We start from the raw sequence: 72089 nt of genomic DNA, 5'->3' as shown, positions 1-72089 counted from the left end.
AATAAAGATAATCGAACCTCATCCCCTCTACTTCATGATCCTACATCTCTTGTAATCCATGGTAATACATCTATCGAAGAATAAATAATTGTAATACCCAAAACTTCTACTCCTCTGCCTAATAATGGACTCAAATATTGTGTTCCAAATAATGAATATCATATTCCAAAAATAAATAAAAGTGTTTCTCTAGATGTTGGTATCCTTTCTATCCTTTCACAATCCAAATTCCTTCCCTCATCAGCCCAAAGTTGTCATCCATCTTATTTCACATCCATTTTGGGCCCTTATTTTACTACTTCTTTCCATTCCTCCTTTTTAGGGCACTATATCCCTTATCTAAATCATTCAACCTTTCAATTTATTCTGGTTCCTTATATACCTAATCCAAATCCTTTATCTCCTCAATCTATTTTGGGTCCAACTCCTTCCTCACTTCCATCTATTTTAGGTCATTATCCTTCATTCCTTCCATGCATTTTGGGAAATTGTATGCATCCATATCCTATATTCTAATCCATCACTACATCCCTTAAATTTGATAAGCTAGATCATCAAAGACACTCATCCTTGAATTCCTTCTAATTGTAAAATTCTATTCCATCCATAATCTCTCCATACACTCCATACTCTTGTTCCCATACCATGGCTAATGGAAGAAAATTGGATGCCAAAATTAAAAAGCACACATCCAAAAATTCACAAAAACCCAAGTATCAACATGTCCCATCTAAAATACATGTTCAAGAAGAGAAACATTTGATTGACAAGAAAGAAAAAATTAAAAGTCCACAAAGGCCCAAAATGAAAAAATTCAAAAATGATGTTGATACTTAAGATACTCATTAAAGAAATGTATCTCACAGAAAAATCTCAATTGGCATCGATTCCTACTTCTCAAAAATCCTCATCCATTTATAATCTATCCAAATCTCCATTTACGCATCCTCCATCCCCCAATTCATTCTTAGTCCTTATGCTTCTTATCCTACATTTCTAAACCTCCATCTTCCAACTTTATTCTTGGTCCTTATATCCTCCTACTCCACTTTCTCCTTAATATTTTCCAATGTCATCTTTCCCACTACTTCATCACCTATTAGGGTGTGTGCCAATGATGATCTTTCCAATTCCCTCATATATTTATCCACAAGTCTTACATCTACCCATCCATTATCTACCAACTCCCACCACCATTGCACTCATTTAATCCAATCTTTTTTATACTTCATTCTCCACCCATTCTACCAAAATCTATGAGTGAATATCCAACACTAATAGAAAAATGAAAAATGAAAAATTCAAAAGAAAAAAATCTAATGGTAAAAAATAGGAAAACAAGCCTCATGTGTAATCCTTTCGCCCAAATTATATGCACACTTGGGGATAACTTATTCTACCCACCATACCCATCCCATTTTCCTATCATACCCACCACATATTATCCATTTCAGCTCCTCCATCCTCTGGATATTGATAAAAAATGAAATAAAATAAAAGGCTACCACCATACATACATGTTTTTGGTCATCTTTTGATACTTATTAGCCCATCACAATGTGTATCTACCTATCCTTTATCCACCCATTCTTCCTTCCATATAATCCATCCACTTCCTTTCCTTTAGATCCATCCACCCATCTTAGTTATCCTCTATCTAGCTCCCTCATATTGTTACTAGCCTATCATACCCCTCTTAATTCCTCATACATGACATATTATAACTGAGGGTATTGTATTCCTTGGAGATCCTATCTAGCTTCCATCTCCTTATTATTGTTCAATTTCCATCTTCATCTTACAATCCTTTTCTTCCCACCTTCCATCTCCATGTTGTTGTTCCATTTTTATCTTCATCTTCCACTCCCTATCTTCCCACCTTCCATCTCCATGTTCTTGTTCCATTTCCATCTTCATCTTCCAATCCCTATCTTTCCACATTCCTATATCCAAATCTTCCTATTCACCATACCTTTTTCTTCTATCCTTGTGCCTCCCAATATTTCCTACATGTTTTCATTACCTAACATATCGCTCGTCATTGGTATCTATCTCTATGTTATCCTCATGCAACCTAATACCATCCATTCATATACTAAATCTCCTAGAAATATATCATCACATGCCCCATCCCATTCTTCTCATCTAGCTATCTAAAATTGTGCATCAATAAACTCATCCAATCGCACCCTTAGTCTTGGTTCTAGCCTTCTTGAAAGCCTTGATCAAAATCCAAACATCATCATTTGGATGCATCCTTCCAAATCCTTTCCTTTTTTGAGGTATTATTCCCATTATCCACATCACCCTATCCACCATCAGTTCTTCTTCTCTTTTTAACTTGACTACAAATCCATCATATATTTCTTTGCACCACCAGCAATCCATCCCATTCAACCTTTTACTCATGTACAAATTTATCCTTATAAATATCTTAGTCAATTTTATTGTACATACCATCCCCCATAAAAATTTCTAGTCATCACCATTCCCTTCACCAGTCATGAGTCTTTAGTTGCCAGTACAATCCCATTGTGCATAGACTAGTCTCAAGTCAGTTCATGTTTGATCGGGTCCTCTAGTTCTTGTTGCTTTGTACTTTACAAAGTCCTTATGTGAGATCCTATATCACTAAAGTGTTTTCCTTAGAATCTATGGTTACTATTGAATCTAGGTGCTAGGTACTACTGATAAGTTCTTACAAGATACATATTTCCTCTTATCAGACTTGGTTCTATCAGTATCAAGTCCTATTGATCTCTCTGGCTCACGATTTTTTTTTTGTTGATTTACTCTTTCTTTCAATGTTGGAATTCAATTTTGATTATTTATTATCTTTTCCTAGCAATTTGGTTATCCCTTCCTCAAACTCACTGTGATCATTCATATCATGGTGTGTTGCAAATAGGGAAATTAATGAGCACGGTCTTGATCCATCTTGCATTTTTTATTTTCTGCCTATGAGTTAGTCAAGTAAAACCCTTGCATACCAAACATATAATAATTTATGATTACATGGTGGACTTGGGAAATAATATTTGTTTTTGGGTTACCCAGTATCATTTTAACTCTTATTCTCATTGGGTTTCATGTGTGATGCAAGGGCAATCCTTGCATCTTTGTTTTGATTCAATCCTATCCAATGATGATGACAAGGCCTTGATGTTCTTGGTAACCTTGGCAAGTGTCCGTTATTGCCATATTAAATTAAGTGGTCAACTACATTGTGGTCCTCATCGTGGAGAACCTGACACTTAAAGCTTCAAATGGATTTCATCTCATCCCCTCATTTCACAAAAAAGGAAAAAGAAAGAGTCTATTTTTATCCTTATCAAAATCATCCTATCAACATCTATCCTACATCCTTATCCTATCTTGAATCTTATCCTAAAAATCACAAAAAAAATCCTACAAAGTTTCCAAAATTCCACCCATTCATCCATTACATCCTAAGGGTTCAATTAAAAAGAAAAATCCCCCATATATCCCCCCTATCCTCCTTTCTATCCCAAAAATATTTCTTAATTGTGCAATTGATCTCTCCTTATATCATACTCTCATAGTGAGAGTATGAAGAACTTTTTAACCCCTTTCATCAACCTTCTGCATCCTTCTTCTCACCTTCCCTTTCATGTATTTCAAGATGTCATCCGGTCTTATTTCTCTCTCCTTTTTTCCTTCTCCAGAAGGCACCACACGGTATAGTCTTTTTTTAAGACTAGGGTAACCTAGTTGCTTAAAAAACCTTCTTTTTGTCATCTATTATTTAAAATATCTTTGAAATAGTGTTGCACCAACACTATCGAAGAGGGACAAAATATGGACACCTAAATCTGATCACATAAATTTGTAATCAAACTTAGTCATCTTCTAAAGCATATTTTAATTAAATATATAATATTTTAATTATTAAATATTTAATTATTTTAGTGCCCCTAATTAATTAATTAACTATAGCCCAATTAATAAATTAATAGGCAACCAATAGTCTAATTTATTAATAAAATCCCCCTTCCTCTATTAAATTAAATAAATGCAAAACCCATTTAAGTTAATCTCCAAAACCCCTCTCTATTTGATTAATTTAATTAATTAAATCCCTCCACCCACAAACTCATCATCTAAACCAACAATTACCCAAACTCAACTCATGCACCAATAATTCCTCTTTTAATGAATATATTTAATTAATTAACTAAATCTCATGCACCAATAATTTCTCTTTTAATTAAATAATTTATATATTTAATTAAATATCATGCATCAATAATTCTCCTTTTAATCTAATAATTAATTTATTTAATTAAGCTCACCCACCAATATTTTTTCTAACAAATCCATCCACCTCCCACATCATCCAGTCAACTGAGCCACCTTGTACACATAAATTGAAAGACATCACCTCCTATTCCATGTCTAAAATCCCTCTCTAGATCACTTGCATGAATTAAGGTATGATTTATTCTTCCTAACTCAAGCCAAAGTTTACTCTCATGCCACATCTCCCTCATCCATCTCTCAACACATAAGTTTATCTCTTCCATCTACAATAGTTATCTATAGTCTATCTCACACCTCACTCAATTAACTATCCATCAACAATTCTTTTCTCCTCCTCAGCCAATTGCCTATAAATTAAACTTTTTGCTCCTCGCAAATCATCCACCTTTTGATTAAAGTTATTATACTATTTTGAAATCTAATTATTATCAAAGCACTATTTGGCACTATTCAAATTTCCATACATCCATCTACCAAATCCATCCATTGTTGAAGCATCGAGCATACAATTGAGCACACATCTATAATCATGACCATGTCCACACATCAAGGAAGTTGTGAAGATACAAGGTTTTCATATTTTTTTATTTGGTTTTCTTTTTGGTCAATCTATTTGTTTTATTTTTGATTAGTCTATGAATGCTTAATCTTACCATTTGTATCCTTAGCATACTAATTTTATCGCATATAATTAGAACTTGCAAGGACCGGACATGCATTAATACCATGACCTCTTTGAAATACACTAAGTTTACTAGGATTTAATATTTATCGTCCTCATGACCTTATGTTCTCCCTTCCTTTTTAGAGGATGAATATGTAATATGGGAGAAGACACAATCCGGGAGACAAAAATAAGTGAAATAACTTCTAGTAAAAGATAAAAGATGGTATCTAAAAACCATACCTTAGAAGTACAAAAAACTACCTATCATCGGACATGGGAATTGAGTCCCCCAAACCTTGAGAATGTGAAAAAATAAACTTATGAACACAAAATAGATAGTTTTGAACTTGCAAGATGTCCATTATTTATTCTTCACTGGAATCCCAAATCATGTTTTGCAGACAAAGACTCTAGCAATGTGGCTTATATATAACAACACTAAGATATCCTTATACCACTAACAAGACTATTATTCAATATCCACTTGTATGACACATGGACCAATAAATATTACATACCTTGGATGTGGCAACCATTTGAATTCAAAATACCAACCAACTTGTTGTAAATGACACATAGCACTCAACCCAATGAAGGGTGATGTATCTCAATGAATGATTAGAGGTAAGAACCACCTCTTAGAGTCATCCAAGACTATGAAAAGGTTTTCCAGCATAGTGCCTACAAGATTCCACTAACCCTCAGAATTGAAGTCACACTTGTAAGTTTAACAGTGACAACATATACCACATTCTAACTTTTAGAGTCAAAGCCACCAACTAGACACTCATAAAGGCATGCCTTCAACCTTTTGGTCAAGCCAAATAGAGTAACTTGACCTGTGGGATCCAACCCCACATAGAACCAAGGACAAAAAAATTATAAGAAGATGCCCAAGGTGCAAAGTTTCCTCTTAGCAAGGCCAACACCCAAGAAAAATAAAAGAGATGAACTTGCACCACCAAAAAAAAACCATAAAAGAAACCAAAAAAACCAATCAAACCTTCCTACACAAAAATGTACCATTAAATGTGAATGCAAGCAAGCACAAGCAACAAAACTCAAGGTACTGAGAGAATTCAACCAAAAAAACATTAACTTTCTCGACACAAGATGAGGGTGGAGCTGACAAAGCTCTACTCCACAATGAACAAACAATGGAAATAAAGAAAACAAGAAAATCCTAAGAATAACCAAAAAAATAATGCCAAGAAAGGACAAGAAAAACAAACAAAAAGGGCACCAAAGGGATGAAGAAAGGAAAAGGACAAACAAAGAAAAGCCAAAGAAAAGCATGAATGGAAAAGAAAAAAGAAAAATAGAAGGCTAAACACCAACTTGTAAAGACATCGAGGCACTAAGACCTATCCTTATCCAAAAACAAACCAGAACCAACTCGACCCACCAAATCACTTACAGAATTAAGAAATTGTCGTGCGTAGGCAAGGTGGCAACCCAAAAAGGAAACTTCCTCTTACAGAGCATAATTATTCTTATAAAATAAAATAACAATTAACCCCTTTGGGCATCTTAAAGAACCTGTCAATAATGGTAATTAAGGGTGCATTAATTGTACTCATTCCTCATTAATAAACCTTTCCATTTGTCCAACCTAAGACCACAAAAGTCTTTTACACTATAGAAGACACAAGGGAAAGGGTTTCTGGTAGGTTTGGAAATTACTTTTCTTATTAATCTTAGACCCTTGGCACAAGCTCAATGGTCCTTAATTCCTTCTTCCACAAACGAGGGACCACCAACCTAGATAGGGATGAGGGACCTTAAAATTCAAAAACTGGAACAAACCACAAATGACTTGTCCCAAATGACATAAGATAAGAAGTGAAAAAGGGGACCCAACTTTTTACCTAAAAAAAGTAGCAACGGGTATGTAGAGCATAATAGTACAATCAAGAGAATTTCAATTTGGAGACTTGATCTTAAGAGAGAATCCCCAAAAATTTGATATAATTGAGAATATAAATGGAAGTTTGAACCTAATTGGCTAGGTCTCTACATCAAGACTACGGCATTTGGCTCTTGAGCCTACAAGCTCATAATGACCAAAGGAGACTTGGAAGCATATTGGAATAAAGTATGTGTTACATCATAATGGATTACAAACACTAGATGAGATTGAAGGTTGTGAGTATAATGAGAAGTAAAGGTATGCTAGTAGTAGTGCTCAATCTAAACTAGGACTTGCTAAAATAATTTCTTTGAAAACTACATATGAAATTTGAGAAAAAGGTGAAAGAGATCTATGAAGGAAATGCAAACTTCAAACTATATGGGAAATTGATTTCTAAGAGACATTATGAAAATCTTTGAGTGTGATATGGTAAAGATGTCAAGATTTATTTTCAAATATTTATGGGTGTAGTTAATAAAATTAAGGATCAAAGTGAAAATATAATTGATGAAGACTTTAAGGAGAAGATCTTGATGGCATTACCTAGTACTTGTAGTGATGAGATTTTGGGTATTGAAGAAATGTATAATGTGTGCATATTTACCAAAGATTATTTTTTTAATACTTTAATATAATTTGAGATGTAAATTTTGGCACTGACAAGAGAAAATATGAAGTAGCTTTTAAACTAGTAAAGGTTGAAGAAGAATGTGATGATGATGATGATGATGAATTTGAAGATTATATGCACAAAGACTAAGAAAATGTATTGGGAATTATATGTTGGAAACTAAAATTGAGACAATTGTTATGTTTTCATTAATGTCAAATCTTATTGGTAAGATAGTTTCTATCTAAGTAGAGTATCATATCAAGATGGTTGATGAAGAAGATTTTAGAAGAAAGACATAACAAAAGGACTTAGAGAAAAGGTTGTGTTATGAGGAACTACAATGGGTACTTGAATAGTCAGACTTTGACAAGATGATTTGATTATTCAATCATAACCTAAGTGAAGAAGATAGTTGTACTAAATCCTAGAATAAGTGATCAAAGAATGACCAAATGCATAGGCTTGACTAATAAAAAGAGCAGAAGATTAAGGAACTTGAAGTTTATATAAAGTGATGCTAATGTTGACAAAGCACCAATATAAGATGAGAAAAATAAAGTGTCGATGAGCATCATTATTGACCAAATGCTAGTAAATGTGTTGAACAAAACAATTAGTAGCAACCGAGTAATTTAGTGATGAGCGAGTGTCAGAACATAGTGTTGGCCAAGGGACAACATTTGATAGATTATGACAAAATCATGATTTCCAACTGACACTGTTGATTTCTTAGAATATGTAAAATGTGTTGAAGATAAGGATGGATGACCTAGAGAATTTAATTCAAGGGAAACTTTGCTTGAATTTTTCTATGCAAGAATTCAAGGAGAAGTTTGGAGAATTTTTAGAAGAGAAAAGAGGAAATGAAATGATGGAAGGATTCGATGAATCAAACCAAACCCTAAGATCTAAAGTGGTGTTTAAGTGACAAAAGATTAGAATTATGTATTTAAGAAGGTGTAAGGGCTAACCTAATGTGGTTGGAGTAGTTGTTAATGCTATTGATTGGTGAACTTGAACAGAAGGTTGAGAAGAATTATGAAGAGGTGAAGTATGATTTCTTGAAGGGTTGTCAAGAATATCAAAGATAAAGATGACAATGAAGGTTCATTAATAGATTTACATATGAACTGAATCATGATATGTATTTCCAAAGTGATTTGTATTTATCAAATCAACCAATTGTTACTTTATAACTAGTATATAAGTTTTGAAATCCTTTAATCAAGTTTGAACTAATAGTCATATTCCTTTAATCAAGGTGGCATTCTAATGGAATGTTCTTAATCCCTCTAACAAGGCCAGTCCTAATAGGGTGATTTAATCCTTTAACAAGGTCACATTTAATAGTATGTTTTGTAACCTTTAATAGGGTTAGCTCCTAATAGAGCTCACTTCAAAAGAGTGAAAAATTGGTGACATGTTACTGGTAGTTTTTTCCAAGTTGGTTTTCTAAGTTAAATCCTAGTGTCATACTTGAGTGGATATTATCTGAGATGTTTTTCTGTTAATATTTTACATTCTGTGAGTTTGTTATTATTAGGATTGTTGACTACAATTTTATGTTACTGGTTATTTTATATAGAGAGTGAGCTATTAAATATTTAGATCTGAAGTATTTTAAAATGTTTAAAAGCTCAATTGGTACATACTTGAGAATAATTGATTCCCCTCCCCTCTCAGTTATCCTAAATCATTCTAACAATTGGTATCAAATCATTGGTGCTTATAAAGAAAATTTTGAAGGTAATTGAAGCTAAAGATTGAGATATACAAAAAAGAGGTGCCAAAGTTGAACAAAGAGAACTTCCCTGCATGGTAGAGTTTGATGAAGTTGTATCTAGCATGAATTGGAGATGAAGCAATACACTATGTGGAACATGCATATGTGGTGATACCAAGTCCTTTGCCACTCAATAGATGAAAGAGAAGAAAGAACACAACCAAGATATGTTGGAGATTTCATCAAGTTATGTTGGAGATTTCATCAACCCTAAGCTATGTCAAATTTGATGAAAAAAGAATGCACTACTGCTAAGAAAATGCGGGATGCAATTTACACACTATCTATGGAGGAGACAGAAATGCTTTTAGAGAAAAATCAGAAAGCATGAGAGGTAAATTTGATGAAATGAGAATGGTAGAAGGATAAAATATTCTAAAATATTGTGGAAGAATCATAGAGGTGGTAAATGATATAAGAGGATCAAATAAAAATATTGATGATGAAATTGTGATCAATAAGGTACTGAGAACCTTACTTCCTATTTATGCTATTGGATTTTCTGCAATACAAGAACTGAGAAGTATCCCTAGTAATAACCTAACTTTGGAAGGTGTAGTTGGTAGTATTACTTCTTTTGTAAGGTCAAATTTTGATAATTTCACTCCTACTATTGTTGAATCTTCTTTCAAATCTCAATTGATTATTAGTAATAAAGGAAAAAGAAAAGTGTGTGAATAGTGATAGTGATGTCTCTAATGATGACCTTGATAAGCTTGAAGCACTAATGGAAAGAAGACTTCCAAGAGGCAGAGGAAAATACAAAGGTAAACTTCCTATAATATGTTTTTCATGTAACATAGTTGGTCATATTGTTGCAAGATGTCTTGATAGAGAAGACAACGATGAGAGAAGGAAAAGGAAGTACAAAGACAAAAGAGATGACGAGACAATAGGAGAAACAAGGACTACATAGAAAAAGATAAGATATCTTGTTACATTATTGATTACGAAAATGATAATGAGTCTAATAGTGATGATGAAGAAGTTGTCTATGTTGCTATGAAAGAAGATTCTGATGAAGATGAGAAAAGTGCATTAATCTCATATGTGAGTAAAGGTGATAGGTGGATAATTAATAATGGTTGTTCACATCGCATGACTATTGATCAAAGTAATTTTGAAACCATAGAACCATACAAAGCTAGTTGTGTTAAGTTTATGAATGATATACCATGTCTTGTGAAAGGTGAAGGATTAATACAATTGACTAAGAAGAACAAGTGTGACAATATTTATTGGGTTAGAGGACTTAATTATAATTTTTTGAGTGTTTTACAGTTGAACAAATTAGGATATAGAGTTGAATTTCATCACAGGAAGGCTAAGATATTTGATGCTAGTGGTGAACTGATTGGAAGTGGAGGTCATACAAGAGTTAACCTATTTTATCTAGATTTATCTGATGAGACATGTTTATTTTCACAATATGATGATATATGGTTATGGCATAAGAGTTTATGTCATGTGAAATTTGATAATTTGGTGAGCATTAGTAAGATGAAAAGAGTAAGAGGATTACCAAGATTGAAGAAACTTGATAATAGCTATGTGTAAACAATGCCAATTGGAAAAAATAACAAAGTCTAGTTTCAAGAGAAAAACCTATACATATAATGATATTTTAGAATTGGTTTATATTGACCTTTTTGGACCTATTGGAGTACAAATCTACTATGGAGAAATATTTAATTCTATTTTTTGATGACTACTCTATAATTATGATTGTAATGTTTCTTAAAGAAAAATCTTGTGCTTTTCAGTTGTTAAGTGGTATTTGAGCAGACTTGAAAATGAAATAGGAAAGAGTTTCAAGTGATTGAGATTTGATAGAAGAGGAGAGTTTATCTCTAATGAATTCAATATATTCTATAATGATAGAGTAATCAAAAGGAAAATATCAACACCTAGGACCCTTCCCCAAAATGGAATAGTTAAAAAGAGAAAAAGATCAATCATGGATTGTGCTAGAACATTGATGATGGAAAAGAATGTGTCATAGAAATACTGAAGAATTTTTAAGTATATAAATCTATACTTTGAACTGAGTACAAGACAAAAAAGGTACAACTATTACACCGTTTGAGTTATGGTATCAGTGTACATCTAATATGAAGTATTTTATAGTTTTTGGAAGCAAGAGTTACATACTAAAGGACAATAGAAATAGAAAACTTGATGCTAAAAGTGATGAAAGCATATTCCTAGTATATTCTACTAAGAGAAAATCTTATAAGTGTTTGAACTCTAACACTAACAAAGTTGTGGAAAGTGTTAATGTGAAAGTTGATGAATATGCATAAATAAATAAAGTTGAATTCAAAATATAACTTAAAGATTACAACACATTCATATATGTTAATGAAGTTGTTCCCTACACCTTATTTGAGCAAGAGAATAAAGCTATCGAGCAACAACAACTAATGAATTCTAAGTTACAATGCAAGGCTACCAAACAACAGACTATAGGTGTCGAGCATCAGCAAAATGATGTCGAGGTACATGAAGAAGATGCCAAACTTTAGGAAGACAATACCAAGCAAGTTGAACTTGAACCAAAACCAAAAGTAGAGATACAAAATGAACTTGAGATCAATTTTCAATATGAACCTGTGCAAGAAGAAAGAAGAAACTAACCTACACTAGAAAAGTATGTGAGAAGACACCATGCACCTAAACAAATCATTGGAACCAAAGACTTTGGAGTTATGACAAGGAAAAGACTTAGAAGTGACACATATTAACTTTTTGAGATTGAACCTAAATTAGTAAAATATTCTTTGGATAATGAAGATTGGATTCGAGAAATGAAAGAAGAAATTGAATAGATAGAAAAGAAAAAAACCTAGACACTAGTACTTAGACCAAAGGAAAATAATGTTGTCGGAACTAAGTGGGTATTCAAGAACTAGCTGAATGAAAAAGAAGAAGTCACAAGGAACAGAGCTAGATTGGTATGCAAAGGGTGTGCACAAGAAGAAGGTATTAACTATGGGGAAACATTTTCCCCAGTTGCAAGATTGGAAGGAGTTAGAAAACTACTTGCATCTTCTACTTATAAAGGATTTAAAGTGTGCCAAATGGATGTCAAATCTATATTTCTAAATGGAATATTGGAAGAAGACATTTACATTGAACAACTAGAAGGATTTGTTCTTGGAAACTACAATTAGAACAATTGGTGTATTGTCATTGATGTCAAATCTAATGATGAGGCATGTTTCTATCTTATCTAAATGTCATATCTATTTGATTAATGAAGAGGATTTGAGAAGTTTCTCTTAACAATAGCACCTAGAGGAAAGTTTGAGTTATGAAAAGGAAGTTACAATGGATGTTTGATTAGTTAGACATTGATAAGAAAAAGTGATTTTTTAAATCATGTTGATGTTCAAGTCTATATAGTACAATTCAAGATGGATCACTTATATAAGACTTGACTGAGAAATAGAGTGAAATATTAAGGAATGTCAAGCAATGTAGTGCAAATCGAGCCATAGTAAATGCCAAGATAATTCAATATCAACCAAGAAAAAAAGTTCATGCTGAGCCAGAAGTTCTATAGCGACATAGTAAATTTAATGATGACCAAGCTTCAAAACTTAGTAATGAATAAGAAATAGTATTTTGAATATGTATGAGGATTAGTTATTTCTAGCCAACTCAATTGATTTCTTGAGATATGGAAAACATGTTGAATATAAGATTGATGAGTTGGATCATCTAATTCAAGGAGAAGATTAGGTAAGATACCTAATGAACGAATTCAAGGAGAAGTTTCTAGAAAAGAATAAGATGAATAGATATAGTGAACTTGATGAAGTGAATTGCAAACCCTAAGATCTACTGTGATCATGAAAATGGAAAAGGGCCAAAATTACCTATTATAGGAAGGTATAGAGATGAACTTTAGGGGGATGCGTAAGAAGAAAGGAGAGCACAAATGAGATATGTGAAAAGGAGAAAAGAATAGAGAATTTGTGTGTGTTTCTAATGACATGGAATAAAGCTATTCAGGTTTGTAAGTCAATCTAAACAGAAGGCTTAAGTTTTTTGTGAAGAGAAGGATGATTTCTTGAAGGGTTTCCAAGTGAGTCAAGGATAGAGGTAACGAGGAAATTTTATCAAGTAATTAATAAATGAACTGAATAGAGATCTAAAATTGTAAAGTGAGTTTTAATCATACATATCAAACCCTACTATTTTCTTTCTAATCATTGTAAACAGTTTGTATTGAAATCTTTTTAATCAAAGATTGACTAAAATTTCATTGAAGGACTTAACAGTCTTTGTAAATCCTTTACTAAGGTGACATTCAAAATGGAATGTTCTAAAGTCCTCTAACAAGGCTAGTCATAACTAGGTCACATTTAACAATGTGTTTTGTAACCTTTAATAGGGATCACTTCAAAAGAGTGAAAAAGTGGTGACATGTTGTTGGTGGTTTTTCCCAAATTGGTTTCCATGTTGAATCCTAGTGTCAAACTTGTGTTGAATTTTTTATGGTGTTTTACATTCAGCAAATTTGTTATATTAGGATAGTGAACTACTAGTAATTTTGTTTATCAGTATTCATTAGAGACCAAGTTATAGCAGGATAAGTAGAAAAAATAATGTTTAAATGTTTAATTTCTCAATTAGTACTTATGGACCTTAAGTAACGGATTCACTACCCACCCACCCATCTCCACCCCCCCCTCCCCCCCCCCCCCCAATTTATTCTAAACATTCTAACAACTAGTATCAGAGCTCAAGTGTTTATAAAGAGAAGTTTAAATACACTTAAAGCTAAGCTAAATATCATGAGTCACAAAAGGAAGGTACCAAAGTTGAACAAGTAGAAATTTCTTGCATTGAAAACATTGATGAGGCTGTATATATCGAGTATTAGTGATGTTGCAATAAACTTTGTAGACAATGAATACGTGAAGATAACTAATATTTTTTTGACTGTTCAATAATTGAAAGAAAAGCAAGAACACAATTAGGCAATGTTGGAGATTGCTTCAGCCCTAAGTTATGTCAAGTTTGATGATATAAAAGAATGTCATAGTTCTAAAGACCATATAATGAGGAGATTACAATATCCTAAGAGCCAAATTAGAGAGCCTAATAGGTAAATTTGATTATATGAGAATGATAGAAGGTGAAAACATAGTGTAGTATTACACAAGAATCAAGGAAGTTGTCCACACTTCATGCTATTCGAGGTGCAAATGGAATAATTAAAGATGCAATAGTGATAAGCAAGGTATTGAGGACTCTACTTCCCATATTTAACATTAAAGTTTCTATAATATAAGGGTTGAGATGCACTCCAGGCAACAAATTGACTTTAGAAAGTTTAATTGGTAGACTTACTACTTTTGAGATGTCAAATTTTAATAACTACACACCTTCTACTATAGAATATTCTTTTAAGTCACAACTAGTTCTCAACAAAAGAAAAGGCAAACATGTGAAGAGTGATAGTGACACTTCTAATGATGAGCTTTATGAACTTGAAGCACTTATTTCAAAATGATTTGGAAGAGGCATAGATAAATACAAAAGTAAATTGCCTATTATTTATTTTTCATGCAACAAGGTTGGTCATATTGCTACAAGATGTCCTGACGGAGAAGAAAAGGATGAAAGAAAGGAAAGCAAGTACAAAGGAAGAAGAGATGACCAAAACTATAGGAAGAACAAGGATGAAAAGGTAAGAAGAATTTTTATATTGCTAAAGAAGAAATTGACACTAAATTTGAAAGTAATGATTATGAAGTTGTCTATGTTGCTCTGAAAGAGGATTTTGATGAAGAAGAGAAAACTGCTCTAATTTCTTATGTGAACAAAAATGAAGATGTATAATTGATAGTGGTCTCTCTAATCATATGATTGGTTATAAAAATAATTGAAGACATTGGACCATACAAGGGTGCATGTGTTAAATTTGGTAATGATATTCCATGTATTGTGAAAAGTAAGGGTACAATTCAATTGATTGACAAAATCAAGTGTGATAATGTTTATTGGGTGAAAGGACTTAACTATAATTTCTTGAGTGTTTCAGAGCTAAAAAAATTAGGGTACAGAGTCAAATTTTGTCATAGAAAGGCCAAGATTTATGATGTTGATTGCAAGCTAATTGGAAGTGGTGATCAGACAAAAGGTAACTTGTTCTATTTAGATTTATCTACTAAGACACTTTTTTTGCACAAGAAGATGTTTGGTTATGGCACAAGAGTTTGTGTCATTTAAATATTGACAATTCAAAATGAAGAAAGTAAGAGGGTTGCCAAAATTAAAGAAGCCTGACAATGTTATGTGTAAATAATGTCAATTAGGAAAAATGACAAAGTCTAGTTTCAAGAGAAAAGCATATACATCTAGTGATATTTTGGAGTTGGTTCATATTGACCTTTTTGGACCTATTGGTGTTAAAAGCTACTATGGAGATAAGTATTTCATTCTATTTGTTGATGATTACTCTAGGATTATGAATGTGATGTTTCTCAAATCTAAATCTGATGTTTTTTAGTTATTTAAGTGGTATTTGTCTAGAGTTGAAAAAGAAACAAGCAACAGTCTAAAGTGTTTGAGATCTGACAGAGGTAGTGAATTCATTTCCAATGAGTTCAACACATTTTGCAATGATGGAGGAATTAAAAGAAAGAGATGTCAGCACCAAGGACCCCTCCTTAGAATGGGATAGTTGAAAGGAGAAATAGATCAATAATGGACTATGCAAGAACATTGATGATGGAGAAGAATGTATTACAAAAATATTGGAGAGAAGCTATCAGTACTATTGTCTATATCTTAAACAAAGTAAAAGTCAAGAAAGGTACAAATGCTACACCTTTTGAACTATGGTATGGATATGTTTCTAATGTGAAATATTTCAGAATCTTTGGAAGAAAATGATATATATTTAAAGATAATAGGATTGGAAAACTTAATGCAAAGAGTGATGAAGGTATATTCCTAGGATATTTTTAAAAATAATTGATTAATTATGTATTTTCTTTGATGTTACACAAAATGTCATATCATTGCCAATCAGTGTATGTTGAGCTCACTCCAGTGATGAACATAGTTTCCTATCTCTTTCAAGCATCCCAGAGTTTTCCAAGTTACTCTTTCATCAAAGGAAAGTTTACAAAAGTTGAGTATTAATCGAACTCACTCGGTTAATAAAGGAAATGTTGGATGGAACTAGTCTTAACCAAGCTCACTTGGTTACCAAAGGAACTTTGTAAATATACAATGTTAATTGTGTTCACTTGGTCAACACAGGAAAATCATTTTTGAGTTAGTTTCTACCGAGTAGGGTTGGCTAACAAAGGATTTTCTTGTTTTGACATATTGAATTCAAGTAATTTAATTGTTGGTTCTAGCCAACTAAGAAGATGAATATTAATTATTTTAAGTTGTATTCAAGTTGACTTCACAATGTGTAAGATATAAATATAAGGTCAATTTGAGGATTGAATGTGTAGAACATAATAGAATATTTGATGATGCTTAGAGGAAGCGAATTGGAAGGATGAGAAGAATATCCTTGTTGAGTTGCAAAGATACATTCGATCAGGAAGGATCAAGTATACAAGCTAGAATTGAGATTTGTAATCATCAATTCAATTGCATCAAAAATTAGGTCATCTTATTGTTACTTCTAACCATTGTAGTAGTGGTCTAAATCTCTTAACCAAGTTGGCTTAACAACTATTTGTACATCCTCTAACAAGGTGGCATTTCTATTTGAAGTGTCTCAAGACATCTAACAAGGCCACTCCTAACAGGGTGATTAAATTCTCTAATAGGGTCACACCTAATAGTATGTTTTGTAACCATTAACATGGTTGGCTCCTAACAAGGATCACTTAAGAAGAGTGAAAATCAATAACTAGTTGCATTTGGTGGTTTTTCCCAAATTGGGTTTCCATGTTAAATCTTGGTGTCAATTGTGTTCATGTTATTTCTTTCATGTGTATGAAACTAACTTAAGTAAGATTAATCACAGATAATATCTAAATATTTTCGTGTTCAAAAATTAACAACTTATTTTAGTATTTACCAAGTTACGATATTTACTAGTGTGTGTCGAGTGAATGTCTATTTGCCAAGTTATAGCAGAATATAGTTTAATTAGAGTTTTATTTTGTATCGATATCTAAGGGATTTGGGATTTATTTTAGTGATTATTGATTCACCCCTCCCCTCTTAGTAACTCCTCTTATATTTCCAAAAATTGGTATCAGAGCTTTTGGTGCTTGTAGAAAGGGTTTCAAGGACCTAAGCTAAAGACTAGGATGTCTTACATAAGGGAGATTCCAAAATTGAACAAAGATAACTTCAAGGCATGGAAAGAACTCATGAGGCTACACTTGGAAACCATTGGAGATACAGGGCTAAAGAATCTAGATGCTAAATACAAGGCTCCTACTGGAACTATGTTTGTTGAAGAAATTATAGAGAAGAAAATTCATAATATCATGATGATTGATATTCCCTCATCTCTCAACTATGCTGAATTTGATGAAGTCAAAGATTGTGGAACTGCTCATGAAATGTGGATCAAGATAAAAGACATATATGGAGAAGATGACAATGTAAGGAAAGCCAAAACTGAAAGTCTTAGAGGACAATTTGATCAAATGAAAATGAGAGAAGATGAAAATATTGCAAAATATTTTGATAAAATCAAGGCCAATTCCAATGCTATCAAAGCCTCTAGAGGAAAAATTGATGATGTAAGAGTGGTAAGCAAGGTACTTAGAACCCTTATCCTATTTATGCAATCAAAGTGTATGCTATTCAAGAGATGAGCTGTAATCAAAATCATACTATAACTTTGGATGCACTAGTTGGAAGGTTGACAACATTTGAGCTAGATAACTATGATAATTATACTACTAGTTCTAGAAATCTTGAGTCTGTATTTGAAGCCAAGGTATCACTCAAGAAGAAAGCCAAAAAGTCTAATAGAAAAGAATTTGAAAGTGAAGAGGAAGAGAGGTCTGACAGTGATCTTGAATCCATTGAAGCATTACTTGCAAGGAGGTATCCCAAAGGCAAAGTCTCAAAGTATAAAGGTAAAATTCCTTTTCTATTTCTCTTGTGAATAATTTGGACACATTGTTGCTAGGTGCCCAAACAAAGAAAACATAGATGAAAGGAAGCATAGAAAATTCAAAGGCAAGAAGGATTTCAAAAACTACAAAGACTACAAGGACAAAGGTAAGAAATCTTGTTTCATAGCTAAAGATTCAAATAGTAGTGAAGATAATGAAATGGTTTATATTGTTGTAAAAAATGAATCTAATGATGAAAAAGATAAGATGGCACTTATCTCTCAGGTTAGAAAAAATGATATATGGATTATTGATAATGGTTTCTCACATCACATTCCTGGTGCTAAATCAAAATTTGAACACATGGAACATTATGATGGTGGTAGTATGAGATTTGGAAACAATGAACCTTGTTGCATAAAGGGAAAAGGTTGTATCTCACTAACCAATGAACTTAGATGTGACAATGCTTACTCGGTTGAAGGACTAAAGCATAATCTACTGAGTGTGAAACAGTTGCATAAAATTTGATTCAAGGTGGAATCTATGAATGGGAAGGTCAAACTATTGGATGGAAAAGGAAATTTAGTTGGGTCTAGCAAACAAACAAAAGGTAATCTATTATACTTAGATCTCAGTGAAAGTTCATGTTTTATTGCTCAAATAGAAGAAAGTTGGTTATGGCATAAAAGGTTGTGTCATGTCTAGTGAAGATAAGCAAAAACAAAAGAGTAAGAGATATTCCTAGTCTGAGGAAACCTGATATGGGTCTATGCAAAAATTGTCAAATTGGAAAGATGGGAAATACTAGTTTCAAAACAAAGAACTATAAATCTGTAGAAGTCTTGGAATTGGTTCATACAGACCTATGTGGACCTATTGGAATAGAAAGATATAGTGGAGATAAGTAATTTATTCTTTTTTTTATCATTATTCTAGAATGATGACTATAATGTATCTAAAAGAAAAATCTGAAGCTTTTTAAAAGTTCAAGTGGTATTTGGCAAGAGTAGAGAAAGAAACTAGAAAGAAATTGAAATGTTTGAGATTAGACAGAGGTGGTAAATTCATTTCCAATGAGTTCAATGATTTCTATATTGAAAAAGGAATTAAGAGACAAGTATCATCCCTGAGTACACCTCAACAGAATGGTATAGCTAAAAGAAGGAACAGGTCCATCATGGATTGTGCAAGAACCTTAATGATAGAAAAGAGTCTTACAATCAAATACTAGAAGGAAGCAATCAGTACTACAATGCATATATTGGATAGGGTATAGTTGAAGAAAGACTCAAATCAAACTAATTATGAAATATGGTATGGCTACAAACCCAATGTAAGTTACTTGAAAGTATTTGGTAATAAATGTTATATCTTGAAGGAATCAAGGAAAGGTAACTTGATGTCAAAGGTGATGAAGGCATATTCCTAGGATACTCCTACATAAGTAAAGCATACAAGTGTTTAAATCCAACTACTCATAAGATCATAGAAAGTGAACATGCCAAAATTGATGAATTTGTAGAAAAGAGTGAAGAAGAAAGCAATAGAGAACCTAAGGATTACAAAAGATTTGTTTACTATGAACCTGATATAGTGCCAAATCTATTTGGAAGTTAGGAGGCCTCACCTCCTGAGTCCCCAAAATCTCCAAAAGCTACCAAGTTGCAACTAGTGCAACCCGAGTCACAGTCTGAAGGACCTAAGTCATAGTCAAATGCTATCGAGCTAATGCCAGAGTAAACTGAGTTTGATGGACCCAAGTCATAGATAGTGGGGCTCAAGCTTGATATAGAAGATCATGAAGAGGTTAGTAGAATGAATTCTAAATCCAAAGTACCTTTGTTAGCAAGATATGTCAGAAAGCACCATGCACCTAATCAGATCATAGGAGACAAGTTAGATGGAAATATAACAAGAAACAAATTGAAAGGTACATGTTTGCTTGCTGAATTTGAAGCTATAAATGTTAAATACACTTTGGATAATGATTGTTGGATTGAAGCTATGAATGAAGAAATAGAGAAGATAGAGAAGAATAATACTTGGACTCTTGTTCCAAAATCCAAGGATAAAAATGTAATTGGTACAAAATGGGTATTCGTAAATAAATTGAATGAAGATGGAAAAGTCTCAAGAAACAAAGCAAGGTTAGCTTGTAAAGGTTATTCTCAAGAAGAAGGTATTGATTATGGTGAGACTTTTGCTCCTATTGAAAGATTAGAAGGTGTTGGAACTTTACTAGCATATGCAGCACATTGAGGATATAAATTTTATCAAATGGATATAAAATCTACATTCTTGAATGGAATTCTTGATGAGAAAATCTGCATTAAACAACTTGAAGGTTTTGTAGATCCTAGCAAAAGAGATATGGTCTAAAAATTACACAAAGCATTGGCTAGTCTCAAGCAAGCTCCTAGAGCTTGGTATGAAAGACTTCATAACTAGATAAAGATTGGTTTTCAAAGAACAAATGATAACAGCAATCTGTATATTAAAGAAGAACTAGATAAGAAGATTGTGTTGGCATAAATATTTGTGGATGACACTTTATTTATAGGAAATGATGACTTGTGAAAGAAATTTTCAGTAGAAATGAGTAAAGAATTTGAGATGTCTATGTTTGGAGAAATAAAATTCTTTGTTGGATTGCAAATCTAGTAGAAAAAAGATGATATCTACATTACTCAATCAAAATATATCAAGGAGATGTTAAAGAAATTTTGAATGGAAGATTCAAAACCTATTGGAATGCCTATTTCTATTGGACATAAGCTTTCCAAAGATGATGATTCCAAAGAAGTAGATCAAACCATGTACAGATCAATGATTAGAAAATGGCAGTATGTAGTGCATGCAAGGCCTGGTATTGTATTAACAATCAGTATGAGGGAAAGATACTCAGCAAACCCCAAAGAAAATCACATGATGGAAATCAAGAGAATTATGAGGTATCTGAAAGGTACTGAAGAATATGGATTATAGTACAAAAAAGAGGCAATTTGGATTCTAAAGTATTCATAGATGTTGATTGGGTAGGAAGTGTTGATGACAAAAAGAGCACAAGTGGTGGAGCATTCTTTCTTGGTAAAAGACTAGTGTCTTGGACAAGCAAGAAGTAGAACTATATTTCTCAGTCGACAACAAAGGCAAAAGATGTGGCAGCAGTAGTTAATTGTTCAAATATTGTATGGTTCAAGCAACAATGGTATGAAGATTGAGAGCAAAGATCCAGTAGTTATATTCTGTAATAACACTAATGCAATTAATATATCAAAGAATCTTGTGATGCATACCAAAACCAAGCACATTGCTATAAAAAATCATTTTTTGAGAAAATTGGTACAAGGCAAAGAGGTAAGATTGGAATATGTGAATACTAAAGAGAAAATTGTAGACATATTCACTAAGACATTACCTAAGGATTCATTTTTGTATCTAAAATGTAAGTTAGGGGTCATTCCCCTATCTAAAGCTCATTAAATGTGGTCTAGTGATGCATCAACCAAAGCATGTTGAAGATCATTCAGTTGATGTAGTATTGACAAAGGCACATTGCAAATGAATTAGTGCATGAGGTACATTAATATTCACTACATATTGTCTTTGGAATAAGATGTCAAAGAGGAAGAAGTTTTGTTGTCATATTTCACAAAAAAATTATCACTTCAAGAGTTGATTGAGAGGGAGATGTCAAGAAGGAGAACTTGGTCTAATATCAAAGAAGGAAAGTTTGCTATCAGAAGAAGATGTTGAAGACTTAGTTTTACTGACAGAGGGAGAGATAGAAGGCAGAGGGAGTTCATACTGATAGAGGGAGTTCTCAAGGATGAGAATCAAAATGAAACAAAGGATATGTTCCTTACTTTATTCTTGCTATAAAACTTTGTTGTATTACAACATGTTGTGTTGCCATCAATGCCAAAGAGGGAGATTGTTGAAAATAATTGATTAATTTTGTATTGTCTTTGATGTTACACAAAATGTCATATCATTGTTAGTTAGTGTATGTCAAGCTCACTTAGGCAATCAAGACAGTTTCCTATGTCTATCGAGCATCCCAAAGTTTGCCAAGTTCAAAAGATAGTGTCTATCAAGTTTACTCAGTCGTCAAAGGAAAGTTTGCAAAAGTTGAATGTTAATTGAGCTCACTCGGTTAATAAAGGAAATGTTGGATGGAACCAGTGTTAACCGAGATCACTTGGTTACCAAAGGAACTTTGTGAATATGTAGTGTTAACCGAGTTCACTTGGTTAACGCAGGAAAATCATTTCTAAGTTAGTGTCTATCAAGAAATGTCAGCTAATGAAGGATTTCCTTTTTTTGGCATATTGAGGTCAAGTGATTTAGTTGTTGGTTCTAGCCAACTAAGAAGATGAATATTAATTATTCTAAGTTGTATTCAAGTCAACTTGAAAATATCTAAGATATAAATATAAGGTCAAGTTGAGGATTGAATGTGTAGAATATAATAGAATATTTGATGATGCTTAGAGGAAGCGAATTGGAAGGATAAGCAGAATATCCTTGTTGAGTTGCAAAAATACATTCGATTAGGAAGGACCAAGTATACAAGTCAGAATTGAGATCTGTAATCAGCAATTTAGTTTCATATAAAATCAATTCATATCGTTGTTACTTTCTAACGATTGTAGCAATGATCTAAATCTCTTAACTGAGTTGGCTTAACAGTTATTTATAAATCCTCTAACAAGGTGGCATTTCTATTTGAAGTGTCCCATAACCTCTAATAAGGCCACTCCTAATAGGGTGATTAAATCCTCTAATAGGGTCACACCTAATAGTGTGTTTTGTAACCTTTAACAAGGTTGGTTCCTAACAGGGCTCACTTCAGAAGAGTGAAAATCAATAACTAGTTGCAATTGGTGGTTTTTCTCAAATTGGGTTTCTACGTTAAATCTTGGTATCAATTGTGTTCATGCTACTTATTTCATGTGTATGCAACTAAGTAAAGTAAGATTACTCATAGATAATATCTTAAATATTTTCATGTTCAGCAGTTACCAAGTTATTTCAATATTTATCGAGTTACAGTATTTACTAGTGTATGTCGAGTGAATGTGTGTTTGCCGAGTTATAGCAAAATATAGTTTAATCAAAGTTTAGTTTTGTATTGAGATATAAGGGATATGGAATTGATTTTAGTGGTTACTAATTCACCCCTCCCCTCTCAATAACCCCTCTTATATTTCGAACAGATATTCCACTAAGAGTAAAGCTTATAAGTGTTTAAACTCTAACACTAACAAAGTTATGGAAAGTGCAAATGTGAAAGTTGATGAGTTTGCAGAAAGAAATAATGTTGAATGTAAGTAAGAACCTAAAGATTAAGGTACATTCATATATGTAGATGATGGTGCTCCCAGCACTCCTATAGAACAAGAAAACCAAGCTATAGTTTCCCAGCAGACAGGGAATGACAAGGTGCAACAACAGATTACCGAGCAGCAGGCACTAGGTGTCAAGCAATAGGCAGAAGATGTTGAGTCTCAAACATGTAGTGTCAACCATCAAATAGACAATGTCGAGAGTGCAAAACTAGAACCTAAACCTAAGCAAGAGAGAGTTAATGTTCTTGAGATTATTTTTCAAGATGAACCTGTTAAAGAACAAAGAAGGATACCACCTATGCTAGCCAAGTATGTAAGAAGACATCATAAACTTAAATAAATGATTGGAGATGCATAATTTGGTGTCCTGACAAGAAAGAGACTCAGAAATGACACATGCTTACTTTGTGAATTTGAGCCCAAATCAGTGAAAGATGCTCTAGACAATGAAGATTGGATCTACGAAATGAATGAAGAAATTGGAAAAAAAAATGAGAAGAACAATACTTGGACCCTAGTACCTAGACCAAAAGACAAGAATGTTATTGGAACAAAGTAGGTTTTCATTAATAGCCTAAATGAAAATGGTGAAGTTACAAGGAATAAGGCTAGATTGGTATGCAAAGAATATGCTAAAGAAGAAAGAGTTTACTATGGAGAAACTTTTTCTCCTGTAGCAAGACTAGAAGGAGTTAGAACTCTACTTGCATACTCATCCTACAAAAACTTTAAGGTATATCGGATGGATGTAAAATCCACATTCCTAAATGGTATACTTGAGGAAGAAGTGTACATAGAAAAACCTGAAGGATTTGTGGATCCAGACAAGAAGAATATTATATGTAAACTAAACAAAGCTCTGTATGGATTGAAACAAGATCCAAAAGCATGGTATGAAACACTACACAATTATTTGGTGAAGATTGGTTTTGAAAGGACAAATGATAATAGTAATCTATACTTGAAGACTGGCAATAATAATGAAATACTACTATCTAAAATTTGTGTTGATGACATTATATTTGGAGGAAAAGAAGCATTATGCAAATCATTTGCTGATCAAATGAATAAGGAATTTGAAATATCAATGTTTGGAAATCCAATTCATTGTTGGTTTGCAAGTATGTCAAATGAAGTTTGGTATTTTCATTACTCAGTCCAAATATATCAAGTAGTTTCTATGTACCTTGATGTGTAGATTCATATGCAATCTACTCTAAAAATACTGCATGAACTTGTCTGATCTTCAACATGCTTGGTTGATGCATCACTAAAATTTGATTAGTGAGCTTTAGATGGGGGAATGACCCCTAGCTTACCTCTTAGATACAAAATTGCATCCTTAGGTAATGGCTTGTTGAATATGTTTGCAATTAGTTCTTTTGTATTCACATATTCCAACCTCACCTCTTTGTCTTGCACCAATTCTCTCAAGAAATGATATATTATTGTAATGTGCTTGGTCTTGGTATACATCACTGGATTCTTGGATATATTGATTGCATTGATGTTATCACAAAATATAACAACTGCGTCCTTGATCTCCTCCTTCATACTTGACAAAATTTGCTTGAATCACACAATGTTGGAACAATTGACTACTGCAACAACATATTTTGTTTCTATTGTAGACTGAGAGATATAGTTTTACTTCTTGCTTGTCCAAGATACTAGCCTCTTTCGAAGAAACATGCTCCACCACTAGTGCTCTTTCTATCATTAACACTTCCTACCCACTCTGCATTAGTGAATGCCTTCAAATCAAAGTTTCCTCCTTTATTATACCACAAACCATAATCTTCAGTACCTTTCAGATAGCTCATGATTATTTTGATTTTCATCATGTGATTTTCTTTAGGAGTAGCAAAGAATCTAGCCACCATACCAATTGCTAATGCTATATCAAGTCTTGTGTGCACTACATACTAAATTTCTCCAATCATTGATCTATATGTAGTATGATCCACCCCCTTGGAATCATCATTTTTGGAAAGCTTATATCTAGTAGACATAGGTGTTCCAACTAATCTAGAATCCTCCATTCCAAATTTCTTCAGTATCTCCTTGATGTATTTTAATTGAGTAATATAGATACCATCCTTCATCTATTGAATTTATAAGCCAACAAAGAATTTGATCTCTCCAAACATTGACATTTCAAATTCTTTATTTCCACAGAAAAAATTTTGTACAAATATTCATTTCCAATAAATAATGTATCATCCACAAAGATTTCTACCAACATAATCTTCTCATGTGGTCCTTCTTTGATGTATAGGTTGTTGTTATCATTAGTTCTTTGAAAACCAATATTTATGAGATAATTATGTAACTTTTCATGCAATGCTCTGGGGGCTTGTTTGAGACCATACAAAGCTTTGTGTAGTCTGCAAACCATGTCTTTTTTGCTAGGATCAATGAAACCTTCTAGTTGCTCAATGTAGACTTCCTCTTGTAAGATTTCATTCAAGAATGTTTATTTCACATCCATCTAATATACTTTGAATCCTTTGTGTGTTGCATATGCAAGGATTTTCCTAACACCTTTACTCTAGCAATGGAGCAAAATTTTCTCCATAGTCAATACCTTCCTCTTGAGCATAACCCTTTCCTTGGGTCTAGGAACAATAGTCCAAGTTTTATTTCTTTCAATCTAATCAATCTCTTCATTCATTGCTTCTATACAGCTTTCATTTTCTAATGTATCTTTGATAGTTCTAGGTTCAAATTCAATAAGCAAACATGTACCTTTTAATTTTTTCCTTGTCATTATACCATCTGATTGATCTCTGATGATTTTCTTGGGTACATGATCCCTTCTAACATATCCAACAAGTATGGGCTCCTTCTTTTTGAATTCACTAGGTTCACCTGATCTTTTTAATCATGCTCGAGTCCCACAATTTCTAACTCAGGTCCATCAAATGACTCGATTTGTACTTGTTGAAACTCAAGTCCTTTTGACTATGACTCAGGTCCTTCTGATTGTGACTCAAGTTGCACTGGCTGTAACTTAGGTTGAACTGGGGATTTTGGGGACTTGGGTGGTGAAGAATATTGACTGTCATTTTCTTGAACTTCATGTAAAGTATTAGGCTCATAGTAAACAAAGTTTATGTTATCTTCAAGTTCATTCCTGCTTTGTTCTTCAGACTCTTATGCAAACTCATCAATCTTCACATGTGTACTTTCTATAACTTTGTGAGTAGATAGATTCCAACATTTGAATGCTTTACTCTTATTGGAGTATCCCAAGAATATGCCTTCATCACTTTTCACATCAAATTTTCCTTTTCTTGACTCCTTCACATTATAACATTTGCTTCCAAATACTTTGAAGTAACACACATTAGGTTTATAGCCATACCATAATTCAAAAGGTGTTTGATTTGAATCCTTCTTCAATTAAACTCGGTTCAACGTATGAACTATAGTATTGATTGCTTCCTTCCAGTAATTAATAGCAACACTCTTCTCTATCATCAGCATCCTTGCATAATCCATGGTTGATCTATTCCTTCTTTCAAGAATGTCATTCTATTGAAGTGTACCAAGTGTAGATACTTGTCTTTTGATTCCTCTTTCATTGCAGAATTCATTGAATTTATTTGAGATGAATTCGCCTTTTCTATCTGATCTTAAACATTTCAATTTCTTTCATGTTTCTTTCTCAACTCTAGACAGATACCATTTGAACTTTTGAAAAGCTTTTGATTTATCCTTTAAATAAATAATTGTCATCATACTAGAATAATCATCAACAAACAAAATAAAGTACTTATCTCCGGTATAGCTTTCTACACTAATAGGTCCACAAAGGTTTGTGTGAACCAGTTCCAAGACTTCTTCAAAATGATTGTTTTTGCTTTTAAAACTTGTCTTTCTCATCTTTCCAATTTGATAGTGCTTGCACATGCCCATATCAAGTTTTTTCAGGCTTGGAATGTCTCTAACCCTTTTTTTCTTGCTTATGTTGACCAAGTTATCAAAATTCACATAACACAACCTTTTATGCCATAACCAGCTTTCTTCTACTTGAGCTATGAAACATGAATTTACAGTTAGATCTAGGTAGAATAGATTACCTCTTGTTTGATTACCAATCCCAACTATATTTCCATCTCCATCCAGCAATTTGGCTTTCCTATTCATGAATTCTACCTTGAATCCAATGCTATTCAGTTGTGCCACACTAAGAAGATTATGCTTCAATCCTTCAACCCAATAAGCATTGTCACATCTAAGATCATTGGTTAGTGCAATACAACCTTTTCTCTTTACATAACAAGGTTCATCATTTTCAAATCTGACATTCCCACCATCATAGTGTACCAAGTGCTCAAATTTAGATTTATCACCAGTCATGTGGTGAGAACAAACACTATTAATAATCCATGTATCATTCTTACTAACATGTAAGATAAGGATCATCTTATCATTCTCATTATTTGATTCATCTTTAACAGCAATGTAAACCATTTCGTCTTCTTCACTACTATAAGAATCTTTAGCCATGTAACAAGATTTCTCACCTTTGTCCTTGTAGTCTTTGAAGCTTTTGAAATCCTTCTTACCTTTGTACTTGTCATGCATTTTTTCTTCTTTGCCTTCTCTGTTTGGACACATTGCAACAACGTGACCAACTTCTTCACAAGAAAAGTAGATCAAAGGAATGTTGCCTTTATACTTTCCTTTTCCTTTGGAAAATCTTCTTGCAAGCAATGCTTCAATAACTTCAAGATCATCATTAGAACCATCTTCATCTTCGCTATCAAACTTCTTTCTTTTAGACTTTGCAACTTTCTTCTTGAGTGATAGCTTGGCTTGGAATGTAGACTCAAGGTTACTAGAGTTAGGAACATAATTATTAAAATTATCTAACTCAAATGCAGTCAACCTTCCCACTAGTGCATCCAAGGTTATATCATTCATAGGATCACATGTGATTTCTTGAATAGCTGACACTCTGATTGCATAAATAGGAAGAAGGGTTTTCGAGTACCTTGCTTACCACTGTTGCATCCTCAAATTTTCCACTAGAGGCTCTGATTGCACACACATTGGCTTTGATTCTTTCACTGTAATGTGCAATGTTCTCATCTTCTCTCACCTTCATCTGATCAAATTGACCTCTGATACTTTCTACCTTAGCTCTCCTTACATTATCATCACCTCCATAGATAGCTTTCAATTTGATCCACATCTCATAAGCAATAGCACAATATTTAACCTCATCAAATTCAACATAGTTGAGAATGGAAGCAACTTCAATCATTATAATGTTATGATTCTTCTTTTATGTAATTTCTTCCACAATCATAGTTCTAGTAGGTGTCACATACTTGGTGTTTAGATACTTCAGGCCTAAGTCTCCAATTGTTGCCAAATGCAACTTCATGAGTTCTTGTGATGCTTGGAAGTTGTCTCTGTTCAACTTAGGAATCTCCCTTCTATAAGATATCTTGATCTTTAGCTTAGGTCCTTGAAACCTTCTTTGCAAGCACCAAAAGCTCTGGTACCAATTGTTGGAAATGTAAGAGGAGTAACTGAGAGGGGAGGGGTGAATCAATTACCACAAAAACAAATCCCAGTACAAAACAAATCCAAACTCTGCTAGAGCTGAAATACAGTTGTAACTCAGATAGCACTAAAATAGTTAGTTAATACAGTAACTCAGTTTATACTGAGAATGATTATCACTCAGAAAACACTAAAATAATTGCTTATTAAGATGTTTAGTGTGATTAACCTTTATTAACTTAGTTGTAGAATCATAAAGCAAATAACATGAACACAAGAGACACCAAGATTTAACATGGAAACCCAATTTGGGAAAAGCCACCAGTTGTAACTAGTTACTGTTTTTCACTCTTTCGAAGTGAGCCCTATTAGGAGCCAACCCTATTAAAGGTTACAAAACACAATGTTAGGTGTGACCCTGTTAAAGGATTTAGTTCACCCTATTAGGAGTGGTCTTGTTAGAGGTATTTAGACACTTCAATCTAGAGATGCCACCTTGTTAGAGGATTTGGCAAATTGTTGTTAAGCTAACTCTGTTAGGATATTTGAGTCATTGCTATAATTATTAGAGAGTAACAATGAAATGACTTGATTGTTGATGCAAACTGTATTTTCTAATTTCAAATTTCTATTCTAACTTGAATACTTGATCCTTCTTGATTAGAATGTTCTTTGCGACTTGATCAACTCCTAATTCACTTCCTTCAATTATCTTTTTAATCTCATGCTTCTTCTTCTCTGCTTCACATAATTCAATCCTCAAGTTGTCCTTATATATTTTACCTTGTCAAGTCAACTTGAATACAATTTCAAACAAATGAAATTCATCCAATTAGTCGACTAAAAGTAACCAACAAAACTGATATAGGAAAATCCTTTGTTAGCTAACCCAACTCAGTCAACACTAACTCAAAAACAGTTTTCCTTTGGTAACTGAGTGAGCTTGGTTAACACTGGTTCCATGTCAACTTTTCTTTGGCAACCAAGTGAACTCGGTAGACATTGTCTTCCTGCAAACTCCCTTTGGTAGCCGAGTGAGCTCGATTAACACTAGCACTGAACTTGGTTAGCATTGAAATGCCCGTCATACACTACAACTTCCCTTGACTCTTAAGTGAGCTTAACATACAATAATTGCTCGGTATAAACTTGACATTTGTGTAACATCAAAGACAACATACAATTGAATGATTGTATCCAACAGGTGAATAAGATTCATAAGTACTGATATGAAGATATCTACATAATAAAGATGTATGAGATAGATGAAGTGTCTTTGGCATTGTTGTCAAAGAGGGAGATTATGAAGAGTTACCTACGTAGTAATAAGAAAGATGAAAAGAAGTCATACATGAAAGAGGGAGATTATGGAGAGTTACCTATGTAGTAATAAGAATGATGAAGAGAAGGCATACATGAAAGAGGGAGATAATATACATTTATTCATGGAGTTAAGGAGATGTTGCAAAGAGGGAGAATATATGTAAGGTGTTGCCAGCAATTCAAGAGGAAGTTGATCAATTTCATGATCTAATACGATAGAGGAAGTTTATATGTTGCATATTAGAGCTGCATGGATGAGAATCAAAATAAAAATCAAAAAGGGAGATTGTTGGACACAGAGATGAGAATAAGAATGAAACTAAGGACATCAATGAATATCTAATACTGAACACAGAGGGAGATGCTCAAAGCAATTACAAGTATAGTATAAGCCAAGCAAAATATAGTGTCAACCAAGCATTAATTTGACCGGGTGTCAGTAAATATGTTGAACTGAACAGTTAGTAGTAACCAAGTAATTCAATGATGATCGAGTGTCAAAACATAGTGTTGGTTGAGGGACAACATATGACAAATTATGACGAAATCATGATTTCCAGCTGACAATTGATTTCTTGAAATATGTAAAGTGTGTTGAAGGTAAGGATGGATGATCTAGAGTATTTAATTCAAGGGGAAATCGTGTTTGAGCATTTCTATGCAAGAATTAAAGGAGAAGTTTGAAGAAGTTTCTAGAAGAGAAAAGAGGAAATGAAATAATGGAAGGATTCGATGACGAAACCTATCTATAGTGATGTTTGAGCATAAAAATATTAGAATTACCTTTTTAAGGTGTAAGGGCTAACCTAATGTGGTTGGAGCAGTTGTTAATGCTACTGATTGGAAAATTTGAGTAGAAGGTTGAAAAGCATTGTGAAGAGGTGAAGTATGATTACTTGAAGGGTTGCCAAGAAGATCAAAGACAAAGATGACAATGAAGTCTAGTCAATGGATCAACATATGAACCAAATTATGATTTATATTTGCGAAGTGAGTTATATTTATCAAATCGACCTATTATTTCTTTCTAACCATTGTATCAATTTTGAAATCTTTTAATCAAGGTTGACCAAACAATCATATGTAAATCCTTTAATCAAGGTGGCATTCTAATAAAATGTTCTTAAGTCATCTGACAAAACCACTCCTAATAGGGTGATTAAATCCTTTAGCAACATCATATTTAACAATGTGTTTAGTAACCCTTAACAAGGTTGGCTCCTAACAAAGATCACTTCAAAAGAGAGAAAATTGTGACATGTTACTGGTGGTTTTTCCCAAATTGGGTTTCCATGTTAAGTCCTAGTATCATACTTGTGTGATATTATCTAAGATGTTTTATTGTTAATGTTTTACATTCTGCAAGTTTGTTATTATTAAGACAAGGAACTACAAGCCTATGTTATTAATTATTTACTATAGAGACCAAGCTATTAAATGTTTAAATCTAAAGTGTTCAAAGTGTTTGAAAGTTCAATTTGGGTAAATTTAATAAAAGATCTAATAAAGTTATATTTCTAGGTTACTCTACTAGAAGTAAAGTGTATCAATGTTACAACAAAAGGACAAACAAAGTTGTAGAAAGTGTAAATATGAGATTTGATTAAGATGTTTAGAAGAAACCATAGAAAATTTTTTGATATGGATCAAATATAGAGGAAAATTAAGAAAATAATGAGAAGGGAGAAGAAGATTCCATATCAACACCTATTTCTACTAGTTAGACACCACAATATATAATGGGATGTCATTCCAAGAAATATAATATAAGTGATAGTTACTAGAAGTAAGGCTATGAAAGAATATGCTTTGTATTGTTTACCTTCAAAGGTTGAACTAAATTTTGTAGAAGCATGTAATGGTTAGAGTTGGATAGGAGAAATGAAAGAATAGATAAGTCAAACTAAGAAGGGTTAGACTTGGAAACTATTTCCATACAAAAAGGGGAGAATGTAATTAGAACTAATTGGGTTTTCAAGAATAAGTTGGATGAGAATAGAAAAGTTGGTGGGAACAAAGCTAGACTTGTATGCAAAGGTTATTCGTAGATTGAAGCAATTTATGTTGGTGAAACTTGTGCACTTGTTGCAAGAATGTAGGTTTTAAAGTTTATCAAATAGATGTCCAATTGGCATTTTTGATTGGTGAGCTAAAGAAAGAGATTCACATTCAACAATTGAAAGGTTTTAGATCAAAGGCAAATCCAAATGCAATTTATAGATTAAAGGCATTTTATGAATTAAACCAAGCACCCAAGGCATGCTATGGAAAGTTAGATATATGGTTTTGATCAATCAAGAATTTAAGAAAGGTTGGGTTGACAACAACCTATACTTCAAAGTTAAAATAGACAAAATTTTATTTTTTGTTGTGCATGTTAACAAAATTATCTTTGGAGGAAAAGATTATGGTAAAATGTTGAAATAGTTTATTATATTTCAACGTATAAATACTAAAGCAATTAGCCTATCAATAGTACACCTTGTTTAGGAAGTTAACCTTACTACAAAATCACCTAACCAATGTCACCTTAATTGATGTTATAATTTCATGTTTAACAAGATAACCTTATTACAAAATCACATAATCAATGTCACCTTAATTAATATTGTTATCATTCCATGGGAATCACTTTATGATTTTTCCTAATAATGTACCATTTAAGAATCATAACACTTTTTTATGTCTATCTCTAATCCTTTCAAACAACTACTCTGTAATCCCATTATCACATATACCCAACTCACATACTTATATGGTAATCATCTAAATAGACCAAACAACTTCCATCTAGTTTAAAAGTGTGAATTTTATAACTTTCCCTACTACAATCAAAAATAATAATTCTATGTCAATACTCACACTTTTGATCTCTTTAAAGTAAAAATAAACCTTCCCATCAATGACTAGAATGGCAGCCCAAACTTCATACCTTTGCCATATTTATTCTTATCAAAACTCTATGATGTCAATTCCTTCTCTAAAGGTGGAAGCACAAGTCAATCACCAACACCATCACTTATAACCCCTAATATGGCCTTTCAAAGAGAAAGAAAGGCATGTTGCTATAATTTATTTGTAGTGCAGTACTCTTCTCCTCTTCCATAAAACTATCAAATTGTTGAACTTGTAACTTCATTATTTATCTATTTATTTATTTGTGGCTATGTAGTATCCAACATTTCAAATTCTAATGCAATCTTTTAATTGAGATGTAAGGTTCTATAAGCAATTCATTTATTTACAATGTTTTTTAAGGGAAAAAATCCAGTAGAGGTCATCAATATATCAAACCTGCCTTTGATTTCTTACAAGTCAAAGACAAGTTAACTTTCCATTTAGAGACTTCTGATCAAACGCAACAATATATGTAAAACTTCAAATTATTGCAAATTGGCCTTACAAATAAATTATACATGCAATCACTAAGAAACAGTGGCCATCAAGCAGACTCTAATTCAAGAGGAAATGATGCAGTGCCTTGCACAAAAGGCAAAGAGAAACATCCCCAACCATACCCCCACATCATGGGGGCCATCAATACAATAACTGAGAAAGGAGGCTCTTCATCAAATTGTGTCAACAAAGACTTTGATGCAATGGCTCAAAAGTCTTCATCCAACCTAAATACATGATGTCCTTCAGTGTTGGTCAAACTTGACATAACAGAGGCCTTCTGGTATTCACCAACCCTTTTTTCAAAGAAGTTGGTCTTTCCTCTGCAAAAGCATATAACAAATCCAAATCAGATTGACAAATTTATTATCAAACACGATTAAAAACAAGCATATAGATACTACAGATACTTACTGGAGGGAAATCAACTCCATCCAATCAAATGGATTTTGCACATTATAAACTTTAGTACAGCCTAGTGCAACCTGAGAATGGACAAAATGTTTCATAGTGTTAACACCCAAAAACAACATTCCTTTAAGCAGAAGATTAATCAATATTGTGTACAAGGGAAAATGGTTCCAATAGAGTACATACCAACAATCGATCAGCAACAAATTCAATGTATTCAGCCATAAGGTTAGCATTCATCCCCACAAGATCACAAGGAAGTGCATCACATATAAACTCCCTTTCAATATCAACAGATTCACACACTATTTCCTTCACCCTGTCCTCACTGAGCTTGTTTTCCAACAAACTATACATAAAAGACTACAATCAATACACTTGACAATAATCCTACAGGAATTATAGTTGCAAAAAATGAGAACATGATCTCATACCTGTAGAGTAAACAAGCAAAGTCACAATGAAGACCTTCATCCCTTGAAATGAGCTCATTTGAAAAAGTTAAGCCTGGCATCAGCCCCCTCTTCTTCAACCAAAATATTGCACAAAAGCTGCAAGGCAAAACTGATAGATGTTATACTACCCAGAAATATAAATCACAAATGGATGAATTACAAAAGGGTAAAAAAATCCACCTTCCAGAGAAGAAAATACCCTCGACACAGGCAAATGCTAGAATCCTTTCAGAAAAACTTTCAGAGCTGCCAAAGAAATTCATTGTAAGAATAACCACCACTTCAAAACAGAGCAAATTTAAAAGAGAAAAGAAACCGCATAATCACCTATCAATCCATTTAAGAGCCCAATCCGCTTTCCTTGTCACGCAAGGAATAGTTTCAATGGCATTGAACAAATGGGATTTCTGCTTGGAGTCCTTAATGTAAGACTCTAGTAGAAGACTGTACATTTCTGCCAAAAACAAATTGCATCAATCATCAGACTACACCCCCATGTTACCTCAAGGTGTCACGAACACAATGCTAACAACATAAAATTGATAACAAGTTGAAAATGCACAGATAGAAATGAACACAAAAGCCATGCACAAAAAGGTACCTGAATGGATATTCTCTATTGCAATTTGAAAACCATAAAACGCGCGCGCCTGCAGACCACAACAATTATCCATCAATGCTTTGTTAAGATTATGACTCATTCAAATAAGGAAAAAGTGAAAAACCCTAGACAGCTAACTTGCTACTTCTTGCAGTGCCTCGAAATAGACAAATAGCATACATCCATTAATCTTACCTCAGGAACTTGAACTTCTTTCATGAAGCGACCAGCCAAATTCTCCAAAACAATGCCATCAGAAGCAGCAAAGAAAGCCAAAACGTAGGTTATGAAATGCTTCTCATCAGAGGACAGTCTTTCCCAGTGATTATTATCCTCTGATAGATCAACTTCCTCAGCTGCAAATAAGAGAGATCAAATGCCTCAGTATACCTTTACCCATGGGTTTCAATCATTACTCTCAGCCCAATTAATATATAAACAAATCGCAATTTAGTACAGTTTGAATTCAATAAATAAAAATGAGCGAAATACGTAATGAAAAGGGGAGACACAGGAACAGGGAGCAGGGGAATTATCAAGTTCGGCCAAAATACCACTCATTCAAAGGCAGGTTCACTTAATTCAATCAAGTTTAAACCATTTAATCAGTTTCAGGCATTCAAGTTCTAAACGATTTGAAACTAGTCACATACAAATCAAACATGTTATGGACATCAAAAAGATCACAGTAACAGAGCATCGCAAGAACAGATAAGAGAATCGTTATGACAAACTGAACGAAAAGTATTCATCATTTCCCAATTTCTGTGCGCACTGATGAAATTGATAGAGGTCCTTAATAAGGAAACTAAGTGATTTTATGCCTAATTTAATAATATGTCTTGAATTTGGCAAGAGCCATGGCAAGTTCAAGGCAAAACCTGATATCAATACAACATATAAAGAATATTGTTTAAATAGCCTAAACGCCAACAGTGGAAGCCCATTACCCGCCAGAATATTTAAAATGCCAAATCTCACAATCCAGAGTGAAAGAGCTAAAAAACTTGAGAATACGCAAACCCTTACCAGTCCAAAAGCTAGCCACTGCCTTCTTGTACATCTCCCAGATCTCGGGATACTTGATTGGAAACATACAAAACCTCTGAGGGTTATCTGCCAAAAGAGGCTCCTCAGCTTTCAAAGCCATAATTGATAATCGATCTGTTTGAAACAAAACCAGCATGACAAATAACATTAATTCGTCAAAAACAGGAGTGGAAAACAACATTCCATTTGAATAAATAACCATTGCTATTTTACAACTTATATAATCGTATGCAGCATTTTCATAAGGGCATTTCTGATCGAGGAGAACAGTGATCAGATTACTTGAACAAAACCAGAAAACATGGAAAACTTGTTTGCCTGGTATGAGTGAAGCTGCTCTATTGAGAACTTGAAAAATAGCTATAGTATTTTCTAAGAGAAATGTAAAATCTATAACATGCCACGCTCTGGATTAAAATGTACCTTTTTTTAAAGAAACAAACGAAGATCGCGAAAAGATCAGACAGGAAAACCAGATAGAACTCCTCTGGCAACTGATATTTTGATCTGCCAAACCAAACCAGTTTTCTTCGATTAGTTCACATAGAACTTGAAGGAATAAGGTCTCTATATATCGATCAGAAGGCAGAAATTGGGGGTGCCCGACGTTTCAATCCAAGGGTCGTGATTGGATCTCGGATTTCAATTTCAAAATAGGGCGGCGGATTTGCCTCTCTTGTCCAATATTTTGGTTAGATTAGTTTGGCGGGATAGGTGAAAGATTCAAAAATATAAAAATTTGGAGATTTGAAATTTCCAATCTTCACAAGCACGCCGAGGGAAACTTTCAAAGCCAAAGTCACGGGACCGTGTCGATTCATAAATGTATTCATTAAAGCTCTGTTTTATTTTACATGAAGCAACCGTTATATAAAAAAGCAAATTCAAATTTCAATATAATAGGATTGGGGTTTCGAATTATTAATCTGTATGAGCACATAAACGGAGGTTTTCAATGAATATACAAGGATATTCATCGATATATCTATCATGGTCAGCCCAATATATATTATATTATAGGACCATGCTTCTAGTCTATTTCACTTGAAACCATTTCCATTTAAAATTATTAGTTGAAAGTGTAAGTTTTTAAAATTTATCTTTTAAAATTTTAAAAAGTGTTAATGATAATAAGTGTCATTTGAAACCTATTAAAGATGTCCTAATGATCATGCACTCAATATTGTCAATATTAATGTTCAAATGTCGAAGTAGTGTGTACAGATGAACTAATTTTGAGCTTAAAAGTGTTCAAGGCTATGTGTGCATGTGAAACATATTAATTGACTTATAGTTTTTTTTTGGGGGTTCACTTAAAATTAGTAATTGGAGAAGGGGAGTGAGCGGGGGTTAAGTGCAAGAGGAGTAGATGGCTATTTGACACTGCATCATGTAATACATTTTATTACAATATTCTATTTTGGCTATACCGATATTATGGTTGATTTAGATGTTAGGTAATGTTTGTTAGGATCAACCACAGACAGAAATAACAAATACATGCAAATATAACCAATATCAGAAAATAATAAGTTGCACAGAAGATAACACAAGACACAAAGATTTAACGTGGTTCATCCAATCCCTGGGCTACGTCCACCAACAGCAAGTCCAATATTATTATTATCTAGCTATTACAATATGCAATCCCTTACAGCTTAATATCATCGCAAGAAGCTACAATATCATCACGCATTATGAAATCCCTAAACCTAAGCCATCTTATACAACCTTTTAATGCTTTAAAAATTAGGGCTAGAATTAGTTGTATAATAGAAGGGAAAAAATTCAGCCAATCCCTTTACAATAGTCAATTCATTTTTGGCTTTAGGAGCACTACCCCCAAAAACCCCCACGAGGAAATTGCCTCTCGATCCCACCCTATACTACGATAGGGATCGCACCTAAGGTGTTATCCCCAAACCCCCATAGTAATAATCTAGGTGGGGGGGAGGAACTACATCGAACTCTAAGTCTAACAAGACTCCACATCACAACAATGTTGTGGTTTACTCTTTTGAGCATATATATGCATGATGTTGTTTTCAAGATCTATTTGGTGCATTTTGTATTCAAAATTATTGGATTATGTTTTATGATGATTATCTCTAATTTCCTATTATATTGTGACAGTATTGTTGATGGGTATTCCATTTAGTGTTTTCACCAAAATATGTTTGTATTATTGTAACTGATTATTTAAATATTTTAATGTTAATTTAAATAATTATGTACATTAAATATGGAATGCCCAATGTCACAACATTGTATTGCATATGATTGACCACATTAGTAGAGAGTCATTATTCCATTAGGCATACTTGATTATTTAGTGTTACTTTAGCTATTTATATTGTGAGTAGTTACACTTGATGTTTGTATGTTCTAGTGAATAAGTACTCGACATCAGTTTGCTCAAGTTACAGGGTTGAGCATATCTTTTCTCTGATAGTAGTGTAGGAGACAGTTTCTCTAGATTTTCATGTGCATTTTGAGCATACCAATATTGTGTCTATGCACTTAGAGTTTTCACAGTTAGTGAAGAGGAGTTTTGATTCACATGTTAATTTTTATAGTTGGAGTTATTTTTATTTATCGACAAATCTTTTATACTTGAATTCACTTAATTGGAGTTGGATTATTTTTATCTAGTGGATTTTTGAGAAATTATATAGTTTGGACTTAATATTTGAAGTGATCTTTTCATTAGGGAAAAATATTTTTTTTCCTCACCTTTAATTTAGTCAAATTTGGATTTTATCCCATTTTTCATTGGAGAGAATTGTCTTTTTGCTTGTTGGCTTTGATTCACTTGCAATAGTTTTTGGTAATTGGCTCATTGGATGTGTGTCAAGATTGCTCCACTTTGTTGAAGGTTTCATCTAAATCTATTGGGTCTTATATTTTTCCTCTTCATTTTGGTTTTCCCCTCTTTATGACGTAGGAGTTTATCAACACTCACTCAATTTCCATTTGAATCATTTGTGATTTCTTATAATTGATTTGGGAGGTATAAATTGTGTTTTTTCCAATCGAGGACAAAGACTCTCTGAAGGAAATGTCAATCATTGTGACTAGAGATTCTATAACAGAAGTGCCTAGAGAAACAAGTAAAGATGAACATATATGGAAGAAATATCACTAGATTATCACCAAGTTGGCTTGCAAATGCATATTATATAAATAAGCCTTGTTCCCAATCATCATTATCGATATACAATTGCTAACACGTAAGATATGTTCATTGACCTTGTCAACACAGTTAAATAGCTAATCATTCCTAAAATATAAGACAAATTCTACAAACCTTGGTGCTCATGTTGTGTCTAACTATCCTTATCTCCTTAACAAGAACCACTACCCTGCTTATATACAAGATCACCAATCAAATATTATATTATTTGATCAGTAAATCCCAACATAAAGAATACACTAAAAATAGGTAGGTTAGGACCTAAATCATAAAAACATCCAAAATTGGTACATTGTGTCATGAAAACATACAAGAGGTTCAACATAGAACAATGCACCATTGAGTATCACATGTCATGAGTCTTCATTGGAAGTTGTAATTCACCACATTGGCCATTAGAAGAAAAAGGTCACAATAGGATTGGACCAAGCATAAGACAACTTCATCCAAAAATATCATAACAAGCTTCAAACCTAGACATAGGTTCTTCGTAATGCTTACACCACGCCATAAGGATCGCATAAGATAGTGAGCCAAATGGATTGATTGTTTACCAAAGAAATAGGAAATTATCCAAATGAACTAGAAATAGAAAACAAAATTGGAAACCTTTTGTTTGATGCAAGATTGTCAATGACCCAAGGATGTTCCTACCACAAACACCCCAAATAACTTTAGAATATTCCATAAGATAAACTTGTGAATATTAAACCAGGTTTAGGACATGAATCCCATGCTCATTCTTCACTCACTTGTCTTCTTCACCTAAACTGGTGTACATATAATTTATATTCCCTCAACTAATGATGGATCCCTCACTTGCATGGTATATGTTCTACATATGACTACTCTTATCACCTTTAAAGATATGTTGATTTCCACATGTGTCTGTATTCAATATTGTTGTGCTACAGTTTCCATGACTTATATTTTGTGTCTTTATTCCATAATAGTCCTTATTGTTAACCATCAATTGATGCTTTAGTTATTTACCTTCACCTCTAAAATCCTTTGGTGGATTCTCCATCTTTGAATTCCTTAAAATATTGTATTGCTCATTTGATACCATGGTATTCTTTTCAACTCTTGGTATTTTTTCAATCTCAGTCTCATGAAGATGTGGTAAAAAGTTCTAAAAAATGCAAGTCTTTAAATGTTTTAGTTTACCTTCGTCTAATGAGATCTTCAAAAACTATACAACCTCATAAACCTTATCAACTACTTATTATAAATCCATCACTTTCTAATCCACATTTGTTTGACCTCTTAAGATTGATGTCCTAAACATTCTTAAATTCTAATCTTTTATTCCTTCCTCATTGAAATGATATCAAGTGAATTGCCTACCATCTTAACTATAGAAACTACATTCCTTCAATGATAATAATCCACACATACTATCAAGGTATTCCCAACAAAACATGATAGAGCCTCATGTCTAAAACATCACATAATAATTAATATGGGTATGGAAAAATATTAAACTTAAACCAACAGTCTTATTTCTCCTTAACCATGTGATCATCTTGAAACCAACTTATCCCATAAGGACAACGATACTCAAGTCTCCTAAGTCCAATATTTTGTACCATTTCCTTAGATACAAGGTTATCAATGTTACCATAATCCATTTTGATTTGCAAATAGTTTAGAATAATTACCTCCTCTATATAGGACTTTCTAATTAACATGATTCTATTAAACACCATAAATTCTCCCATTCTAGGTGTGGCTTCCTTCTCAACAAGGTCTTACTTTCTCCTTGTGTTCCACAAGGTTCTATCTTTATCTACTTGAACCAATCAAACATTAGTAAGCCTTGTGATCAAAATTACCACATTTGAAACAATTTCCTTCAAACTTTTTATTTCTATTACCCCTTTCATGAATATTCTAGTCAAGTTCATCTTCAATTCCAATTTTATCTCTGCTTTGTCACCAATAGGTTTATCCTTAACCCTATGTATAAATTTCCTTATTTTCTACTTTCAGAGCATACTGATAGGCATCTTCAATTTTACTAAGCCTCAATATACTTAATTCATCTTTAATATTTAGTCTTAAACCATTGACATACCTCACAAACTTTTTGTTGGATGCTTCCTGATGCTTATATCTCATGGTTATCTTATATAATTATTTGGTGTGCTCTTTAACTATCAAATACTTTTTCTTCAAGTTCTACAACTTCTTAAACAAGTCCAATTTATAATATATTTCATTATGAACTTGGATTTAAGTCTAGAAACCACAACTCTCCATCTAGTTATCTTTTCTTATCTTTCTCCAATTGTTTCCCCTGTAAGGTAACATGACCTTTTAACATAGTTTGTTCAAACCAAACCCTTTGCAGATCCTTATATATTCAAGCTCAAAGTAATCTTCTAGCTCATTGATCTAATCTATCAAATCCTCGAGATGTAGTGAACCAAGAAAGTTAGAAACATAAAGTCCATTACTCATATCCATCTATTCCATAGTCATCAATAGTATCTATCTCTTCTATAGGTATCTCAACTTTTGTTTGATCTTTATATCTTCAACTTACTATTCAAATCCATCTTCAACTTCAGGATTTCTCCCAACCCTAGTCAGGAAATTTTGAAATTTCGCTCTCATCTGATGTTTGAATTCCTCTATCATATGCTCTAAACTTTAAGGGTTCATCCTTCAATGTGGATTTTTATAAAGATGCCACTATTAAACTTCCTTAGATTTAATGGTATAATCACAGGTTCACTTAATTTTCCTATTTCAATCCAATAATCTACCAATACCAACAATCAACCTCAAGCAACTAGGTTTGTTCATCACCTAGAAAAAACTATCAACTTTGTCAACTAACCAATCTCCCTCATCCAACCTCCAATAATTGTAGGTCAGATCCAATACTTTGTTGCCCCATAACTAGATCCACAAGTTTGATATTTGATTCTTCCAAGATTAGTGTTTTGTTTTTAACTAGTAACCAATTCTTCTCTTGCCACCTTACACTAATGTTTAATTGGTTTACATAAGATCCTCAACTCTTGCCTCTCCACAACAACAAGGATTTCAAGTTGGAAACTAGATTCCAAGTGCTTATTTTTCCTTGATGTATAACCTTGCTTTGATACAACTTAATGCAATCAAGGATAAAGAATCTCCAAAGGAGATTCCCAAACCTTGTAGCTAGAGATGCTACAATGGAAATACCTAAACAAATAAGTGGAAACAAATATCCATGGAAGATATATCATTGGATTATCTTTATTTTATCCTTAAAATGTAGATATTATAGAGATAAGCCTTATTCCCAATTACTGATATCAATATACAATAACTAACAAGTTAGATACATTCTTTCTCTTCATCAACATAATTATTTCTCTCCATCAACATACTTGAAATAGATCACTCCTCAAAATTCAGATAAATTCTACATACTCTAGTGCTCATGTTTTGTCTAACTATCCTTATCTCCTTAACAAGAACCACTACCCTACTTATAGACAAGATCACCAATCAAATATCTCAAAAGAGAAAGACCAATTTGACCAATTTGAATAGAAGACTTAAATAAAATAATAAATAAAATTCATAAATGACTAATAATAGAAAACACTACAAAGCTAGCTAAAAATAGAAATAGATATTAAATATTAAATATTAAAAGAAACTAATAAATTCTAATACTTCATTTGTTAAGCATAACTAGTCATGATAAGTCATTGGAAAAAGGGACACTTGTGTTAGATATGAGAATTAAACTTGTCCTTATTGCAATTTGAATGTAGCAGCAGAGAATTTTATATCACAATCTTCTATTTGCAATAATCATGATTCCTAAGTAGTTTCCCATGGTCTTGCCTTGATCCTTGCTTAGCATCCACTTTGTTACCTGCCCAAAAGATAATATAGACTCAAAAGAGAAAGACAAATTTGATCAAATTTCCACACTCCATGATAGTTATGGTACTAAGTTTCTGGATTAGATTGTGTAAAGATTTTTTTCATCAAGGTTTTGAATCACACTACGTGATCCATCGTCAGGATGAGAGAGCAAGAGGTGTAAAACAATGTAAGTTGCAGATTTAGCACAGGCTCACCAAATAAAGGAGACTAGGAAGAGAGGGACTACACATGCCCCAAAGCAAGAAAAATTATTAACTTTGTTATCTTCCATTTGTGCTTCTATTTTGTATCATTGTTGATATCATTGGTTTAGTCTGCTCCCCTATTTTTGTCTTTATTTTATTTTATTTTTCTTGCTTTGGGGTGTGTGCAATCCCTCTATTCCTGGTCTCCTTTATTTGGTGAGCCTATGCTAAATTTGCAACTTACATTGTTTTACACCTCTTGCTCTCTCATCCTGACGATGGATCACATAGTTTGATTCGAAACGTTGATGAAAAAATTCTTTACACAATCTAATCCAGAAACTTAGTACCTTAACTATCATGGATTGTGGAAATCTGATCGCATTAATAAATATCATATTATTTGATCAATAAATCCCAACATAAAAGGATACATTATAAATAGGTAGGTCAGGACCTAAATCCACAAGAACATCCAAAATTGGTACATCATGTCATGAAAACACACCCAAGGTTCGGCATAGAAAAATGCACCATTAAGTATTACATGTCGTGAGTCTTCATTGGAAGTTGCAAGTCACCATAATGATAATTAGAAAAAAAGGTCATAACAGGATTGGACCAAACATAAGACAACTTCATACAAAAATATCATAACAAGCTTCAAAGCTAGACATAGGTTCTTCATGATGCTTACATTGCATCATAAGGATTGTGTGAGATAGTGATCCAAATGGATCGATTGTTTACCATAACAATAGGAAAATTATCCAAATGAACTAGAAGTAGCAAACAAAAACAAAAAAAAATTGGTTGATGCAAGATTGTCAATGACCCAAGAATGCTCCTACCACAAACACCCCAAATAACTTGAGAATATTCCATACAATAAACTTGTGAATATTTAACCAGGTTTAGGACATGAATCCCATTCTCATTCTTCACCCACTTGTCTTCTTCACCCAAACTATTAGACATATAATTTATATTCCATCAACCAATGATGGATCCCTTACTTGCATGGTACATGTTCTACAAATGACTACTCTTATCACCTTTAAAACTATGTTGATTTCCACATGTGCCTGTATTGAACACTACTCCACTACAGGTTCCATGCTTTCTATTTTGTGCCTTTATTCCATAATAATCCTTACTGTTAACCATCAATTGATGCTTCGGTTATTTACCTTCACCTCTGAAATCCTTTGGTGAATTCTCCATCTTTGAATTCCTTACAATATTGTATTTTTCATTTGATACCATGGTATTCTTTTCACCTATTGATATCTTTAAATCTCTCTCTCATGAAGATGTGTTAAAAAGTTCTAAAAAATGCAAGTCTTTAAATTTTTTCATTTACCTCTCTCTAATAAGATCTTCAAAAACTATACAACCTCGTAAACCTTATTAGCCACTTATTATAAATCCATCACCTTATAATCCATAGTTGTTTGATCTCCCAAGGTTTATGTCCTAACTGTTCTTAAATTCTAAGCTTTTATTCCTTCCTCATTGAAATGATATCAAGTGAATTGCTTACCATCTTAACTATAGAAACTACATTCCTTCAATGATAATAATCCACACACTCTACCAAGGTCTTCCTAATAAAACACGACAGAGTCTCATGTCTACAACATCACACAATAATTAATACTAGTATGGAAAAATATCAAACTTAAACCAACATTCTTATTTCACCCTAACCGTGTGATCATCTTGAAACCAACTTATCCCATAAGGACAATGATACTTTTTAGTTATCATCTGATGTTTGATTCTTCTATATATGCTCTAAACTTCAAGGGTTCATCCTTCTAGCTGGATTTTTTTGTAAAGATATCAATATTAAACTTCCTTATTTTAATGGTATGATCACAAGTTTACTTAGTTTTCCTATTTCAATCCAATAATCTACCAACACCAAAAATCAACCTCAAGCAACTAGGTTTGTTCAACACTTAGAAAAAATTGTCAAGTTTATCAACTAACCAATCTGCCTCATCCAACCTTCAATAATTGTAGGTCAGATCCAATATTTTGTCGCCCCATAACTAGGTTCACAAGTTTGATATTTGATTCTTCCAAGATTTAGTGTGTTGTTTTTTACCAACAACCAATCCTTCTTTTGCCACCTTGCACTAAAGTTCAATTAGTTTACATCAGATCCTCAACTTTTTTCTCTCCACAACAAAAAGGATTTCAAGTTGGATACTAGATTCGAAGTGTTTATTTTCACTTGCTACATAAGCTTGCTTTGATAAAACTCAATGCAATCAAGGACAAAGAATCTCCAAAGGAGATTTCGAAACCTTGTAGATAGAGATGCTACAATGGAAATAACCAAACAAATAAGTAGAAATGAATATCCATGGAAGAAATATTATTGGATTATCTTTATTTTATCTTGAAAATGTAGATATTATAGAGATAAGCCTTATTCACAATTACTATTATCAATATACAATAACTAACAAGTTAGATACATTCTTTATGCTCATTAGCATACTTGCAACAAATAATTACTCAAAATTAAGACATCTACAAAGCTTAGTGCTCGCATTGTTTCTACCAATCCTTCTCTTCTAAACAATAACCACTACCCTACTTATATATAGGATCACCAACCACGGGTCATCATATATGATCATTGAATCCCAAGATTGAGGAAACATATAGATTGGGACCTAAATCCATTAGAATGCAATGCCCCATCCAAAGATCCTTGGAAGCAAGGATAAACATAGACTAACAAAATTCTTAGTTCAAAAATACAAAATAACACACATACAACAATCGTAAGATCACAATAGAAGACATTAGTAACCAACCAAAGATCCCCAAGCATTCACTATTACCAAAGCATACTTTCCACCCAAGTGAATTAACCACACAATGTTCCTTACATTAGACACACTAACATTTGATACGAAGTTAGTTTTGAATCCCAAATATAAGTTCCTTAGTGATTGAGCCATACAAGTTCATTTTTTGGACTAAACTACAGAAGGAATAAGATAACATCATAAATGACCCCAAAGCAACCAATGGGTGATATATACCATATTAGGAAGAAGCAACTCCAAAAGGGTACCCAAAACACTAGGTTGCATCCTCTGAACAAGTCAAGAAATGCTTGTTGCTGAAGGAATGATAATTATCTATCATCAATATGTTCAAAATAAAATGTTTTGAAGTGAAGAACCTGTAATGGAACAATCATTATTTTGTCAATGATGTCAAACTTGCCACTTTTTGGTGAGGCAATTATTTTTTTGGTTTGAATGCTTCTTGTGGTTGATTGATAAAGAGGATTTGAAAAGAGGGGATAACAGGAGCACCTAGAGAAAGTTTGAGTTATTTGGTGTACAGAAGGAGCACTAAGACAAAGTAACACATTTATACTATAGTGTATGTTTATCTACTTAAAGTCTGGAATGAAAGATTGTTTAAGCAAAGACCGAAAGAAGATTAGTAAGAAAAGTGTTTGCTAAGCCTTGACAAGTATTCAGTGCAAGCCAAGCAGAAACTAGTGGAAGTCGAGTGAAAAATCAACAAGAGCCAAGAAAAGAATACAAACAGTGCAAGCTGAGTGACTATTAGTATATGTCAAGTAAAGTTTAGTTAGTGTCGAGCATTGGTAAACTTTAGTGTTTGCCGAGTGAACTAGTGTTAGCCAAGTGACATAACATTATAGATGTTGAGTGATAGAAAACAATGTTAAGTCAAAGATTTGATGAATGGGATCTGACTAATTTGATTTTTTGAATTGTGTGAAGCATGTGGAAGATAACTATGATGAGCTAGTGGCACAAAATTCAAGTTAAAACATTTTGAGGTGAATTCAAGGAAGATTGAAGAGGAAGTTTCTATAGGAACCAAATGGAAAAGTGGGTAGATTCATTGAATCCTACCTAACCCTAAAATGGATGATTGTGGTTAAGCGAGAAAATATCTAAATTCTCTATTTATAGAGATAGTTGGTCAGAAGCAAAGCTTGTCATATGCGAGAACCTAGGGAAGATAAGGAGTCTAGGGTATTTCTTCATCTAGTGGTCGAAAATAAGAAACTACAGTTGGCATACAAAGCAAGAAGGATTAAGGGGACGGATGCTTGAAGTGCGAACAAGCTATTAGAGTTGATGTGTATGAATGCCAAACAAAAAGGAGGACTGGAACATAGATCTATAATTTGCAAGTGAGTTGTAAGTTTTTATTAGATCAAGTCCTATTGTGACTTTCTAATAACCACACCAGTGTGAATAAAATCCTTTGGATTTAGATTGTGTTGGAATATTCAAATATGGAAAGAGTACTTATGAGAGGAGGGGTGAATCATAAGTATCACACTTTGTCCAATAAAACTTTTAACTGAAAGTAAATTGCATGCATGTAAATACATCAAATAAACATGAAACTAAACACATGCATCAATAACTCATAACACTGGAATTTGGTAACCCAGAAACCCTCCAGAAATAAGAAGGTAAAACTGGGGTGGGGATGATACCCACAAAAATTACTGCAGCAATATTGTTCAACCACTTCCGATGGTCTGCCCTATTAAAGGCCTGCCCTGTTAAAGGCTTTACACTGTGTCAATAGTGACCTGGTTAGAGGATTTCAAACACTTAACATGAAGTGTCACCCTGTTAAAGGATTTAATCATCTAATTGAGGATTTACAAAATAGCTGTTAAGCTAACCTATCACCATAGGATTTTCATTCTAATACAATTGCTAGAGAGTATTAGGTATCATGAACCTGATAGATTACAATCCTTGATTGTTGATTGCAGGCACCTATTCTACTTTCTCTGATTTTGATCCTTGTATGATCTGATAATCCTCGCTTCTGAAAATAGAATTCCTTGTGCACCCCTGTATATCTTCTCACACTTCTACTTTACAATGAAATTTTATCTTCCTTATAAAGACATTTGAGAATTCAGGGTTAGGTATGGATCTATGATCCATATTCAATCTCCATTTTCTGCTCATTATTTGTATTTATTCTATTAGTTGCATCCCTTCATCATTTTTCTTATTGGCTGCATGTAGATTGCATAGAAAAAATAAAAGATTCGATCTCACCATTAAATCCTTCAAGATTTACCTTATGTCGGCTGTAAAAACTGTTTGCATCATAGTTTGTGCAATTACAAACTCTTATGCTGATATACTGAGTTACTCAGCTCCTGAAGTATTGTTGATACTCGGCACATGTTGTTTCTTGGATAGCTCGACACCTTATATTACTCGGCACCTTAAGTTGCTCGACACTTGTTAACACTCGACACCTAATCTTCACTCAGTATCTGATCTCACTCGGTATCTGATCTTCACGCGGTATCTAAAAACTACTCGGCACATGAAGATCACTCGGTACCTGTTGTGACTCGACATGCATGATGTACTCGGCTTCCAATGTGGAATGCGATTAATTGTGTTGGCACTCAAGTGTCAAAAACCATTATGAGGTTAACAATCTCCCCCTTTGACATGAGTGAGAAAAACACTTAACTGACCTTATAAGTACATTTACTAATCTGATTGATATGTACAGTTTCTAAAGAAAACTTGATCAAAATTTGTGACTTACAATCTTACAATATATACCTCAAAAAAATTTGTAGCTCCCCCTGAGTTGATTGTGCCTTATTTGTATATCAAGCTCCTCCTTTATATCTTTTCTCCTTTTATAACTTCCCCATTAGTTTATCTCATAATATCTGTATCTCCCCCTTTTTGACACTTATGTCAAAGAATGTTTAAGGGTTAAGACCATATTTAGCCAAAAATGTGTTGTTTACCTCCATAATCATCCTGAGAGCTGCATCCCAATTGTTCAAAGTGATTTCCAGTGACTTATGCTGGATAGCAGTCTCGGCAGCAAGATGAATAAGTCCATCTGATGTAGAAAGATTTGGGTCTTTCTTAAGAATAGTTTCTGCATATACTTGCTCTTTATGGAGTATCTCTAAATGTGGGGTAATGGAGGACTGTAGCTGTATTAATTTGGCCTTGATATTAGCCTCATCTGCTGTTAAGACAACTATTTCTTTGTGAGTGTGAAGCGATTGAGCAAAATGCTTCTCACTTTGAGCTGGATCATTTGGTAGTTGCATGCTTGAAATGTTTAAATTTCTTTCCAAGCTCAGTATCTCTTGGCTTGTTTCTTGTGTGAAATATGAAAAATCACACAACTTTTTGTACAGTGAGAATATATTCTCAAGTACCTTTTTTACTTTGTCAATAAGTTTTGCCAATTCAACTTGTGAAAGTGCAATTTGTCTTGATATTTTCTCATTCACTTTCCCCTGAAATTTTCTTTCTGACCATTCCATAAGTTTTGCATTTGTTTCTAGGTCTTCATTTGTCACCTGGTCAACAATATCTGTTAATTTCTCTATGATATGCTTTGACTCATTTGGTGATTGCAAACTAAAGGCATCCATAAAGATGTCCTTGATCTCATATAGTGTTTGCTTATGTTTATACTCCTTCCTGAGTATCTCCTATCTTTTTCTCTTATTCAGTGCTTCCTGAACTTCATTGATTTGATCAATGGTTATTGATTTTGAGTCATAGCTCGGTATGACTATCTCCTCATCTAATTTAGGGTCTCCATAGTGAAGTACCCTTGTAACTCTAGTAGTACTGGATGATGGTATAGAAATTTGCAGTGGCTGGTCTGAAGGAGTTCCCGAGGTAGGCAAATTTATTAATGTTTGTATTGCCTCCTGTTCTTTAGGGGTTTTCACTGTTTCCTCCTCCTTCTATCTATTATGATCAATTATTGTAATCTGTGGAAGTGTACCTTGTGTTTGTGCTGTAGAATCAGATGTAATAGTCTGTCCTGTTTGTTCTATTCCTTTTTCTGCAACTGCACTTTGCTTCTGTCTTGCAACATCAATTATACTTGTTGGTATTTGGAATTGACTACTAGTAGTTGTAACAGAAGGTGGTTCTTGTGGATTCACCTTATCTTTGACTGTATTTTCTACTAGTTTCTGCAATTCATCTATACTGACCAATACTGGATCTATACACAATATTGCTTGTTGTGTTGATTGGTCAAGAATTCTTTTCAGATCTTCTGCAGTTAGTGGATTGATATTTTGACTAGAAGTATCAGGAACATCAGTAATAGTTATAGTGTCTGCAGGTGAGATGGATGCTTGAGGAGGGCTAGGGGGTGGCAATTGTGTGTCTTGCACACTCTGATCTGGTTGCTGCTCTTGCTCAGTTGTTGCCATTGTATCCTATTTTTGTGTCTCTTTCTCCTCTCCATCTTTCTTTTCTTCTTCCTTCTTCTCTTCTTCTCTTTTCTTTTCTTCTTCTTCTTTCCCTTTTCTCCTCTCCTCTATTGGTACAACAACTTCTTCCTTGTATTCTACCTCAAGAAAATCTTCAATCTTTTTGTACAAGTTCTTCCATGATTTCATTGTTCTTTGAACAATCTCTTCCATTCTATTTTGGAGTATGAAGAATGCCCTGTATTTAGGTGTAAACATGTTATTATGCCTTTTGACTGCCTTCCTAACTTGTTCCCTGGTCAAATTCGGCAATACACTGGCTAGGGTTGATTCCCTCATCTCCTTCTCCATTTTCAAACAAAAATGCCATCTATCTTCTACAATTTTTGACAGTTCTTTTGGCAATTGACCATCTAGTTCAAGTGGAGTGTACTTGAACTGTGCCATCATTCCATAAACTATTTCTTCTATTCTATTTTTTCTTCTTTATTAAATTTTTTGAAATCAACTTTATTTAAATTACTCAAGTCACCATTTCCAATCTTTTTACATAAGGTATCAACTGATGGATTGCTTACCTTTTCAGTTTGTTCTTCTTCATCAGTGTCAGGTTGAGCCACATACCTTCTTCTTTTCCTCAGCTCTTCCTATGATTCCTTGACTTGTTTCTTCTTGGTAACTTCCTCTTTGGCCTTTTGAGTGGAGGCCCTTGTTGATGCTTGTGTTGTTGGCTTTTGAGGTGATGGCATGGCAACTTTCTTTGATCTGGGCTTAGTTGAAGGCTGTTCTGTTGCCTTTCTCTTCTTTGGTTCAGCTTCAATTTGTGATTCCTTAGCTTCTTCTTCCTCTACACCTTCCTCCTTGTCTTCTCCAAGACCTTGAGTTAGTTCCATTGGCCCTTGTTCTTGCTCATCTTCATCATCACTGTCATCTTCTTCTTCTTCTACCTTAGCCTCAATTTCCTTGCCAAACTTCTTCTTAATCTTCTTTATTAATTTGTCTTTCTTCTTCAATGTGGAAGTATTTTTTAATTCCATGTTAATCTTTGATCTTACCACATCATAAGTGCCAAAATGTGGAACACTTTTATCTGCTTCTTCTACCAATAATGCAGTTATTGCTGTTGATGCCTCATCAATATTGATTTCATATCCAAATGGCCTTAGCCATCTTACCCTTGGTATTACTGCTTGAATATAGGTAAAATCTATGTCAACTAGAAAACATATATCATTAGTATGTTTTTCCACTAAGGAAGCTGGTATCCTTGATCTTTGCTTCATGGATTTCTTGAAATCCTCAAAATAGCTTGTCATCAAGGTATCAAAATTTTCTCCCATTTGTTCTATATATTTATTAATTTGTGGAATGATGGTTCTGTCATTCCTCCATGCTACTTTTATAAAAGAAGGAAACTCATTCTATACATAGAAGAATATGCAAACTAGGATTGCTCCAAATTTGCTTTGAGTGCCCTTTGTTCTTCTTATGGCAGCTAGGTTTTCATTGATTTGTTGTAGTTGCAGTTCTGCAAGATCATAAGTATGATCCTTTTTCACCAATTTGTAGCCTACATCTACTGCAATGCATGGTACATTGTTGAGTCTGCTGGATTGATAGAATTTATGGGCAATGACTCTAACAACAAACTCTACTAGAGGATCCTGTATGGTATGAATTGTCATTCCTCTTTTGTTCCATTGTGCACCAATATTCTTTTCAATGACCTCCTTTGATTCACTTCTCAGGGTTTTGTACCGATCTAGGGTTTGGTACCCTATTACTCTATGTATAATTTCTTTGGTCAATTTGATGGGAATATCTTCTAACCATAAATTTCCACCATGGATTCTGCTTACTACAAGTCTAACCCATTCTGTTTTGAATATAGTGGGAAAACTTAAAACTCAGGTCAAACCCTTTCTTTCTATGATTTTAAATTCTTCTTTCAGTACTCCATCTACACACAGTTTATCATATGCTTGTCTAATTTCCATATCTCCTAGAGCTCCTATCTTGCAGTTGTAACATTTCCTCACATCTTGAACCATTACAACTTTTGGGGGAATGTGGGAAAGAGCTCTGACTGGGTCATTTTTGTAGGCAACTTTGGGAATAGGATAAAAATCAGGTTGCTTGACCTCATTTGAAACTAAATGAACCTCAAATGACTCTTTTTCCTCGATTTTCTTTAAACTTGACGCCATTTTTGCAAACTAAGGTTTTCACAACAAAAGGATATGAAACTACGTAGCTTGGCACAAATGAAAATACCTTAAGATCGATGAAAAATGTGTTGAATGAGGTTTCAATCTGCTTGATACGCTGGATTCTTGCTATGAAGTCGCTTGGCTCTCTTTCTTCTCCTTTGCTTCTTGATCGCAATAAGCAAAACTGATTGAAATCGCGATAATATACCCTAATTTCATCGCATTAAATGCTCAACTGCCAACTCGGATTCTGAAGAAATTTTGACCTAACTTGGCTTCCACTAGAGTTTTCAACTCAGCATCGGTTATCAGCTCGGTCGCTATTGGGAGCTCGGCATCTGTTTTAACTTAGTATCCAAAGACAGCTCGACAACAACATTTAGTTTTTTTATGTCATGACATCTTGTTTCATGTAGATTTATACTTTGCTTAGCTTCTTTGTCTTGGGACTGATGTGTGATATAGCTTTATATATCAGTCCTGTGTACTTCTCATGCTTAGTTTGATGAAGTGTGATCACTTGACCCATTGGGTGAAGTGATCCCTCCACTTGATGTGTTGCACTCATCTTTCTTTTTCCAAGTCTTGTTCATTTGCCCCCTTATCTTTTCAACATCAATCTTTTGTTTTCCTTTGTTATCTTCAGTCTTGGGTGCCTTTGATCTTGTAGGACAGTTTTTGCTGATATGACCAATTTTCAAACAACTGAAACATGTAGTTTGATTCAACCATCTTTTGTAGTTCCCTTTGAAATGTGTTCTTGTGCAGTTCTGTGGTATATGTCCATATTCTTGGCAATAGTGACAACTGTACCTGGTGTTGTAATCCCAATGATAATGACTTTCATTCCCTTCTATTTTTGCTAGTTGATTTGATGTCCACATAGGTTTTGATCTGCATTCAAATGCCCTATGTCCATACTTTTTGCAATTATAACAATGTCCATCATATCTCTGAGTCCTTGTGACATTGGATCTGAAATTTTGTGTCATATGTCCTTGCATGTTGCACTTGTGACAGAAACTTTTGGGTATGTTTGATTGATTGAATCTTCTACTCCTGCACACATTAGTTGTATGTCCCTTCTTATTATAGTAATGACAAGTGGGTTTTGAATTCTTACCTTTATCACTTCTTTGTTCAACACTTTTTGATGATTCCCCAACTTCAGTGCTATTGTATCCTAGTCCTGATGTATCATGGGCAGATTTTGGTGATTTCAGCAACTGTTCAAAATACTTGATGGCTTCACTTGATTTATTGAGATTCTCTGCTACCTCTTTTTCTCTGTTTAATTCATTCTGCATTTGTTCATTCTGCATCTTCAAAGTAGAGATCTCAATATCTTTTACATTGAGTTCATGATGAAGGTTCATCATTTGGGCAAGTGTATCCATCTGCATGTTTGAGATCCTTTTTAGTTCAGTACATTTTTCTTCAAGTCTGTTTGCAAGATTTCTTTTGTCATTTTCCAACATCACTTTATCTTCAACTGCTCTTTTCTTGTGTTCAGTAGTTTCACATATCATTATGGCCTGTGATTCATGTTCCATCTTGAGAGATCTTATCTCCTCTGCTTGAATTTTATTTTTCTCCATAAGTTCTGCTATTACTGCATCAAACTCTTTTGTATCTCCATTGGAAAATATGTTGGTGGTATCAATCTCCTTGTAGTGTATATCATTTTCAGCTATGGCTAGATCCTTTCTTTTTTTTAATGAGTTTCTCAACTTGTTTCTAAATTCCTCCAAGCTATGTAAAGCAAGTTGCACATCTATCACCTAATTTTCAATGATCTTTCCAAGTTTGAAAGCTTCTATCTTTAAATCTTTTCCTCCAAGCTGTTAGGCTTTTCCTTATGAGAACCTGGGTACGCTCTGATACCAATTGTTGGAATATTCAAATATAGAAAGAGTACTTATGAGAGGGGGGGTGAATCATAAGTATCACACTTTGTCCAATAAAACTTTTAACTGAAAGTAAATTGCATGCATGTAAATACATCAAATAAACATGAAGCTAAACACATGCATCAGTAACTCATAACACTGAAATTTGGTAATCCAGAAACCCTCCAGAAATAAGAAGGTAAAACTGGGGTGGGGATGATACCCACAAAATTACTGCAGCAATATTGTTCAACCACTTCTAATGGTCTGCCCTGTCAAAGGCCTGCCCTGTTAAAGGCTTTACACTATGTCAATAGTGACCTGGTTAGAGGATTTCAAACACTTAACATGAAGTGTCACCCTGTTAAAAGATTTAATCACCTAATTAAGGATTTACAAAATAGCTGTTAAGCTAACCTATCACCATAGGGTTTTCATTCTAATACAATTGCTAGAGAGTATTAGGTATCATGAACCTAATAGATTACAATCCTTGATTGTTGATTGCAGGCACCTATTATGCTTTCTCTGATTTTGATCCTTGTATGATCTAATAATCCTCACTTCTAAAAATAGAATTCCTTGTGCACCCCTATATATCTTCTCACACTTCTACTTTACAATGAAATTTCATCTTTCTTATAAAGACATTTGAGAATTTAGGGTTAGGTATGGATCTACGATCCATATTCAATCTCCATTTTTCGCTCATTATTTGTATTTATTCTATTGGTTGCATGCCTTCATCATTTTTCTTATTGGTTGCATGTAGATTGCATAGGAAAAATAAAAGATTTGATCTCACCATTAAATCCTTCGAGATTTACCTTATGTCGACTGTAAAAACTGTTTGCATCATAGTTTGTGCAATTACAAACTCTTATGCTAATATACTGAGTTACTCGGCTCCTGAAGTATTGCTGATACTCGGCACATGTTGTTTCCTGGATAGCTCGGCACCTTATATTACTTGGTACCTTAAGTTGCTCGGCACTTGTTAACACTCGGCACATGATCTTCACTTGGTATTTGATCTTCGCTCGATATCTGATCTTCACTCGGTATCTGATCTTCACTCGGTATCTGAAAACTACTCGGCACATGAAGATCACTCGGTACCTGTTGTGACTCGGCATGCATGATGTACTCAGCTTCCAATGTGGAATATGATTAAGTGTGTTGGCACTCAACTGTCAAAAACCATTATGAGGTTAACAAATTGACCTAACAATCATTTGTAGATCCTTTAACCAAGTCACATTCAACAAGGTTGACCTTTCACAAGTCATCACTTCAAAGGAGTGAGAATTAGTAGCATGTTATCAGTGGTTTTTTCCAATTTGGTTTTCCACATAAAATCCTTGTGTCAAATTGTATGAATGTTCTTATGTTATTTCATGTTTACATTTATGCAAAGTTATTTTGTCCTAGGATAGTAACCTATTAAGTTAAGGTATTGTATGATCTAATGGATACATGCATGTTAAGGTTTTATGGATATGGATCTTATTGGTATTGAAAAGTTTTATTCATACATTTGGACCTTGGATAACTAATTCACCCCCCCTCTCAGTTATTCTGAAGAATTCCAACAATTGGTATCAGAGCACTAGTGCTTGAGAGGAAATAGCTTGAAGGTACTAAGAGCTAAAGATCAAGATGTATAAAAAGGAGGTTCCCAAACTGAACAAGGAAAACTTTCCTACATGGAAAATTTTGATGAACCTACATCTAGGAGGTCTTAGAGGCCATGCATAATCTACCATCACCACTGAGCATGTTGATCCTATTGGAGCCCTAGTTTTTAATGATCTAAAAAAGAAGAAAGAACACAATCAAACAATGTTGGAGATTGCCTCTTCCCTAAGTTACTTAGAGTTTGATGATATCAAAGATTGTGACACTGCAAAGAAGATGTGGGATGTTATACAAACAATTTATGGAGGAGATACAAATGTTTTGAGAGCCAAATCTAAAAGTCCAAGAGGGAATTTTGATGACATGAGAATGCAAGAAGGTGAGAACATTGTCCAATATTGCACAATAGTTAAAGATGTTGTGAATGTTATTAGAGGAGCTAATAGTATCATTGATGATGAGACTGTAATCAACAAAGTACTAAGAACACTGCTGCTATTAGAGTTTTTGCCATACAAGAACTAAGGTGTATACTTGGTAGTAATCTATCCCTTGAAGGATTGATGGGTAGACTCACCTCCTTTGAACTCTCTAATTTTGATAATTTCAAAACTAAAAATGTTGAATCTACTTTCAAAGCTAAATTATCATTAATGGGCCATTTGGTATTTGGAATTCAATGGGAATAGGAAAATATGACTGCTAGAATTCAAAAATTTAGCATTTGGTTCTAAACATGAAAAGTATAATTAGAATTTATTAATTCTAATTTTAGCCCAAAATGAGCATAGCATAATTCTTACTCAAAAGGTGGAATAGGAATAGCTTATTCCTATTCCATTTTTCTAAAACCAAAATTTATATCTCTTCGAGTCTGGCCCTAGTTGCACAAGCCAAATTATTGGAGGGAAGTTATGTTTTGGTGAAATGTGGTGAGACACACAATGACAGAGGCATAGTTGGGGAGTTTGAACAATTTTTTCTCAAATGTATTGAGCAAGTCCAACTCCAAAAGACTCATTAATGTTGATTGATGCTCAAATTATTAAAAAAAATTAAATTTTTTATTCCAATTTCAATTCTTGTAACTAAACATAAAATATGCATCTTTCAACTCCTCTTCCAATTCAACCAAACAGGTCCAAATGATATTCCAAAAATTATTTTAAGAATGCATGAATTCTAGAAGTGGGATTATTCCAACATTATTGAATGTCAAATTCAACAATTCCTGCAACCAAATGGACCTTAAAGGAACCTAAAGAGAAAAATAAAAAGGTCAAATATGTTTCTAGTGACAACAATTCAGATGAGGAGGATGTAAAACAACTTGAAGCATTGTTGGTAAGGAAATTTCACAGAGGCAAAGGGAAATTTAAAGGTAAGATACCTATCATGTACTTTAATTATAATGAGGTTGGTCATATTGTTGCTAGATGTCCAGAGAATAAGAATAATAGAAGTGGGGACAAATACAAAAGTAAAAGAGACAAGGACAACAAAGATTATAAAGATAAAGGAAATAAGTCTTGCTACATTGTTGAGGAGGAAACCAAAAATGAATCTAATGACTATGATGATGAAGTGGTGTATGTTGCAATGAAGGATGATTCTGATGGGGATGAGGCAATTGTACTAGTATCTTATGTGAACAAGAGTGAAAGATGGATCATTGAAAGTGGGTGTTCACATCACATGACTGGAGATAAAAGTAAGTTCATTATGTTGGCATAAAGTTATTTGCCATTAGTGACAACACTTTTCTCACAGTATTAACCGAGTAAAGAAGAACTCAATGTTAACCGAGTTCAGTCGGTTAACATAGAACTTAGTATTAACCGAGTTCAGTCGGTTAACTAAGAACTCAGCATTAACCGAGTTCGGTCGGTTAATTAAGAACTCGATATTAACCGAGTAAAGACGGATGCAGTGTTAACCGAGTTCGATCGGTTAACATAGGACTCAGTGTTAACCGAGCTCAGTCGGTAAACAAAGAAGTTTGTTCTACCGAGTTTGTTTTGCTATTTGGCCGACTCAGTTAAATTTTGTCTACTTTTATTCAGCCGACCATTGCATGTAATTTTAACTTGGATGGTATATATATGTAATGTATTGTATCATTCTAAGTGTATGTGAAATATATGAAGTATGTGAAGAATGTGTGCGAAAGCATGTAAGCTGAATTTTGAAGGGTTTCAGCAAGGTCAGCATTGGAGCAGAAATGTTTTATCTGTCATATCAAGGACAATCAGAGCATAGCGGATCTTATCAGCTCAGTTGTATTCAGATCCACTGTTTCATTCTAACAGGTGAATCAGTTTTTATAAATCCTTTAACAGGGTAGACTTAACAGTATTTGTACTAAATCTCCTAACAGAGTGCATACTTATGAAGTATGTTTCAAATCCTTTAACAAGGTGGATATAACAATCCTTTATGCTCCTAACAGGGAAGATCACCAGAAGTGATCATTGTATGCCTTAACCGGCTAACTTCCTACTGCAGTAAAGAAGATTTGTGGGTTTCATCCCCACCCCAGTTTTACTTTCTATTTTGGAAGGTTTCTGGGTCACCAAAATCTCTGTGCTTATGTGTTATGAATGTCTACATACTACAGATTAGGTGATTAAATATTTTACTGGTTAATTTAAGATTTTATGTTTACTGATTCACCCCTCCCCTCTCAGTAAACTGTTATATCTTGAATATTTCCAACAATTGGTATCAGAGCTAACTTGGTTCTTAGGACAAAGCTTGACAGCTTGAGCAAAGATCAAAGTCAATGGAGATATTCAGATTGGAGAAAGTTATAGAAAATGAAAAGTTAGATCTTGAAATGGCCATGGTTCAACTTAAAGAAGCAAAGGAACATCTTTCTCAATCCCTAAAAAGAAGAAAGGATCTTGCAAAACAAATGAATGATCATCAGTATGTTGAAGTGAAGATTGAAGACCTGTTACCATCAAGCAATTCAGAAGAAGCTGACCAAGCAATCAAAGAACTTCTAGAAAAGAATGGATCTCTGCAAGAAGAGGTAAGAAAGCTTAAGAGAGAACAAGAAATACAGTCAATCAGGCTATGTGAAGCTTTGGATCAAAGAAACAAAGCACAAGAAGAACTGGAAGATAGAAGTCATGAAATCCGCAATCAAACTCATCAGTATGAAGATCTCATAGACCAACTCACCAATGCAAATGAAGAAATCAGGATTCTCAGAGCACAAAATGAAAGAATAAGGAATGATTTGAACATTGAAAAGAAAATCAATGAAAGTCTACAGAATGACTTGAGATCAGAAAGACAAATCAATGAAAGCTTGGAAAATGACCTAATCTCTGAAAGGCAAGTCAATGAAAGGATGATGAAATCTCAGGTAGACGTAAATCAATTGAATGAGCAGAATCTTCAAAAACAAACAAGCAAAGCTGGTCTTGGATACAAAGAAGCTGGTGAATCCTCCAAGCAAGGTGAACAAAGGAATAAAAGATCCACTTGTAATCATTGTGGCAAGATAGGTCATACATCAAACAAATGCTGGAGCAATGGGAAAGCAAAATTCAATGGTAAGTGCTTCAACTGCAATCAGCATGGTCACAAGGCAAATGAGTGTAAAGAAAAACCAAAATTTGAAGGCAATTGTTACAAATGCAAAAAGCATGGTCACAAGGCATTCCAGTGCAAATCCAAATCATTCAATCTAGCTGAACAACTTGTCAAAGCCATATTCGAATGGGACTACAACACCTGGTGCAGATGTCACTATTGTGGAGAGTATGGACATACTGGCATGAATTGTGCCAGACATCACCTAAGGAAAAAGGACACAACTGTAAGGTGCTATACATGTACAGAACTCGGTCATATAGCCAAAAATTGCATGAATATCAAAAGAATTGAAGATGAAAAGAAAATCAAAGCAGATAACATTTGAAAGCAAATGAAGCAGCAATGGATTCCAAAATCTACCGAACAAGATAAGTCAGATAGGAGTGTCACTCAAGAGGTGGGTGACTCTACCATTTCCAATTAGTATTCATATAAGAAACATTGGAACTGCATCTTCCAAGATTTATCCTATGCAGCTCCAAAGGAAGAAGATGGATCAAATTAGTATTGTAGATACACTCTGACTCCAGGACGGTTCAATACTTTACCAAGTTTGGTTGGATGTAACAAAGCTTCATTAACCGAGTAGCAGTTACCGAGTTGAGTCGGTAAGAGACTTTGCCGAGTTCGATCGGTCACAACTAAGTTTCATTGACCATGTTGTGTCAACCGAGCAAGGTCGGTTCGTGACCTAACCAAGTAAGGTCGGTACTTCAATATTTTCTTTCGATCGCCGAGTTGATAATATCTACCGAGCTAGTGGATGACAACCTGTCATTTCTTCTGCCATCGTACCAAAACATTTATGGCAAATTTGTTATCAAAAGGGGCAAAATTTGATCTAAATTTTTACTGCGAACAAAGAGCTAAGGTATTTTCTGCAATTTCAGAGCGAGCTTAAGACATTTTCGAGCGAATTTTTCAAAAGAGCAAAAGAATCAATTCAGAATTTTTCTACACCTATCAAGTAACAATGGCATTTGGAAGTGGAAGCTCTAAGACTAAGAAAGGCTCAGAAATGTTGGTTAGAGGAGAGGAATGGAAGGCGCCGAACTTCAAATTAGCACCAGCTATTGCAGAATCACTGGACCCTAATGGTGCTCAATCTCAAATTCCTTCAAAGGTACTTCTTGTCAATGATATAAGATCTCATTTTAAATGCTCTATTCAAGAACTTGGAAACCTAGAAATTGATAATGCCCTAGGTGAAATGAGCATAGATGGAAACCTAAAACTCGAACATAAGCATCTTGAAACAAAAGGGTTAACCCACATTTCGCACTTGCCAAGGAAATTTCAAGTTAAATGGGTTAGGTATGTACTCAGTCGAGTTCACAATGGCCAATTGTGGTTAGAGCAACCAGTGCTCATCACAAAGAAAATGATTAACAAAATTACTGGATTCCCCATGCTGAGCAAAGCCAAGTCTACCAAAACCCTAGGTCGGGAGGAATTGCAGAAACTGACCCAAGCAGAATGGGATGGTAGGGGACTTAAGCTGAATACTGTAGCTGACGTCGAATTGAGATTTGGCATTCACGTCATTGCTCACAAAATCTATAGTTCAAGCCGTCCAAACAGTGTACCCTGTGAAGCTGTGGATCTGGCGTACAAAATAGTGAAGAAGAATTTAGAATTTGATTTATCAGAATTACTTTTATCCCAAGTCAATAAGAATATGGAAAGCATTAGAACCTCCAAGAACAATCCCTGCAAATTCGGTTCGCTTTTGATTTGTTTATTCTTCTATATTCAGAAATCTTTTCCATCAAAGGGATCAGTAGTATGGAGAAAAGATATACCAATTCTTTATCAGATAAACGAGTTCATTGCAGAACTAGGTGAAATTGATATTATTTTGGATAACTATTTTGAAGAATTTAAGGAAAAGATGAATCATAGGTTCCGAATTCCACCCAAACTGGTTGAAGAATACAAGGAAGACATATGCTTCATGGTAGATTGCGACAAGGTATACATTCAGGTAGCCAGGCCTCGAGTAGCATGGGTGAAACCTCTTCCCTATGAGGTAAAAATTGACGAAGCCAGGGATATCATAGAAGCACTGGTGAATGAACCAGTAGACCCAAGGCAACCAATTTTTGGAACATATGATCAAGCTAAGGCTAGAATTGAGCTCCAAATTAAAATTCCTCAGGCCATTAGCAAAGGAAAGAGAAGGATAACCCAACTGAAGACGGAAGTTGGCTCTCTTATGATAACAGAAGGCAAAGGAGAAGACGAAGAAGAAGAAGAGGAAACCGAGTCAGACAAGGAAAAGGAGCCTCAACAAAAGAAAGGCAAGGTGATCATCACCAAACCTAAAAGGCAAGCCTCTGCAGTCTTCTCCAGGAGAACAAGACAAGGAAAGAAAGAACCTGTACTTGTTAAGCCTCCACTCACATTTGAGGATAGATTGAAGCAATTAGAAGCAGGTGCTAGCTTCACAAACTTCAAAGCATTGAAGTTTGAAACCAGAACAGAACAAGAAAAGATGCAGATTGAGGAACTGGTACTAAACAAGATGGGTAAATGGAAATACTCACCGGACCAGATAGCCTCCCAGATCTCCAAAGAACTATTGGAGAGGTTGCAAATCAGATGGGAAGCTGCAACCAAGACTGTAAAAGACATCTATGAGCAGACATGAAGAATCTCCTGCCGAGTTTCACTAATGCTGAAGTGAAAGCATCACTGAAAGATCACGAAGGCAATATGATGATTAGATTCCACACCTGTTTGATACTTGTCAAAGACATTGAGCATGTGGTAAATGATGCAACAAACATGTGGAAAAACATCTATCATCTACACAAATCCAGTGATGATACTGTTGAAATCAAGGACATTGACAACAGTGATGATGATGAAGATGATGATGATATTGAAGATATTCCAGAGGATCTTCATTCAATCATGTTAGAAGTGGAAGAAGAGGCTAAGAAAGAATTAGAGGAAGAAGAAGCTGAAAAAGAAATGGAGGAGAAAGAACAAGCAAAGGTGGAAGAAGATCCAGTACAAATTGCAGCTGAAGTCATTGCATCTCTTCCACACTCTCCATCCAAAACAGTTACATCAACTATGGAAATAGCTTCTACTGGTAAGTCCTCTCAGCTCCGTGTACCATCTATGCAAGTGCCAATCACTTCATTAACCGAGCTACAGCCACCTTCATTAACCGAGTCTCCATCAGTCTCTGCAGTAAGTTCATCATGCACATCAACCTCTACTGCAGAATGTATAATAAGTGTACCTACAGATACTACAATTTTGACTTCTCTTAATCAAATTTTGGCAACTATTAGCTCTTCCACTCCATCCTGTACAACAACATCAATTTTTGATACCATTTGCACATCTCTTAGTCTTCCTTTACATAGTCCTATTCCAGTCTTATCAGCCAGCCCTGCCTCATCAACTATCGTCTCAGTTCACAAGGGTCAAGATGAAGTCTTTGCTGGAAAAGCAAAAAGATACATGTTTTCCAGCAAGACACTGGATGAGGAAATTGATTTGGATAAGGAAATTATCCTTCCTAAAATAGATCTTGATACAGCATCAGTTGATGAAATGAGAATGCTCAGTCAGCTATTAGAGCAGAAGGCTAGGCAGAAACAGCTACGGCATGAAAGAGATCTGGAATATAGCATCATTGAGTGTGCTAAAAATATTATAACAGAGGCTATAGGTGTTGAAGTAGATTCTACTCAACACATTTTGATTCAGTTGGAAGAGGCTGTAAACAAATTCAATGAGGATACCTCCGGCCAAGAAAAGTTGATTGAAAAGGCAGAGAAGAAATTTGACAATAAGGTGCTTGAGCACATTGCTCAGCATATTGCATTAAATCAGGTAGAATTGTCTACAATTTTGAATAATTTTGAGAATTCTTTTAATAATGTAACTTCACTTTTTGGAAAACTCTGTGATGTTACTAAGTATACCAAAGATATAAAAGAAAAGTTGAATAAAATTGATGAGGATATGAAGGTCAGTGCCCAAGTGCTGCAATCTGACCTCAGTACAAGTTCATCCCATCATCATAAAATAAGATTTTTGTCGGAGAAACAGGCAGAATTGCTGAGAGAGGAAGCAAGAATCAGGTCTACTCTCATAGATATCCAGAATATGATTCTTCCTGTCATGACTTCAATGCAAAAGCATATTGCTCATTCCAGAACATTGATTCATGACAACAATTTCTCAGTTGCAGATCATATGATTGAACTTTCTGCAGAAAATCAAATTGCACTCTCCTCCAGCAAAATTTTGCAAGAAAATTGGGATAAGACTTTGGCTCTTATTCTCAAGGTACATTCAGAATTTCTCTCTCATTTTGAAATCTCAGTGTAAATATATGTTATTTGGCATTATTGTCAAAAAGGGGGAGACAGAACTTCAGAACTTCAGAGCTATCCGTGCAAAGATATATGTATTGATCTGTAAATACTGTGCATATTGTATGGGGGAGACATACATCTAATAAGATCTACAATTTTGGAAACTTTTTGAAATGTATGTCAATTTCTGTACATAAACTTTGATACATAATTGTTTTTGTCACTAATGCCAAAGGGGGAGATTGTTGGCATAAAGTTATTTGCCATTAGTGACAACACTTTTCTCACAGTATTAATCGAGTAAAGAAGAACTCAGTGTTAACCGAGTTCAGTCGGTTAACATAGAACTTAGTATTAACCGAGTTCAGTCGGTTAACTAAGAACTCAGCATTAACCGAGTTTGGTCGGTTAATTAAGAACTCAATATTAACCGAGTAAAGACGGATGCAGTGTTAACCGAGTTCGGTCGGTTAACATAGGACTCAGTGTTAACCGAGCTCAGTCGGTAAACAAAGAAGTTTGTTCTACCGAGTTTGTTTTGCTATTTGGCCGACTGAGTTAAATTTTGTCTACTTTTATTCAGCCGACCATTGCATGTAATTTTAACTTGGATGGTATATATATGTAATGTATTGTATCATTCTAAGTGTATGTGAAATATATGAAGTATGTGAAGAATGTGTGCGAAAGCATGTAAGTTGAATTTTGAAGGGTTTCAGCAAGGTCAGCATTGGAGCAGAAATGTTTTATCTGTCATATCAAGGACAATCAGAGCATAGCGGATCTTATCAGCAATCAGTTGTATTCAGATCCACTGTTTCATTCTAATAGGTGAATCAGTTTTTATAAATCCTTTAACAGGGTAGACTTAACAGTCTTTGTACTAAATCTCCTAACAGAGTGCATACTTATGAAGTATGTTTCAAATCCTTTAACAAGGTGGATATAACAATCCTTTATGCTCCTAACAGGGCAGATCACCAGAAGTGATCATTGTATGCCTTAACCGGCTAACTTCCTACTGCAGTAAAGAAGATTTGTGGGTTTCATCCCCACCCCAGTTTTACTTTCTATTTTGGAAGGTTTCTGGGTCACCAAAATCTCTGTGCTTATGTGTTATGAATGTCTACATACTGCAGATTAGGTGATTAAATATTTTACTGGTTAATTTAAGATTTTATGTTTACTGATTCACCCCTCCCCTCTCAGTAAACTATTATATCTTGAATATTTCCAACACATTACCCTTGTCTAACAAAAGATAAAGGATCAATCAAACTGATAGAAAATATCACGTGTGACAATGCTTATTATGTAGAAGGACTTAACTATAAATTATTGAGTGTGTCGCAACTGAATAGTTTAGGTTCCAAAGTTAAGTTTGAGAACAAGAGAGAAAAGATCTATGACATGTTAGAGTAATTAGATATTTCCTAATTAACTCTAGTTGCTTAAGCTAAACTTTAGGCATCTAATAATTAATTATTTTGATGCAACCTAGGTTAGACCTCTTTTAGAGTTTCAATCTCCCTTATAAGGACTATCTCTCATTGTAAACATTCACTTGAGATAATTCATTTTTGATAATAGAAATCTTTCTTTTTGCTCATCAAGAATGTCTCATCTATCTTTGTTCCTATCTTCTGGGACATTCCCTAGTTTGGAGGCTTCTTCAGTCATTCACTAGTTTATTTTAGCATATTTTCCATCTCTTTTTGGAGTAGAGTTTTTCCCATGTGTTTTTCTCTATTTCTCCTCTTTACAAAGATTTGGTTGTGCTTGGGTACCTCATAAGGCTTTGTTTGTCGGGTAGTAGTGTCTAGGTTTTTAGCTACTCCCTAAGTTTATCTTAAGGGGGGTGTTAAAGTAATTAGATATTTCCTAATTAACTCTAGTTACTTAAGCTAAACTTTAGGCATCTAATAATTAATTATTTTGATGCAACCTAGGTTAGACCTTTTTTAGATTTTCGATCTCCTTTATAAGGACGATCTCTCATTATAAACATTCACTTGAGATAATTCACTTTTGATAATAGCAATCTTTCTTTGTGCTCATAAAAAATGTCTCATCTATGGGTTTGGGATTTCTAGCCTCCATAGATTTTTTCTTCTCTCTTTTGTGACAAGTGTTTGCATGCAGGTGATTCTTGGGAGCTGTGGGGTTGATCGTTCATCAACTTCAACATGACACCGATGGGGGAACTAATTGGAAAAGGTGATTAGACTAGAGGTAATCTATTTTATTTTGACATGGATGATGATACTTGTCTTGTTGTAGAATTTGATGATGTGTGGCTATGGAACAAGAGGTTATGTCATGTTAACTTTGATAACTTAGTCAATATCAGTAACATGAAAAGAGTCAGATGTTTTCTTAAGCTGAAGAAACTTGACAATATGATTTGCAAACAATGTCAGTTAGACAAGATGACAAAATATAGTTTTAAAAGTAAGAATCACTCCTCTAAAGAAATTATAGAATTTGTTCATACTGACTTGTGTGGACCTATTGATATGCAAAGCTATAAAGGTGACAAGTACATTATCCTATTTGTTCATGATTATTCTAGGATGATGACAGTTATGTTTCTAAAAAAAAGTCTCATGCTTTCCAAATGTTTAAGTGGTACTTGGCTAGACTTGAAAAGGAGACCGGGAAAAGCTTAAAATGTTTGAGATCTGATAGAGGTGGAGAATTTACATCAAATGAGTTTGAGACATTATATAGTGATAGAGGAAACAAGAGACAAACTTATGCACCTAGGACCCCTCCACAAAATGGGATTGTTGAAAGGAGGAACAAATTTGTAATGGGTTGTGCTAGAACACTCATGACAGAGAAGAATGTTGCTTTAAAATACTAGAGAGAAGCTATAAGTACATCTATCTATACCTTGAACCGTGTACAAGTCAAGAAAGGTACTCATTCAACACCTTTTCAACTATGGTATGGATAGTCACCAAATATAAAATACTTTAAGGTATTTGAAAGCAAGTGCTATATTCTTAAAGACAACAGGAATGGTAAATTTGATGCTAAAAATGAAGAAGGTATATTCCTAGGCTATTCCACAAGAAGTAAAGCTTATAAGTGTTTAAATACTAACACTAACAAAGTTGTGGAAAGTGCAAATGTGAAGTTTGATGAATACATAGAGGTACATGAAGTTGAACCTATGAAGGAACCCAAAGAGTACAAATTCTTTATATACTTTTATGAAGATATGTCTACTAATGAAGGTGTTGTAAACCAAGTTTTAAATCAGCAAGTATCATTGACTACCAAGTCACATACAATGAATGTCGAGTTGCATTCAAGAATCAAGTTAAATTTAGGAGCCAAGTTGCAGACAGAAGTTGAGGTATATTCTGATTCTGAGATAAGTGTGCATGAAAGGAATGATGATCTACTTGATAGAGAAGTACATAGTGATTATGAAGTTGACAAACCCATTGAAGAAAGAAGAGCAAAACCAAGATAGTCAAAGTATGTTAGAAGACATCACCCTGCTAAACAAATTATTAGAGATAAAGAAACTAGACCAATCACAAGAAATAGGTTGAGAAGTGATACATTTTTTTTGAGCATGCATGAGCCTAAGACAGTAAAAGATGCCTTAGAGGATGAAGATTGGAGTAAAGCTAGGAAATAAGAGATTGATCAAATTGAGAAGAACAAAGTATGGACTCTAATACCTAGAGCAGAGAATAAAAATGTGATTAGAACCAAGTGGGTATATAGAAACAAGTTAGATGAGAATGGTGAAGTCACAAAGAATAAGGAAAGATTAGTTTACAAGGGGTATGCACAAGAAGGGATTGACTATGGAGAAACATTTGCCCCAGTTGTGAGATTGGAAGGAGTAATAACTCTACTTGCATACTCTGCATAAAAAAGGTTTCAAAGTTTATCAAATGGATGTGAAGTCAACATTTTTGAATGGTATACTAGAAGAAGAGATTTATATAGAAAAACTTGAAAGATTTGTTGATCCAAACAACAAGAACATGGTATTCAGACTACACAAAGCTTTATATGGTTTAGAGCAAGCCCCAAGAGCATGGTATGAAAGGCTTCACAATTATCTTGTGAAGATTGGTTTTGAGAAGACTAGTGATAACAACAATTTATACTTGAAGACAGACAAAGGTAAAGGTATTTTACTAGCTGATTTTTTTGTTGATGATATCATATTTGGAGGTCAAGATGGATTATGTAAGGCATTTGTGAATGAATTGAAGAAATAATTTGAGATGTCCATGTTTGTAGAGATCAAGTTCTTTGTTGGTTTTCAAGTATATTAGATGAAATATGGTATATACATCACTTAGTCTAAATATGTGAAGGAAATATTGAATTTTTTTGGATTGGAAGATTCAAAACTAGTTAGTACACCTATGGTGACATGACACAAATTGTCAAAGAATGATGATTTTGCTCATGTGAATCAAACATTTTATGGGTCTATGATTGGCAAGTTGCAATATGTAGTACATAACACACTTGACATTGCATTAGCTGTTGGGATTGTTGCAAGATTTTATTTAAATACTAAGGAGAATCATTTGATGGCTATTAAGAGAATTATGAGATATCTGAAAAGAACATAAGAATATGGTCTATACTACAAGAAAAATGACAAATTTGGGTTAAGAGCCTATATAGATGTTGATTAGGCTAGAAACATTGATGACAAAAAGAGTACAAGCGATGGAGCATTTTTCTTACGAAAGAGATTGGTCACCTAGACCAGTAAGAAACAAAATTATATATCTCAATCTACTGCTAAAGCTAAATATGTGGTTGTTGCAATAAATTGTACACATGTGGTATGGATTAGACAACTAATCAAAGGCATGAAGGAGAAAATCACTGAGCCTATGGTACTTTATTGTGATAATACAAGTGCTATAAACATATCAAAGAACTTTGTGATGCACACAAAGACAAAACACATTGCAATCGAGTATCATTACTTGAGAGAGTTGGTTCAAGACAAAGAAGTGAGGATGAAATATGTAAATACAAAAGAACAAATAGATGATATATTCACAAAAGCTTTACCTAAGGATGCACATGAATATCGTAGAGGTAAACTACGGGTGTTACCCCTATCCCAAGCTACTTAAGAAGCACAAGTAGTTCCTTGCATCAACTGAGCTGAATGTTGTATCTTACAACTTGATGCAGTGGATCTTACTTTAGGAGGTGCCTAAAGTAATGAAGGAGCTAAATTAGAAAATTTACAGTCACATGCAAGGTGATAGAGGGAAATTTTGAATTTATTTGCGTGAAGAGATGACAAGTCTTTGGCATTGTTGTCAAAGACGGAGATATCAGAAAGAGAGAGAAAACCTAAGGGAGAGATACTCCAAAGAGGGGGATAGAGAAAGATAAAAATAACCTATAGAGGGAGATATTGGAAAGATACATTGAAGGAGATTGACAAAACTCACATTAACCTATACAAAGGAAGGACATATACTGATAAAGGGAGAAATTTCAAAGGAATTATTTTATTTTTTGGTATTATTGTTGGTATTGGTCTATCATCAATTCCAAAGAGGGATATTTTTTAAAAGAGATTGTTTTGAAGTGAAGAACTTGTAATGGAACAATCACTATTTTGTCAATGATGTCAAACTTGTTGTACCTACTAAAGAGACAATTGCTTTTTTGGTCTGAATACTATCATGTGGTTGATTGATAAAGAAGATTTGAAAAGAGGAGATAACAAGAGCACCTAGAGAAAGGTTGAGTTATTTTTTGTATAAAAGGAGCACTAAGACAAAGTGATACATTTATACTATAGTGTATTGTTTATCTACTTAGAGTCTAGAATGAAGGATTACTTAAGCAAAGACTAGAAGAAGATCAATAAGAAAAGTGTTTACTAAGCCTTATCAAGAAGTCAGTGCAAGCTGAGCAGAAACTAGTGGAAGTCGAGTGAAAATCAATAGGTACCAAGCAAAGAATACAAACAATGCAAGCAAAGTGAATGTCAGTATATACCGAGTAAAGTTTAATTAGTGTCGAGCATCAATAATCTTTAGTTTTCCAAATCAATTAGTGTTGGCCAACTGATAGAACATTATAGATGTTGAGTGACAAAAAATAATGTCAAATCAAAGATTTGACGAATCTGAGCTGACTAATTTGATTTCTTGAATTGTTCAAAACATATGGAAGATAACTATGATGAGTGAATTCAAGGAAGATTGAAGAGGAAGTTTCTATAGGAACCAAATAGAAAAGTGGGTAGATTAATTGAATCCTACCTAACCCTAAAATGGATGATTGTGGTTAAGCAACAAAATATCTAAATTATCTATTTATAGATATAGCTAGTCAGAAGCAAAGCTTGATATGTGTGAGAACCTAAGGAAGAAAAGGAGTCTAGGGTATTGCTCATCTAGTGGTTGAACAAAAGAGACTATAGTTGGCATACAAAGTAAGAAGGCTTAAGAAGATGAATGCTTAAAGGATGAATAGGCTATTAGAGTTGAAGTGTACAAATGCCAAGCATAATGGAGGATTGAAACATAGATCTATAATTTGCAAGTGAGTTGCAAGTTTTTATCAGATCAAGTCCTATTGCAATTTTCTAATAATTGTACCAGTGTGGATAGAATCCTTTGGATTAAGGTTGACCTAATAGTCATTTGTATATACTTTGACAGAGTGACATTCTAATGGAATGGTCTAAAGTTCTTGAACAAGGTTCACTCCTAACAGGGTGATTGAAATCCTTTCACCAGGTCACATTAAATAGTATGAATTGTAACATTTAACAGGGTTGGCCTTTCATAGGGCATCAATTTAGAAGAGTGAGAATTAATAGCATGTATTGGTGGTTTTTCCCAAATTGGGTTTACACATAAAATCCTTGTGTCAAATAGTATGAATTTTCTTATGTTATTTCATGTTTACATTTATTCAAAGTTATTTTGACCTAGGACAATAACCTATTAAGTCAAGGTATTGTATGATCTAATGGATGCATGCATGTTAAGGTTTTATGGATATGGATCTGATTAGCATTGAAAAGTTTTATTTATACACCTAGACCTTGGATAATTGATTCACCCCCTTAGTTATTCTAAAGAATTCCAACACAACGTATGAAAAATTTGTAGAAGTTATGCGATAATATGGCGAAACTATGCATAATACTCGTATAATGAAACTTAAGTTTGGGAATAACGAACTTAAGTATCACATGATACAACTTCACAAGGTGAGTGATACAAATCTCAACTATGTGTGATGAAACATAAGGTATTAGTTTAGCATATGATTTTATTTTTTAATGAGGGGTGCAATCAAGTACCTAGGTTGCATACAAGAAGTTATCTAAGATACAAAGTAAATCAAACCTATACATTAGGGAGTATCAGACACATAAATCTTGAGGAATAGGTACTCAATAACATCAATACATTGTA

General features: G+C 33.9%; 1 protein-coding gene across 1 annotated transcript; it reads right to left on the bottom strand.

Moving 5' to 3' along the window:
- Positions 1-33866: 33866 nt before the first annotated feature.
- On the bottom strand, positions 33867-36970 carry LOC149557365 (ribonucleoside-diphosphate reductase small chain-like). Its single transcript, XM_089832038.1, has 10 exons — positions 36849-36970; positions 36405-36539; positions 35571-35731; positions 35376-35424; positions 35102-35228; positions 34955-35020; positions 34754-34870; positions 34506-34668; positions 34323-34393; positions 33867-34231 (listed from the first exon to the last, which is right to left on the bottom strand). Exons 2-10 carry the CDS (start codon positions 36523-36525, stop codon positions 34117-34119), a joined length of 990 nt encoding a protein of 329 aa, XP_089688164.1. The 5' UTR covers positions 36526-36539; positions 36849-36970; the 3' UTR covers positions 33867-34116.
- Between the last annotated feature and the right edge of the window lie 35119 nt (positions 36971-72089).

The sequence above is a fragment of the Cupressus sempervirens genome, chromosome 5, assembly GCF_028749045.1.
Source record: "Cupressus sempervirens isolate cs-2001-9-10 chromosome 5, ASM2874904v1, whole genome shotgun sequence".
NCBI classification, from domain to species: domain Eukaryota; kingdom Viridiplantae; phylum Streptophyta; class Pinopsida; order Cupressales; family Cupressaceae; genus Cupressus; species Cupressus sempervirens.
Note: the sequence above shows the minus strand (reverse complement) of the source record. Positions and strands in the feature narration are given on the sequence as shown.

Coding starts and splice junctions, on each gene's coding strand:
- LOC149557365 (XM_089832038.1), bottom strand. CDS start 36,525: ATGGCTTTGAAAGCTGAGGAGCCTCTTTTGGCAGATAACCCTCAGAGG. Junction 35,425..35,570: donor AAGAAGTTCAAGTTCCTGAG/GTAAGATTAATG, acceptor TGTGGTCTGCAG/GCGCGCGCGTTTTATGGTTT. Junction 34,394..34,505: donor TTGTTGCTGATCGATTGTTG/GTATGTACTCTA, acceptor GTCCATTCTCAG/GTTGCACTAGGCTGTACTAA.